Raw genomic sequence first — 64,018 nt, forward strand, 5'->3', positions numbered from 1 at the left:
TGAACGACACTATGTGTTTAAGTGGTGGTTCAGAACGCAGTAGACAAATGTAGGTGCACGAATAGGGTCCCAACCCAATCGTATATAAAATAAGTATTCGGCACACAAGATTGACGTTTTTGAAAGTAAATCTTGATTTTTATTTCAAGTAGTAGTAGATGCCAGAGGCTTAGTGCGACGTTTCGGTCATAACACGACCTTCATCGGGCACTATAGGAACAAATTATATTTCAAAGAAAATATATTAACATCATATAGAATGGTTTACTTCATATATTCACAACTTAAAAGTCGTACAGTGTATTCACTAAATAAGAACAGTATCTAGTACAAGTACGCAGACACGTGCAAACCATAATAATAAATTATGTTGAATAGGATGATATACATATCTGTCGGTAAGTAAGAAAAATAAAAGAATAATAGCAAAATTATATGTACATAGAGAGAAGACATCCTTACGTAGGAAACAATGGCCAGGGGTATAAACAATAGTAAAGTTCGATTGGTGGAAGAATCTGTGATAGGCATCAAAACAACGTCTCGCATACGTTCTAATGAGCAAACTAAGCATTAGCAGGAGGCAAATGTAGTAGATCAAGGGTCAACCTTATTGTGGCCCCTCAGAGAGCTTCTCTATATCTGGGCTCGGTTAAAGAGAAGAAGAGATTAAGATATTATTTGAGTATATTGCATCAGAATATAAGTATGTTAATGGTCTCAAGGGTAAGTATAGGTAGAATATGTCAGATGTAGGATGTGGCATTCTATGTAGATAGCCTAACGGTATAGCTAATCAGAGGTGCGCTCTGTGCTCAACGAATAGCCCTTTAAGTAGTACAGGTATAGACTGCTAAAGAGTAAATGAACATTCTCAGCGGCTGCTGCGGGTCAACCATAGTACTTTACCTGTAATACCAATTATGTAATATACATGATTAAATGCCCATGTGGATTAGCCTACGTTGGTGAGACAACACAACGTGTACGAGATAGAATCGGGCAACATAAAAGTAACATACGCTGCAACAAAACATTACTACCCATCCCAGCACAATTCCTCTCAAAAAAACACATCTCACAATTACAGTTCAGGTCATAGAACACATACCAGCCCCCAGAAGAGGTGGAGATAGAATCAAAAATCTCAAACGTAGGGAAGCTTATTGGATACAGAGGTTCAGACACTGGAACCTCGAGGCCTGAACAGAGAATATGAGATTATCAGCTTTCTATGATATGAAAGGGTCTTCCCTGATTGCATACAATAGGGTCTAGGGATTATACTATGTGTTCCTTTATACTCCATACTAATGTCTCTTATTATCCTCCGCTAGACACGCTGACCTCCTCTATGGTTACAAACGACTGCCATCCGGGCAAACCCAGGCTGCGGTATCCTTGGTAATATTGGGTTCAAAATATAGTGTAGCTCATTTACTTATTTATCTATCAATTTTTTTAATTTTTTTGATTTTATTTATTTTTCTAGATTTCATTTTTCATATATCTTACCCCTACAACTTTTCTACACATTAAAACAGGGACACCTAAACTTTAGGAGTTGTCATATATATTTGATAAATATTTTATACCTCAACACTTATATGGACTAACTTGACCAGATAATACATATGTGATTATGTTTCCATGACAACATGGCTAACATCATAAATACCGTAACGGCATTATTTGTCCACGTATCAAGCCTGTTACTACATTTGAACAGACACATACACTGCTATTTACGATAATACCATCCCTGATTCTAGGAAACCTATTATATTCATACCTAGTCAGTAAAAGTTACAGATACGATGCTACAATCGGCCTACTAAAAAACATGCCCCTCGTCGTTACGTAATTTATTATGACTATACGCCCACAATATGTACTCCTCTCCGACTCCACATGGCTAGCCTAATAGTACCGCCCATTATATGGCATAGGAATCACAGCCAATGCACCGCCTACCACTCCAACCCCTCTACACTTTAAAAAGAGCAGTCTCACTTACGAGTTTCAGCGCCAAATGCAGCGGTCAGCCGCCATTCCAAACAAAGCGCCAACGACTTAATACACCAGTAACCAGAATGGCACAGGTGAGCGAATAGATGACTACATCAATCATCTTTGTATAACTATGGAGATGATCTTATAGCTACGGTTGACCCGTAGCAGCCGCTGAGAATGTTCATTTACTCTTTAGCAGTCTATACCTGTACTACTTAAAAGGCTATTCGTTGTGCACAGAGCGCACCTCTGATTAGCTATACCGTTAGGCTATCTACATAGAACGCCACATCCTACATCTGACATATTCTACCTATACTTACCCTTGAGACCATTAACATACTTATATTGTAATGCAATATAAATAATATCTTAATCTCTTCTTCTCCTAAGGCCCCATGCACACGACCGTAAAAACTCCTGTAATTACGTGCCGTAATTACGGGCCCATAGACTTCTATTGGCCACGTGTACCTCCCCGTATGCTTACAGGAAGGTGCCTGTGCCGTTGAAAAAGATAGAACATGTCCTATTTCAGGCCGTAATTACGGCACGGGCAGCCCATAGAAGTCTATGGGGCTCCCGTAATTACGTGTGACTACATGTGTGTGCACCCGTAATTACTGGAGCGTTGCTAGGCGACGCCTGTAAATAGTCACTGTCCAGGGTGCTGAAAGAGTTAAACGATCGGCAATAACTGTTTCAGCACCCTGGACAGTGGCTACCGATCACAATATAGATAAAGCTGTAAAAAAAAAAAAAGACGTTCATACTTACCCAGAACTCCCTGCTTCTTCCTCCAGTCCGGCCTCCTGGGATGACGTTACAGCCCATGTGACCGTTGCAGACAATCACAGGCCAATCACTGGCTGCAGTGGTCACATGGACTGCCGCGTCATCCAGGGAGGTCGGACTGGATGTCGAGAGGAACGCGTCACCAAGACAACGGCCGGGTAAGTATGAATTTCTTTTACTTTTATTACGGAAAGGGCTGCCCCTTCTCTCGATCCTGCACTGATAGAGAGAAGGGCTGCCGATTAGTGCAGTGCAATTTTGCAGCCAAAAACGTGCCCGTAAATACGGGTGCAATACGGGTCGAATACGTGTGACCAAGGACCCGTATTTACGCCAGTATTTACGGGTGGACAAAAATATGGTCGTGTGCATGGGGCCTTAGCCGAGCCCAAATATAGATAAGCTCTCCGAGAGGCCAAAATATGGTTGACCCTTGACCTACTACATTTGCCTCCTGCTAATGCTTAGTTTGCTCATTAGAACGTATGCGAGACGTTGTTTTGATACCTATCACAGATTCTTCCACCAATCGAACTTTACTATTGTTTATACCCCTGGCCATTGTTTCCTACGTAAGGATGTCTTCTCTCTATGTACATATAATTTTGCTATTATTCTTTTATTTTTCTTACTTACCGACAGATATGTATATCATCCTATTCAACAGGATTTATTATTATGGTTTGCACGTGTCTGCGTACATGTACTAGATACTGTTCTTATTTTGTGAATACACTGTACGACATTTAAGTTGTGAATATATGAAGTAAACAATTCTATATGATGTTAATATATTTTCTTTGAAATATAATTTGTTCCTATAGTGCCCGATGAAGGTCGTGTTATGACCGAAACGTCGCACTAAGCCTCTGGCATCTACTACTACTTGAAATAAAAATCAAGATTTACTTTCAAAAACTTCAATCTTGTGTGCCGAATACTTATTTTATATACTATATGTGTTTAGTTAGAGGCTGGACGGCCTAGGGTTTATTTTAAACTGTTTTCACGCGATAATAAAGCTGGTTGCGTCCAATTTTAAACCTATTCCACTGTGTTGGAGTGAGAATTTTCTTACCCTGCCAGCCATCTTGCCAAGGAGAAGGAATAACCCATGAGCTAACTTGCCCTCAAGTTGTCACCAAAAATGTATACACAGTTGCAAGAAAAAGTAAGCGAACCCTTTGGAATTCCCTAGATTTCTGCATTGATTACTAATAAAATGTGGTCTGATTGTTATCTACGTCACAACTATGAATAAACACAATGTAACTAAACTATTAACACACAAACAGTTGTACTGATCATGTCTGTGCACGTTGTGTAAACATCCACAGTGCAGGGAGCAAAAGTGAACCTCTCCAAGAGCTAATAGGCACAAGGTGTTTCAATTAAGGAGATTAGATTAAAATTATGGGTTTCACAGGTACTTTGACCATTCAATAAAGTTACACAAAGCCTGGTTACTGACAAATCTGTTATCAGGAACTATTGGTTAGTGTGAATCATGCCACAAGGCAAACAACTTTTAGAAGACATGTTATAGAGACGCATGGAGCTAGAAAAAAACAAAAACCGGCTACAAAAGCATTGCTAAATACCTGGGTGTACATCATTCCACGGTTAGACAAACGGTCTTCAAATTGGGAAATTTCAATACTGTTGCCACTCTTCCTAGGAGTGGGTGTCCAGTTAAGATGACACCAAGAGCAGCCCTGAAAGAGGTGAGAAAGAACCCAAGAGTAAAAGCAAAAGATCTACTGAAGACTCTACAACCTGCAAAAACCTTTGTTCATGTGTTTACTATTAGGGTATGTTCACATGGCCTATTTTCGGCCGTTTTTCGGGCTGTAAACGCCCGAGAAATCGGAAGCAGAACGCCTCCAAACATCTGCCCATTGATTTCAATGGGAAAACGTCATTCTGTTCCGACTGAGCTTTTTTCACTGCGTTTTTTTACGCGTAAAAAGACGTCCGCGAAAAAGAAGTGCAGGACACTTCTTGGGACGTTTTTGGAGCAGTTTTCCATAGACTGTTGAAAAAAGCTCCAAAAATGGCCGGAAAAACGCAGCAAAAATCGTGAGTGGCACAAAAAAACGTCTGAAAATCAGGAGCTGTTTTCTCTTGAGACTTTTTTGACTGGGTATCACACAACCCCCCCCTTTGAAGATAGTGCCTCCCTATAGATTCAACCACACATCGCCCCCTTATAGATAGCACCATACACAGCCCCCTGTAGATAACGTCTTAAAGCCCCAATCCCCCCTGTAGATAACGCCATACAGCCCCCCTGTATATAAACGCCATAGAGATACCCCCTGTAGATAACGCCATACAGACCCCCCTGTAGAGAAAGCCATACAGACCCCCCTGTAGAGAACGCCATACAGACCCGCCTGTAGATAACGCCATACAGACCCCCCCCTCTAGATAACGCCATACAGACCCCTCCTGTAGATAACGCCATACAGACCCCCCTGTAGATAACGCCATACAGACCCCCCTGTAGATAACGCCATACAGACCCCCCCTGTAGATAACGCCATACAGACCCCCCCTGTAGATAACGCCATACAGACCCCCCCTGTAGATAACGCCATATAGCCCCCCCCCAAAAAAAAAATGGCCTATAGTTTTTCCTACAAAAGAGATGTATCCCCTATCCACAGGATAGGGGATACATGTGTGATTGCTGGCAGCGATAAGGAGAATGGGGGACCGAAAGTCCCCCGAAGTTCTCCATGACTAACCTCGGACTTCCGGCGTCTGCGCAGTTCAATAAAAATGAAAGGTGCGCTGGTCACGCATGCGCACAAGCGCGACCAGTGCACAATTAATTTCTATGGAGCTGCAGACAGACCCCGGAAGTCCGAGGTCTGTCATGGAGAACTTTAGGGGACTTTCGGTCCCCCGTTCTCCTTATCGCTGGGCGTCCCAGCGATCACACATGTATCCCCTATCCTGTGGATAGGGGATGCATGTGTTTTGTAGGAACAACCCCTTCAGTGGCGTCGCGCTGTAGCAGCCATAGCGGCTGCTAGCAAAGCCTCCGGCCATGGGGAGGCCCTCATGCTGCGGGCCCTGTAGCAGCCGCTACGGCTGCTATACCGGTAGTTACGCCACTGGAGGGAACAATGATTTCTAAGATGCATTTTACAGCAAAACGTAAGGGCAGTAGTCTATAAAACTCAAGCTGAAGTGACGGTGGGTGATACAACGAGACAATGACCCAAAGCATACAAGTAAAGAAACTAAAGAATAGTTGGCCAAGTCTGAGTTCTGTCCTTAACCCTATAGAGATGCTGCGGCATGACCTGAAGAGGGTTGTGCACGCAAGGCACCCCAGAAATATTGATGAACTAACACACATTTGTAGGAAGGAATAGTCCAGAATTCCTCACCAATGTTGTGCAACTATTAGGGTCGATTTACACGTGTGTGCGTTTCGCGCACGCAAAAAACGCGTTTTGAGTGCGCAAAAGGCACTTAACAGCTCCGTGTGTCATGTTCATATGGATGCGCGGCTGCGTGCTTTTCGTGCAGCCGCCATCATTAATGACACTCCGTTTGGATGTTTGTAAACAGAAAAGCACGTGGTGCTTTTCTGTTTACATTCATTTTTTTACTGCTGTTGCGCGAATAACGCGCGTCCCACGGAAGTGCTTCCGTGTGGTGCACGTGATTTTCATGCACCCATTGACTTCAATGGGTGCGTGATGCGTGAAAAGCGCTGAAATATAGAACCTATTGTGTGTTTTACGCAGCGGACTCACGCTGCGCAAAAATCACGGACAGTCTGCACGGCCCCATAGACTTGCATAGGTCCGTGCGACACGCGTGAAATTCACGTGGGTTGCACAGACGCAAATCACGTTCGTGTAAATCCACCCTTATTTTCAGCTACAGGAAACATTTGGTGGAGGTGATTGCTGCTAAAGGAGGATCTACAGGTTATTAAATTCAAGGGTTCACTTACTTTTTATACCTGCACTGTTGATGTTGGCTCAATGTGCATAAAATACATGAACGGTACAACGGTTTATTAGATTAGTTAGATTGTGTAATTGACCCTTGTAAACTTGGCAGCGATCAGCCGTATTAACTATAGTTTTTCCCTATATAGCCACGATCATTGCTCCATATGTTATTCTAGTCGAACTGTGTTTTCCTCTATTCCACTCCACAGCCCAAGAAGGAAAAAAAGAAAAACCTGCCCACCCTCCCCTGAACATATGTGATGGTCTTCGACTGTGTTTCGTGTCATATTTTGCATGCTTATGTTCGGTTTTCTGGGTTGTTGTTTTTTTAAGGGACTCTGTGGTGGTGGTCTTGTTTCTATTAGGGGCACATTATGCAGCAAACGGGTTGGTATCGGTCTATGGCCTATCTTTGAAATTCTGGTTCTCTGCGACTGCACATTACATTTTTTTGTATGGTGCAAACGGTGTGATATAAATCTTTTTTGTGCATAAACGGATGTGTGTACATATATGTTTATAGGTAGTGCAGATCCTAAATTATTCAGATCCCATACCAGACCCCCTAAATTAATCAGACACCAGACCCCTTAATAAATTCGGACCCCAGACCAGACCCTTAAATTAATTCAGACACCAGACCAGACCTTGTAAGCTAATCAGACCCCAGACCAGACCCTTAAATAAATTAATTTAGACCCCAGACAGGACTCGCTAAATTTATCAGACCCCAGACCAGACCATAAATTAATGGGGTTATGTGTGGACCAAAAATGATTAGCAGTGTACTCACTGCAGCATGTGAATGCTCCCACTAATATACATTCCCGTCCCCTGTCGCGCTGATTCTGAAGTTTTCATAGCGCTGCCGGCGGACCGGAAGTCTAGTTGCACAGTCTTCCTGGATGACGACACGACTCTTCGTCATGTGACCGGCTCCGCTGTTCTCTATGTAATCGCTGTACTACTGCTTGTATATAGAGTACTGCGGGGCCGGTTACAAGAGTCGTGTGGTCATGAAGGAAGATTGTACAACTAGACTTCCAGTCCCCCACCAGCGCTATAAAAATCTATTAAAATCTCATCATCAGCGCGATGGGTGCCGGAATGTATATGAGCGAGTGTACTCAGATACTGCAGGGAGTACACTGCTAATACTTTTCAGCCCCACATAACCACTTTAATTCGGACCCCAGACCAGACCCTGAATTAATTCGGCCCCATCATGTCCCCAAAAAAGTTAAATTGCCACCATACCTTGTTTCCTGCCTTCCTGGTGATTTAAGCCTTGTTTTATGTCTCCGCGTTCCTTCCGTTTCCCCGTAATCAGGCCCATGTGTTTGTGCAGCTAATATGCTAATAGGTGAATAAAGTGACAACTGCACGGACACCTCACACACAGGCACACCTCACACACAGGCACTGCACATACATACACTACACACAGACACTGCACATACATACACTACGCACAGACACTGCACATACATACACACACTACACACAGACACTGCACATACATACACTACACAGAGGCATTGCACATACATACACTACACACAGATATTACACATACATACACTACACACAGACACTGCACATACATACACTACACACAGGCATTACACATATACACTACACACAGGCACTGCACATACATACACTACACACAGGCATTACACATACATACACTACACAGGCATTACACACAGACACTGCACATACATACACTACACACAGGCATTACACATACATACACTACACACAGGCATTACACATACATACACTACACACAGACACTGCACATACATACACTACACACAGGCATTACACATACATACACTACACACAGGCATTACACATACATACACTACACACAGGCATTACACATACATACACTACACACAGACACTGCACATACATACACTACACACAGGCATTACACATACATACACTACACACAGGCACTACACATACATACACTACACACAGGCACTGCACATACATACACTACACACAGGCATTGCACATACATACACTACACACAGACACTGCACATACATACACTACACACAGGCATTACACATACATACACTACACACAGGCATTACACATACATACACTACACACACTGCACATACATACACTACACTACACACAGGCATTACACATACACTACACACAGACATTACACATACATACACTACACACAGACACTGCACATACATACACTACACACAGGCATTACACATACATACACTACACACAGGCATTACACATACATACACTACACACAGGCATTAAACATACATACACTACACACAGGCATTGCACATACATACACTACACACAGGCATTACACATACATACACTACACACAGGCATTACACATACATACACTACACACAGACACTGCACATACATACACTACACACAGGCATTACACATACATACACTACACACAGGCACTACACATACATACACTACACACAGGCACTGCACATACATACACTACACACAGACACTGCACATACATACACTACACACAGGCATTGCACATACATACACTACACACAGACACTGCACATACATACACTACACACAGGCATTACACATACATACACTACACACAGGCATTACACATACATACACTACACACAGGCATTACACATACATACACTACACACACTGCACATACATACACTACACTACACACAGGCATTACACATACACTACACACAGACATTACACATACATACACTACACACAGACACTGCACATACATACACTACACACAGGCATTACACATACATACACTACACACAGGCATTACACATACATACACTACACACAGGCATTACACATACATACACTACACACAGGCATTGCACATACATACACTACACACAGGCATTACACATACATACACTACACACAGACACTGCACATACATACACTACACACAGACACTGCACATACATACACTACACACAGGCATTACACATACATACACTACACACAGGCATTACACATACATACACTACACACAGGCATTACACATACATACGCTACACACAGGCATTACACATACATACACTACACACAGACACTGCACATACATACACTACACACAGGCATTACACATACATACACTACACACAGGCATTACACATACATACACTACACACAGGCATTGCACATACATACACTACACACAGGCATTGCACATACATACACTACACACAGGCATTACACATACATACACTACACACAGGCATTGCACATACATACACTACACACAGGCATTACACATACATACACTACACACAGGCATTACACATACATACACTACACACAGACACTGCACATACATACACTACACACAGGCATTGCACATACATACACTACACACAGACACTGCACATACATACACTACACACAGACACTGCACATACATACACTACACACAGACACTGCACATACATACACTACACACAGGCATTGCACATACATACACTACACACAGGCATTACACATACATACACTACACACAGGCATTACACATACATACACTACACACAGACACTGCACATACATACACTACACACAGACACTGCACATACATACACTACACACAGACACTGCACATACATACACTACACACAGACACTGCACATACACTACACACAGGCATTACGCATACATACATACATACATACACTACACACAGGCATTACACATACATACACTACACACAGACACTGCACATACATACGCTACACACAGACACTGCACATACATACGCTACACACAGACACTGCACATACATACACTACACACAGGCACTGCACATACATACACTACACACAGGCATTACACATACATACACTACACACAGGCATTACACATACATCCACTACACACAGGCATTACACATACATACACACACACTACACACAGGCATTACACATACACACTACACATACATACACTACACACAGGCATTACACTACACACAGGCATTACACATAGGCATTACACATACATACACTACACACAGGCATTACACATGCATACACTACACACAGGCATTACACATACATACACTACACACAGACACTGCACATACATACACTACACACAGGCATTACACATACATACACTACACACAGACACTACATATACACTACACACAGACTACACTACACTCACATGTTACTTACAGTACTCCTCCTCTGAGGTGCCTGGGTGCAGGACCTTTGGTCATGTGCCCATGGTGTCACAAAGTCATCTGCACCCTATTTGCAGTTTTGCTGCAATTTATGTAAAAGCGCATTAAAAAACAATGCGGTTCTGTGCAAATCTTAGCAAATTTGCGGCGTTCTGCTGTGCTGCTCCCAAGTGTAAATTTAGGATTGAACTCTATGGGGATTGTGGAAAAAACACAAACTATAGAAGAGGCTGGACGCAGCTGCAGGCTTGAGGGAAGCCGACATGACCGTCCTGGTAAGGAAAGGGTTAATGTTAAGAGGTGAGGGAAAGGTGAAGAAGCTGAAGGAGGGACGGGGAGGAGCTAGGGGGGACGGGGGGGCCGTTACTGCGCTTCCCGCTGTTTCTCGGCATTGAGCCGGAAGCAGCGGGAGGAGTAGTACACAAGAAGCAAAGCTCCCCGTTGCCCGGCTTTTTAGTATGGCAGAGGCCCTGATTTTAGAGCGGCTGCGTGCCGCTGCTGTGCACCACGGTCCCGGATGGCTGGAGGAGACCGTGGCTGCATTAACGCGGATCCCGGACGCCGTTTCGCCACGTCGGGCACGGCGTTCGGGGTCTGTTGTAAGGGACAGGCTCCCCTCCCCCGGCCCCCCTACGAGCATGGCTATGGCGGCGGGGGGGGAGTCGGCAACAACCGCTCCTGCGCTGGGCAGGCAGAGAGCGGTAGCAGGGGTGACGGCGATGCAGGCTGTGTCGACCCGTCCCTCTCGGCGGTCCCGACCTCCAGAGCGCCTGAGTCCGGAGGTAGTCCCGCGGACACGGCGTCGCAGAGGGAGCCCGATCCCGGACGCTGCAGGCCAGGCAGCTGGGAGGACCGCCCCTTCCCAGGCCCTGCGTCCTGGCAGGAATCCCAGGCCGCGACGGGGTCCGGCGGTAAGCAGGGAGTCGCAAGCCGGGCTCCCTGTCACCCCTCCCCCATCAGATGGAAGATGTCAAGAGCAAGGTACGGCCGCCCCGCATGGTGATGTTCCGGCCAGGGGGCAGGCTTCGTCAGGATCGTCTAGACGGACGACTAGATCTGCAGCGACGTCGAGGCAACAGGTCCGGTCGGAAGTCTGGGTCCCGGCGGTCGGGCGGCAGGTTGCCGGCCCATCGGTCAGCGCGTCCTCATCCCCTTTCCGAAGAGGTCGTTGGGAGGGACAGTCGTCGGCGAGAGAAGAACTGGAGGAAGGTGAACTGGACGTCTATCGTCGAGGTCAGGATGGTCCGGCTGACGGGAACACAGCGCCTGTGCAGCCCGGTGAGTGTATAACTCCTTTATTGTCTTATCCAGCGATTTTTATGTCGGGTGTCGGCGGGGGGGCTGCTAGCATAGCATCGGGGGCCGGTAGTGGCGCGGGCGGACGCGACGGAGCGGGTTTGGCAGATTTAGTGGGTTGCTTACGGGAGCTGGTGGGGCGCCTGGATAGGGCCGCGGCGCCGGTAGTAACGGAAGTGTCCCCTGCGGTAGTTTGGGAAGGCCCCAGGGAAGTGGGATCGTTGCAGGCGCGTCCTGTGGTGGCGGTTAGAGAGGCGGTCGCGGTGTCGGTGCAGACTGAGGCACAGAAGGACGGCGATCGAGTGCGCATGGACGATCGTGCTCGGGGGGAGGTGTATGTTTGTTTTGAGGGTCCGTTGGGGGCGCATTTAAAGCAGGAGGTGCGTGATCGGATCTGGAAAGATGAATATGTTGAAATTTTTTCTCTCTTGCCGCTGGCTAAATTCAATTTGGATAAGAGCAAGCGGGATGAGAGTAAAAAGGACGAGGAGGAACGGCGGCGGTATAGGCTTATCCCGCAGACGTTCGTTAATTGGTCGCAGGCGTTCGCCATATTGGCTAGTGTGATAGGGGAAAAGGCGCCGGAAAATTGTTCGGCGTTATTTTGTTATTTTGATGCTATTGGGGAGGCTCATAGGGCGTATGGGGGTCAGGCGTGGCTGCGATATGATGAGCAATTCCGTCAGCGGAAGGCGGTTCGGCCGGCGATTCGGTGGGACCAGAAGGATATTGCTCTCTGGTTACGGGTTACGGTTCCGGTTAGGCAGCCCTTTCCCGGGAGCGGTGGCCAGGGAGGCCAGACTAGTCAGAGTGGACCAAGCGGCGGGGGAAAGGCGGGGTTTTGCTGGCAATTCAATGAAGGCCAGTGTAAGTTCGGGGCCACGTGCAAGTTCAAGCACGTGTGCTCCGAGTGTAATGGTGCATCACACGGGGCGGCAAAATGTCTGCGTAAAAAGAGGTCCGGGAACCAGCACGGGGCTGGTCAAGGGGGTGTCGCCGGTGAGGGTGGAAAGGATGGCCCCTTATCTAAATGAGTATCCGGATAGGGCGGCGGCTAAGTTGCTTTATGAAGGGTTTAGTGTTGGTTTTGTTATTCCTCCGCCTCCTTATGAGGTTCCGGTTACGCGGAGAAATTTAAAATCGGCTTACGTGCATGCGGAAGTCGTGTCGGAAAAGTTGTTAAAAGAAGTTTCGTTGGGGCGCATGTCGGGGCCATTTGTGGAGTCGCCGGTGAAAGATTTAGTTGTGTCCCCTTTGGGTATTGTCCCTAAACGCGAGCCCGGAAAGTTTCGTTTGATTCAACATTTATCGTATCCCAAAGGTTCGTCGGTAAACGACGGGATTGATCACGAGTTGTGTTCCGTAGTTTATACCTCATTCGATAAGGCGGTGGGGTTAGTGCGGGCTGCGGGTCTGGGGGCGCTGCTAGCAAAAACCGACATCGAGGCGGCGTTTAGGTTGTTGCCGGTGCATCCAGAAAGCCAACGGCTGTTGGGCTGTTTTTGGAATGGGGCCTTTTACGTGGATCGGTGCCTTCCGATGGGGTGTTCTCTTTCTTGTGCATACTTCGAGGCGTTTAGTAGCTTCGTGGAGTGGGTAACGAGGGGAGTATCCGGGGTCGATTCGTTGATCCATTACTTAGATGATTTTTTGTGCGTTGGCCCGGGGGGTTCGCCGGTTTGCGGTAACTTGCTTCATGCCCTGCAGAAGGTGGCGAGGGATTTTGGGATCCCTTTGGCGCCGGAAAAAACGGAGGGCCCGGTAGCGACGATTTGTTTCTTGGGAATCGAAATTGACTCGGTGGCAATGGAGTGTCGGCTCCCGGCGGATAAGCTGGGTGCTTTGAGGCTGGAGGTGCGACGGGCTTGTAGAAGGAAGAAAATGTCGTTGAGGGAGCTTCAGTCGCTGCTGGGGAAGTTGAATTTCGCCTGCCGGATTATGCCGATGGGGAGGGTGTTTGGTAGAAGGTTGGCGGCGGCAACGGCGGGAGTGCGGGCGCCGCATCATTTTGTGAGGCTCAAGGAGGAGCACCGAGCTGATCTTCAGGTTTGGGATGACTTCTTGGGCCAGTACAATGGTCGCTCGCTATGGATGGCCCCAGCGCAGGATACGAGTGATCTGAATATTTTCACGGATGCGGCTGGGGCGGGTGGCTTTGGAGCTTACGGGGGAGGTCCGTGGTGCGCAGGTCAATGGCCGGCTAGCTGGGTGTCCAGTGGATTGACGCGGAATCTGGCCCTGCTCGAGCTGTTTCCCATCGTGGTGGCGGCTACCATTTGGGGGGACAGGCTCAGGGATAAGAAGGTCCGTTTTTACTGCGACAACATGGGTGTGGTGCTTGCCATTAATAACATCACGGCGTCCTCTCCTCCGGTAGTTCAATTGTTGCGACATTTAGTGTTGGTGTGTTTGTCGCTGAACGCGTGGGTGGTGGCGGTGCATGTCCCGGGTGTACGGAATTGTGTTGCTGATGCTCTTTCTCGCTCGCAGTGGGACCGGTTTCGGCAATTGGCTCCGGGAGCGGAACGTATTGGTTTGGCGTGTCCGGATCATCTATGGGATCTGGTATCGGTCCCGTAGAGCAGCTGTTACAAAGGTCTTTGGCGGGCACGACGTGGAGGGCTTATGCTGCTTGTTGGAGGCAGTGGGAGGAGTGGGTAAGAGAGTTGGGTGATGTCAATACGGATAGAGACAGGTTGGTGGCACTTTTGTATTGGTTAGGGGATGCCTGGGAGGCGGGGTTTTCAGTAGCGAAGGTGAACCGGTTTATATCCGCGGTGGCGTTTGGGCTTAAGTTGCGGGGCTTGCGGGATGTATCGAAGGAATTTCTGGTATCGCAGGCTTTGAAGGGGTTGCGCAGAGGTAGGGTGGAGGCGGATAGTAGAAGGCCGGTGTCGTTTGCTTTGCTGGGCTTGTTGGGTGGTTCATTGGCATCGGTATGTCGTTCTTCAGATGAAATGGATTTGTTTCGGTTGGCTTTCTCGTTGGCGTTCTTCGGAGCATTTAGAATAGGTGAGTTGGTGTCGCCAAGTACTAAACAGGCAGGGGGGCTGAGATCTGGGGAGGTGAGCCTTTTTTGCAGATCGGTTGGAGGTATGGTTGCGTAGATCAAAAACTGACCAATTAGGGAAGGGAAAACTGATAGTTTTGTTCGCTCTCCCGGGGTCGGTCATGTGCCCAGTAGAGTGCATGCGTGGTTTTACAAAAAACAGGGGGTCTCCAGATTTGCCTTTGTTATGTCATGTGGACGGGTCGTTCTTGTCCAGGTTTCAGTTTGGAGCTGTTTTTTAAAAAATGTTTGACGGCGGTTGGGGTTGCGGCAGGCGCATATTCATCTCATTCCTTCCGGATTGGCGCAGCAACGGAAGCAGGGCGCTGGGGGTTGGATGATGAGGGGGTGAGGCGTATTGGTCGTTGGGAGTCTAAAAGGTTTAAGTCCTATGTCCGCCCCCATATGTTGTAATTTTGTTGTTTATGCTTGCAAATGTATATGGTGGTGCCTAACTGTGTTTTCCGTTTCAGATTCGCCTCCTTGTCTGGTGTGGTTGATGGGTCATTCGTACGTGCACTGGGGGGCTTTGAGGGCGGACGTCCGCCCGGATGGTCGCCAGTTGCGCATTCCGCGACAGGATGCGGTTGTGCATTGGCTGGGGTTTAGAGGTATGTCGTGGAACAGGGTGTTGGCGGAATTCCAGACATATGTGCGGCTTGATAGGGTTCCGGAGGTTTTAGTGTTGCACGTGGGTGGGAATGACTTAGGAGTCCGCCCTTTTCGTGAGTTGGTGCGGGATATCAAACATGATTTGTTGTGTTTGTGGGTATCTTATCCCAAGTTGGTGGTAGTGTGGTCGGACATAGTCCCAAGGAAGCATTGGCGGTTAGCTAGATCGGTGGAGAGAGTCAATAAGGCTCGGATAAAAGTTAACCGGGCGGTGTCCCGTTTTGTGGCAAAGAACGGGGGCATTTGCGTGAGGCATAGGGATTTGGAGTCAGGATTGGGGAATTTCTGGAGGAGTGACGGGGTTCATCTGACCGAGGTTGGCATTGATATTTGGAGCTTGGCTATAGCAGAAGGCATAGAAAGGGCGGTGGTGGTGTGGAGGAACTCACAGGCTTAAGGTGGTCAAGGCCTGTTTCGCGGTGGCGGGGGGAGTCCTTGAGGCCAGTCAGTACAAAATGGTGGGGGGGGTCGCATCGGGGGTATGCGTCCCCCAAAAAAGGTACATGGTTGAAGACTTCATCGGGTGTTATCCCTTTGAAGTGGTCTTCTGGTAGAAGGTATGTCACTTGAAGGCTTCATCGGGTGGTATCCCTTTGAAGTGGACTTCTAGTGGTCGGTATATCACTTGAGGGCTTCAACGGGTGTTATCCCCTTGAAGTGGACTTCTAGTGGGTGGAGCCATCTGCAGAGGTGAACGGTGCTTCCGAGCTGGTTTACGGCTGGAGGTAATTAGTGGTTTGCAGATGGCTAATTCGGTGTTTTCTTGAAAGGAACATCTGAAGGGGCTTCAAGGACTTCCTCTGCTCGGGTTAATGTTAACGTTTAATGGTTATTTATGATTCTGACCCATGTTGGGTCATGTGAATTATTAGGAGGAATTCTCTGGTGGATTCCTAACTAGTTATCCGAATGTTTCGGATTTAAATTGTTTTTATAAAACTGTGAAATTAATAAACGGCTGCTGTGGCCATTTCACATCCAACCTCGGTGTCATGTGTCGTTACTAAATGGGGGTGGGGGATAGTATGGTTTAAGGTTAACACACGACTCTACCTAGGCAGGTCAAGAAGAGGCTGGACGCAGCTGCAGGCTTGAGGGAAGCCGACATGACCGTCCTGGTAGGGAAAGGGTTAATGTTAAGAGGTGAGGGAAAGGTGAAGAAGCTGAAGGAGGGACGGGGAGGAGCTAGGGGGGACGGGGGGGCCGTTACTGCGCTTCCCGCTGTTTCTCGGCATTGAGCCGGAAGCAGCGGGAGGAGTAGTACACAAGAAGCAAAGCTCCCACCCTCCCACCCTTGTTTTGTTACTCCTTAGGTCTTCTGTACGTCCGTATATGAGCGTTGTGTTTTATTTTGTGTGTTTATTTAACATGTTTTTCTTTTTTCCGGAGTAGGTTCTGTTGTCATGGCAGCTGGCGGGGGGAGTCCTTGAGGCCAGTCAGTACAAAATGGTGGGGGGGTCGCATCGGGGGTATGCGTCCCCCAAAAAAGGTACATGGTTGAAGACTTCATCGGGTGTTATCCCTTTGAAGTGGTCTTCTGGTAGAAGGTATGTCACTTGAAGGCTTCATCGGGTGGTATCCCTTTGAAGTGGACTTCTAGTGGTCGGTATATCACTTGAGGGCTTCAACGGGTGTTATCCCCTTGAAGTGGACTTCTAGTGGGTGGAGCCATCTGCAGAGGTGAACGGTGCTTCCGAGCTGGTTTACGGCTGGAGGTAATTAGTGGTTTGCAGATGGCTAATTCGGTGTGTTCTTGAAAGGAACATCTGAAGGGGCTTCAAGGACTTCCTCTGCTCGGGTTAATGTTAACGTTTAATGGTTATTTATGATTCTGACCCATGTTGGGTCATGTGAATTATTAGGAGGAATTCTCTGGTGGATTCCTAACTAGTTATCCGAATGTTTCGGATTTAAATTGTTTTTATAAAACTGTGAAATTAATAAACGGCTGCTGTGGCCATTTCACATCCAACCTCGGTGTCATGTGTCGTTACTAAATGGGGGTGGGGGATAGTATGGTTTAAGGTTAACACACGACTCTACCTAGGCAGGTCATGCAACACATACGCTATCAACCCATTAGTAGATAATTAAAAACAGACCCCCTACAAGAGCCCAAAATTAATTCAGACCTCAAACCAGACCCAATGCTTTTTGCTCCTCTTTATCTCCAAACTCCGCCACACAGTCCTTACACCGGCCAGTTCCACTGACCCCTTTGGCATTTTCTCTACTTCAGGTGATTGGGGCTGAGTTGCAGTACATGTGAATACTCCTTTTTGAGTCAACAGGGTCACTTTTATTACTAATTATCTCCATTTATTTTTCCATCAATATAGCCATATAAGGGCTTGTTTTTTGCGGGACGAGTTAGGGTATGTGCACACACACTAATTACGTCCGTATTTGACGGACGTATTTCGGCCGCAAGTCCCGGACCGAACACAGTGCAGGGAGCCGGGCTCCTAGCATCATACTTATGTACGACTCTAGGAGTCCCTGCCTCCCCGTGGAACTACTGTCCCGTACTGAAAACATGATTACAGTACGGGACAGTTGTCCTGCAGCAAGGCAGGGACTCCTAGCATCATACATAAGTATGATGCTAGGAGCCCGGCTCCCTGCACTGTGTTCGGTCCGGTACTTGCGGCCGAAATACGTCCGTCAATTACGGACGTAATTAGTGTGTGTGCACATACCCTTATAGTTTCAGGACACCATTTCTTGCACCATTTAATGTATTGGGAAACTGGAAAAACTGGTTTCATTTTTACGGCTTTCACCATATGGCAAAAATGGCATGTTAACTTTATTCTGCCAGTCAATATGATTACGGCAATACCAAATTGATATAGTTTTTTTTTTATGTTTTACTACTTTTACAAGGAAATAACTAATTGCCACATTCTTAGGGCACATTCAGACGTGGCGGAATTGCAATGGAATTCTCCAGCGGCCGTTTTTTACATTTGTTTCTATACATTTTTAGGCGAATTAGTTCAGATGTTGGGGAAAACTCCGCTGCAGAATTTTCCCTCCGCAGCATGCACTGTCTGTTGCGGAGAAGAAGCGGAATTTCACTTCGGATTTCAGCCTTTGCAATGCAAAAACTGAAATCTGTGGCAAGTCCGCTGTGATTTCTGCAACGTCTGAATTACCTGTCAAATATGCAAATGTTGGTGCAGATTCGTTACGTAATTGCCCCAAATCTGCACCAACATTTGCAGCGGAAAAATTCTGCTACGTCTGAATGCGCCCTAAGAGCCATAACTTTTTTATTTTTTCTTCGATTCAGCGGTAGGAGGGCTTATTTTTTACGGGGTGATGTGTAGTTTCAATTGGTACCATTTTTGGGTACATGAGACTTTTTATTTATTTTTTTTGAGATATGAAGTGACCAAAAAAACAGCAATTCTGATTTATATTTTTTTTATACTTACCACATACACCTTACGCATTAAATAATGCTATAGTGTAATAGTTCAGACTTTTACGGACGCGGCGATACCAAATTTGTAGTTTTTTTTTTACATTACTTTTTGAACTTTTAAATTTTTTTTACACTACAAAAAAACGTACATTTTTTTTTTTCCACATTCTATTAGTCCCCCTAGGGGACTTGAACCCAATCGCTGGTATAATACACTGCAATACTAATGTACTGCAGTATATTGTCATTTTTACAAACTCCTGTTAAGCCGTGCCAGAGATACAGCTTAACAGGAGATGAAGAAAGACAGCCCTGGGAGCCTTCATTAGGCCCCTGGGCTGCCATGACAACCATTGGCGCCCCCCGATCACTTTGCGGGGGGGCGTTGAGCTGTCAGAGGGGGGCACCCTCCTGTTTGTAACAACTAAGATGCTGCGCTCATGCTTGATCTAAACATCTAAGGGGTTAATCAGCCAGGAGCAGCGCGATCGCTGTTCCTGGCTGTTAGATCCGGGTGTCAGCTGTAAAACACAGCTGACAGCCGCTGCATTTGGAGGGGGCTCAGCGGGTGAGCCCGCTTCAAACATTACCTCACCCACCACAACGCAATAGTACTTCGTGGTGGGGATAGAGGTTAATTAGCCATTGATTGGCCCCTTGTTTGTAACCTCCTGTTTGTGAGGAGCAGAACAGCTTGAGAGTGTAGTGGAGGTTAAGTATGGGCACGTTGGTTGGCAAAATACTACATTCATTGTGGCTGGCCACTTATAAAGGCACTGTGGCTTTCTATATTCTATGAGCACTGAGGCTAGCACTGTTGTGGGGTAACTTGTTGTTACTATTCAGGAGGCACTGTGGCTAGCACAGCTCTGTAACTGTATTATGTGGCTAGCACTGTGGCTGCATGTGGCTAGCACTGCTATAGGGACGATGTGGATCACATTATTCTAGGGGGACTGTTACCAGCACCATTATATGAGCAAGAGTGGCTGTTTCTTATAGTATGGGCACTGCACCTGAAACTGTTAGGCACCATGCGATTGCGGGCACAGCCGGCAGCTGACGACCGCCCACATTTTCAGGTATGGGAGCACGGCCCAAAAAACACAAAAACTAACATGCTCCATAATTCCTGGCACAGTTCTATAGCATGGACACCCATCTGTAGCGATACGGATAGGTGTCCACAGCCAATAGAACTGAATTAGTCCGTAATTACAGGAAATTTTATGGTCGTGTGCATGGGGAAGTGGATTTTTACAGATAGTTAACGCTGAGCAATCATTGATTGGCTGTTTTTTGTTTTTATAACGTTGTGAAGAGGGATGACAGCTTGAGGACTAAGAGGAGGTAAGTATATTATATTGTATGGGCATCGTGGCTGGCACTATACTAAGGATACAGTGGCTGACACTATTTTATGAGCATTGTGCCTGGATATATTCTACAGGCACTGAGGGTGGTAATGTTCTGGGGAACCTGCAGTTATTACTCTCATGGAGGCACTATAATTAACACTATAATATGGGCATTGTGGCTCAGCCAACTTTATTAATCAAAATAAACACACAGTGATAAGGGGAGCCCGACCAATCGCTACACCACACTCGATGAGCTGGGGCACGCCTGCCTGCCATCAGTCAGTCCCCCGGCGATCCGTCAGCCAACCCAGCTGAACTTCGTAGCTACCTGGGCCCTGATCTTACCTGGGAACCTGTCGGCTTGTGTTCTCCCACTAGCCTGGTTGCCCTGCCGTACAGCTCACGTCTTGCTCGCTGTGCCCAACCAAATCCATCCACCCTTCTCAGAGCGTCGTGTCGCGATCCACCTTACAAAGTATTGTAACCCAAAAAAAAACATTCAACAGGGAGGGAGGCTCTTTTCTAGTGAACTAACTAGCCCCTCCCACTTTACCTGTTCCATTAATCATTCAGCTGGCTTTTCCTACCAAAACGCCTCCTTTGCACTGCAGGTGGGTTGCTTCCCCAGCCCATCTTAGACTTGTCGGTGCTGCAAACCACGTGGCCGCCATTTTAACCCGCCTACCTATGGCTAAGGGACACGCATGGCGTCTCTTATGCCTCCTTGCTCGCATCTCTTCCAAGCTCGTCGCTCTTTGTAAGTGTACTTGCAAAGATGATAGCCTGGTAGAGCTGTTTCCAATGTGTTGCGCTACTGCCAAACTAGCCATATATGCAATTACTTGGGTGTCTGTTAAAACACCCGGGTTAATGCTCATGATAACTAATGAGGGTGTCAAAAAACAGGTCTGACCTGTATTATGCTGTATGCAGCTGGCACTGTAGGGGCGGGCAATATACTAGGGGCACTGGGGTCGGCACTATGATATGGGTAAGAACCTGTATCATCTATGGGTACTGCAGCTGACACTATTTTAGGGATACCGTGATTGGCACCATTCTAGGAGGAGCATACCTCCCAACCGTCCCGGATTCAGTGGGACAGTCCCGGATTCTGGGCGGTGTCCCGCTGTCCCGGGCGGCCGGGGATATATCCCCCTCTCAACAGTTGAACCCAATACTGAAGCAGGAAAGCATCAACTTCTTGATTCAGAATTAGTTCAGAGCGGAGGAGCAGAGGGAGCTCCCCGAGGACTCCCCGGGCACAGCGCTACTTTAAGCACTGTGCTCGGGGAAGCACCCAATGTCACTGTCCATATATGGACAGTGACGTCAGTGGCTACTCCTTGAGAGGAATCCTCGTTTGTCGATGATCTGGCCGGGGATTCCGCTCCTATAGGAAACCCCTGAGGTCACTGTGCATACATAGACATTGACGTCAGGGGCTCCTCCTGGAGCAGAATCCCCGGCAAGTTGTAGCCACTGGCATCACGGTCCATATATGGACAGTGACATCAGGGCTTCCATCTAGGAGCGGAATCCCCAACCAATGCTCTGGCTGGGGATTCCGCTCCTAGAGGGAGTCCCAATGGGGGGGATAGTGCTATTTACAGGGGTGTGGCACTATCAACATGGACACTGTGGCACCATATAGGGGCACTATCTACATGGGCACTATCTACATGGGCACTGTGGCACTATCTACAAGGGCACTGGCACTTTATATGTGGGCACTGGCACTAGGAGCAGCTTTGCGGGCATTATACTGTATATGGGCAGCTATGGGGGTATTACACTGTATGGGGGCATTATGCTGTATGGGTCAGCTATGGGGGCATTAAGCTGTATGGGGCAGCTATGGGGGCATTAAGCTGTATGGGGCAGCTATGGGGGCATTAAGCTGTATGGGGCAGCTATGGGGGCATTAAGCTTTATGGGGCAGCTATGGGGGCATTAAGCTGTATGGGGCAGCTATGGGGGCATTAAGCTGTATGGGGCAGCTATGGGGGCATTAAGCTGTATGGGGCAGCTATGGGGCATTATACTGTATGGGGGCATCTGTATCAGTTGTCCCTCTTTTAGATACTTGAAAGTTGGGAGGTATGGGAGTAGTATAGTTGCCACTATTGTGGGAAGCTGCCTATAATTTACAGGGGCATTGTGGCTGACACTATTATAAAGGGATTGAATTTATATTATGTTGCTACACTTTAGTGCTCATCAGTTGGCAGCATTCTTTGGCCATTTTGGCTGACAAAAGAAATATGGGTGCCAGGGTGTCGCTCGAAGAACGCTACAGAGTCCTGCCCCTATTTCCCATCCACAGAGGTTATAATATTCGATGTCCACCACCTCACCCGCCTTTATTTTTTCCCTCAGAAACACTGTGACACATTATTGGTTTACCAAATATAAGGCTGGGTTCACACGACCTATTTTCAGGCGTAATGGAGGCGTTTTACGCCTCGAATTACGCCTGAAAATACGGCTCCAATACATCGGCAAACATCTGCCCATTGCTTTCAATGGGTTTGCCGATGTACTGTGCCGACGACCTGTAATTTTACGCATCGCTGTCAAAAGACGACGTGTAAAATTACAGCCTCGTCAAAAGAAGTGCAGGACACTTCTTGGGACGTTTTTGGAGCCGTTTTCTCATAGACTCTATTGAAAACAGCTCCAAAAACGGCCGGAAAAACGCAAGTTGATCAAAAAACGTCTGAAAATCAGGTGCTGTTTTCCCTTGAAAACAGCTCCGTATTTTCAGACATTTTTGGCTCAGCGTGTGAACATACCATGAGGCTGGGTTCACACACCCTATTTACGGACGTAATTCGGGCGTTTTAGCCTCGAATTACGTCCGAAAATACGGCTCCAAAGTGTCTGCCCATTCATTTGAATGGGTTTTACGATGTTCTGTGCCGACGGGCATTTTTTTTACGCGCCGCTATCAAAAGACGGCGCGGAAAAAAGACGCCCGCGTCAAAGAAGTGCATGTCACTTCTTGAGACGTAATTGGAGCCGTTTTCCATGGACTCCATGGAAAAACAGCTCCAATTACGTCCGTAATGGACGCTGCGAAAAACGCCTGCACATGCCATTACGTCTGAAATTCCGGAGCTGTTTTCTCCTGAAAACAGCTTAGTAATTTCAGCCGTATCGGACGCTGCCGTGTGAACATACCCTAATGGTGGTTCAGTATATATATATATATAGTTCATAGCACATAGCACCTCATTCTATGCACTACGTTGCAATACCCACAGGAGACCACCGGATGGCGCTAGCTGAATTCAGTAGCAGCCTAGGTGATCGATACTTTATGATTATGGTCATGTGATTTACTGGCACCACCCACTGTTGTATCGTAGCTTGTTGCTAGGTGGAGTGACGTCACATGTACTGGGTGACAGCCTCTTGTTGGATTTCTTTTCCGGAACGGAACGGGGGTCATTGTAATCCGCCGTAATCCACCGGCACCGAGCGGACGGGGAGTTATTGAGTGACGGGAACACTCCGTGAACCCCCTGCCCTCTCACTACAGCGCGGTTCTGGGCGCCTTCACAGCCGATGGCTACCGTAAACCGATGGTGAAAAGCGCTCCGAGGGTCAGAGGCTGATTGCGGGGAGCAGGAGCGGGTCTGAGCGCTGTCATGGAGCTGAGAGTCGGGAACCGATACCGGCTTGGCCGGAAAATCGGCAGCGGCTCTTTTGGAGATATTTATTTAGGTAAGAAACAAAATGGAGGAGGAATAAATAAAAAAAAGGGGGGGGGGTAGCGTTGTTGTTGTCGGGGCTCCATTGTGAATAGCGGAGGCCGTTGTCGGGGAGAATTGGCATTGAGGTCTTATCTTGTCGTGTGTCCTATAGGATGTTTGTGTATTTTAGGCCCATACTGTATGAGCCGGTGGGGGAGGGGTCTCCACCCTTCCCTATTGCTGTCTATAGTAGGATAATGGCCTCCTGTTTACTAGTCCTTCCTGTATATGAGGCTTGTATAGAAACCACACAGTGACCCTGTGAAGACCTCCATTGTGGGGCTCATGTAGACCCCCATCAGTCCATAGGGGGCAGTATTTGGCCTTAGGGGTCCCCCTAGACCACACATTGAGGGGGCAGTTTCTGCGGTGGTCTTCTGGAGATTATACAATTGCCTGTGAGGAACTTGGGGGTTATTTTTATTTGCAAATCAAAGGTATTAACCACCCCAAAACCGGAAGAAATAAAAGGACGCCGTGGTTTCATAAACGGAGTTCTTCCCCGACATGTCTCGTCTTGTCGCTGTCACAGGAAGCACCAGGTTTGCCGAGTGTGAATGAGGCCGAAGTAGAACTGTAAGTGTAATAGGGACTAGATTAGGTCTTGTAGGTTCCTACGTGTCTCCGGATGGAAGGAGGGTGGTGGTCACTGCTGCCCTAGGAGCGTCGGTGCGATCGTCCCAGGAGCCAGGTGTTTGCCGCTGATGCCCAACTTTTCAACTAAAGTCTATAAAAGTCATCCACAAAGCCAAGTTGGCTCTGATTGGCTCCTAAAGTTGACCGGTATTTCCGCCGTCCTTGCTCATCTTGTTACCGTGTAGCGTCGGGGTATTGACGACAGTTTTTCATGTCTTTGTTGTTTGGATTATAAAAAGGGGATGTCACGTTTCGGGAAGTTGAAGAAATATTTTGCACAAGCCAGGCTTTATGGGGTCAGATGCTTCTTCCTCCTGGTAAATTTTGCGGTGTCGCAATATTGCGAGAAACTCATGGTGATAGCCCAGTCCAAGGCAAAGACCTTCGTGTCAAAGTGTGAGGGACTGGATGAGGACACAAGGTTAGGTGATGTCCCACCAGGTTAGGCGAGGCGTCTCGCTGTAAAACTGATGGCCCACCGGCCCAGCAGTTGGTTGGGGAGATGCCTCTATGTGTGGTCAGGTTTGCTGCTGCCTTGAGTTTATCACGCTATGGCTGAGGATCAAGGTTAGGCCTCGTTCACATCTGCGTTCGTGGCTCCCTCAGGGGCGTCCGACGCAGATCCAACAAGAATACCAGAGACAGTAGCACAGCGTGCTGCGCTATTGTCTCCGGTAAAAACGTGGACACCCCGAGGGAACCCATTAAACTCATTGGGTTCAGTCAGCCCCTGGTGGTATCCATTGTGCAACGGAACCGGCACTTCCGATAGTCCCTTGTTCTGCTCCTCTGACAGAGCAGAACGAAACACACCGATGCAGGTGTGAACGTAGCCTTAGAAGATATATTTTTTACAATTCTGACATTGGCAAATGTTTCTGACAAACGCGCTACACCCCCCTCGTCGTATTCAGTTTGTAACGTTTTGGTCTCCGGGCCTTGTATCCTTGGGATACAAGACGACATTCGTATAGGCCGCTAGGGGGGTCGTGTTCCATGGAGATGACACGCGACTTGATAGACTGTTGTGTTTAGTCCCCTCACAACCTGTCGGTTGGGTCATGGTATCCGGTGTGACTAATAATGTCCTCTCTGTTTCAGGCACTGACATTGCAGCAGCCGAGGAAGTTGCCATCAAACTGGAATGCGTGAAAACAAAACATCCCCAGCTCCATATTGAGAGCAAGATCTATAAGATGATGCAAGGAGGAGGTAAGTGCAAGCGGTGGGAAACCGACCCTGGACTTAGGCTGGCCTAAGATAGGCCGAACATATTCCTCCCACACGAAGGCTCGGCCGCGCGTGCATGTGTTTTTAATAGGGCGAAAGACTCCTCTGGCAAGTGCTTCTATCCATAGGATCGGGCCTATTGAAATTCAACAGCCCGATCCATCTCCCCCCCCCCCCCCCCCCCCCCGACATCTGCTGTTAAGACTGGAGTCGTCGCGATACCACAATTTGGACGTGGACACCGATACTTTGTGTACTAGTGCGATTCTCTATACCGGAACGATACTTTGCCAACAAAAAAATATAATTAAAAATTCCTCCCGTTTTCTGATGAGGCGCGAGGTGTGATGATGAATCTTGATTGTGCCTCACATGAATAGTAATTAACCCCATCATGCTCCTCAGTCATAATGGACAACATTGGGTTAATGTGTGAGGTGCATGAAGGGGTTAATTACTATTCATGTGAGGCACATGGGGGGGGTTCAAAATTCAGAATCTCACGTGCCTTACAATAAGTGGAAGCAGTTTTTTTTTTATGTGACATTTTTTCCCAGATTTTCTTTCTTTAACATTTTATATTTTTTATTAACCCCTTCCCGACATCCGCCATATATACACGGCGCATGTCGGGTGGGGGAATATGGAACGGGCTGAGACCGCTCCATCAAGCGAGTGTCTGTGTGTTACAGCCGACACTTCCGGGTAACGAGCGGGATCCCGCTTGTTTAACCCGTTAAATGCTGCGTTCAATAGCGAACGCAGCATTTAAATTACTAAAAAACAAGGGGGGGCGACCCAATGGCCCCCTCTCTTCCGGCAGGGCTTCATAGTTGCCTGTCAGAATCTCGATATACTGCAATACATTAGTATTGCAGTATATCGTGCAAGCGATCTAACGATCGCTGGTTAAGCACGATGTTAAAAAAAAATAATTAAAAAGCTAACCTAACTGGTATCGACGCGTCCGTAAACTATTACAATATATCATTATTTAGTCCGCGCGGTGAACGCCGTAAAAAATAAAAAAACATCAAAATTGCTGTTTTTTTTGGTCCCTTCTCCTCCCATAAAAAGTGACCAAAAAGTCTCACACACCCCAAAATGGTACCAATGTAAACTGCAGCTCGCCCCTCAAAAAATAAGCCCTGACACGGCTAAATCGCCAGAAAAATAAAAACGTTCTGGCTCTCAGAATGTGGCGACAAAACTCAAATTTTATTTTTAACTATCATTTTTTTCCTTGTAAAAGTAGTAAAACCTAAAACTATATAAATTTGGTATCGCTGTAATCACACTGACCCGCAGAATAAAGTTAACATGTTGTTTTTACCGTACGGTGAACGCCGTAAAAACTAAACCACCCAAAATATTGAGGAATCGCTGTTTTTTTTTTTTCCTATTCCACCCCACATTTTATTTTTTTTCTCTATTTCCACTGCATTATATGGTACAAACAATGGTGCTGTGAAAATCTACAACTCGTCCCGCAAAAAACAAACCCTCATACGCCAATATTGATGGCAAAATAAGAGTTATGGCTTTTGGAAGATGGGGAGGAAAAAACAAAAGTGAAAATCCTAAAAATGGCTGCGGAGGGAAGGGGTTAATTTAACTTTTCTGGTTTTATACTTCAATGTACTGGTATATATCGGCACATATGCCAGTGCATTAGCCTGTGTACTTCTAGTACCAGGCAGTTGTTAGGACATACCTCAGTGTGCCCTAACAGCAGGAAATGGGGTCAGACAGCCCTGGAGTCCTTTCATGGTTTCTCTGATCTCTACCGTTAGAGCAGGGCTGCGACTGTGTATTCCAGCCATTGCCCCACTCCTGATCGCATGGGCACACTTGCTATGCCTGCACAACCAGCATGATGTGAGGAGGCTGGCGCTACGCTTAGAAGCAGCTGGCACTGAAGACAGAACATGGGGGTTCTGTGTGGTGCGCGCCATATTCTCGGTCTTCGGGGCCGGCGATGCCGCTCATCAGTGCAGTGCCGACCTCATCACGTCATTCTGGTTACCAAATTCATGTATTACAATACTAAGCAGTGCGACCGCATCACTTCATCCTAGTGACTACATTCATGTATTACAATACTGCGGCCGCACAGCTTCGTATCGAAATACATGACTTAACCCCTTAGTGACCACTAATACGCCTTTTCACGTCAGCCTAGTCTAAGTCCTGCACGAGTCTCCCGTGCAGGCTGGAGCCGGGGCTCTGCTGTCTGACAACTGAGCTCCTGCTCCAACGCCCGCGATCGAAGTTTACTTCGATCGCGGCCGTTTAACCCGTTAAATGCCGCCGTCAATAGCGACCGCGGCATTTAACTTTGTTTACAGAGGGAGTGCGCTCCCTCTGTCACCCATCGGCGGCCCGCGAATGCAATCGCGGGTCTCCGATGGGGTGTCATGGCAGCCGGGGGCCTGATAAAAGCCTCCAGGTCTGCCCTGGACATATGCCTGTTAGGACGCGCCGGAGGCACGTCCTAACAGATTGCCTGTCAGATTTACACTGACAGGCAATAATGCTCTGGTATACGAAGTATACCAGAGCATTATAGCAGCGATCGGAACATCGCACAGTAAAGTCCCCTAGTGGGACTAATAAAATAAGTCATCAAAGTGAAATAAAGATTATTAATAAAAAGTACAGTAAAAAAAAAAAATCCATTTTTTTCCATAAAAAGTGGTTTTATTTAGTAAAAGTGTAAAAAAAAAAAAAAAGTACACATATGTGGTATCGCCGCGACCGTAATGACTCCATTAATAAAGTTAATATGTAATTTAAACCGCAAAGTGAACACCGTAAAAAAAAAACACAAAAAAACCATGGCGAAATTGCAATTTTTTTCCATTGCCCCCCAAAAAAGTCATAATAAAAATGAATCAATAAGTCCCATGCGCCCCAAAACAGTACCAATCAAAACTACGTCTTGTCCCGCAGAAAACAAGCCCAAAAAATCACTACATTGATGGAAAAAGAAAAAAATTACGGCTCTTGGAAAGCGACGATGCAAAAACAAATAATTTTAGTTCAAGAGTGTTTTTATTGTGCAAAAGTCGTAAAACATAAAAAAACCTCCACATATGTGGTATCGCCGTAATCGTACCGACCCATAGAATAAAGGTAACATGTTATTTACGCCGCACAGTGAACGGCGTCAATTTAAAAACGCATAGAACAATGGCGGAATTTCAGTTTTTTTTAATAATCCCCCCCCAAAAAGGTTAATAAAAGTTAATATAAAAATTCTCTGTACCCAAAAATGGTGCCATTAAAAAGCACAACTAATCCCGCAAAAAACAAGTCCTCATACAGCTATGTAGATGAAAAAATAAAAACGTTATAGCTCTTTGAATGCGACTATAGAAAAACGAATAAAATAGCTTGGTCATTAGGGCCTAAAATGGGCTGGTCACTAAGGGGTTAACGGTATTGAACCGGTTGAGGGGGCACAGCATCAAAGTAGTATCGATGTTTCGAGGCATCGGGCAACCCTATACGTTAGATAGTCGCGCTGTAATCGGTGAGTAATGTGTATGGCCAGCTTTAGGCAGCCACGCAATAAGGACACACCTGCTGCGTAAATGTGGGGGCACCGGGGAACCGCACAATAACTGCTATTAAGCATCTTGTTTTCTGTCTAGTGGGAATTCCAACTATAAAGTGGTGCGGTGCAGAAGGCGACTATAATGTCATGGTCATGGAGTTGTTGGGACCAAGCCTGGAAGATCTCTTCAACTTTTGCTCCAGGAAATTTAGCTTGAAAACGGTGCTGCTTCTTGCTGACCAGATGGTAAGTCAAGAGAAATCAAGTTTAAAGTGTGTGCGCGTGCGCGTACTTCAGGGGTAACAGCGTTCCTGGCCACCATGTCACCTCTGAAGCATTTTTAGCAGGCTCTATCTTAGTCAGTATTGTATGAGCTCCGCTCCAGAAAGGACGGGCACTACCTGCTATGATGTTCTCTTCTACTCAGAAGCACTGCACCCTGCCACCCTGCCAACATTCTGTGCCTGCTAATACTGAATGCTGATCCGAGTCCTGGGTGAGCGCCCCGTGATCCCACTGCCTCAATCACCTCTTTCATGACACATGAGGTATTATCCATATGCCAGCACATTTGTCTTTATGGCTTTCGGGAACCAAGAACCAAAATTAGCTGCGACGTTCTGGCATGAGAAGTGCCTCCGTAAAATTTCTGTCCGCACTAAATCTGCCGAGGAATATTTGCCAACGTGTGTTGTACTTCTTGATAAGGTACATTTGCCAGTAATATTGCTTTTATATTCGTGTGCTCCACTGGTCAATCCATTCAATTACTCGGGTGTCTGGCAGAACAGGAATTTAAGCAGGAAAAATCCTGGAGAGAAAAGTATCAGGACGGGCAGAGCTAAGCAAGGATGGCGTTTGTTCTGCACGCTCCACCCAAGCAGCGGGGTAGAAAGGCTGCCGAGTTTTGAGACTGCGGTGTTTGAACGGGATTCTGAAGGTTTATAGACTTCAGGCTTAATGCACACCATGCATATTACGTGTGTTTAGTAAATGAGATTTCAGGAAATTTCCTGTGTACCCTGCGGGTTTTTTTCGGCACGTAAATTGACCTGCGGTGCATACTTGAAAATTCGCAGCATGTAAATTTATCTTGCGTTTCCGCTTGCATCTGCCTAGTTCTGAGAGAAACTCGCCACAACCCGCAGCATGAAAACCGATTTTATGCACCAAAGCGTAAAACCCGCAGCGAAAAAACGTGCAATTAGGTGTGTTTTTTTTGTTTTTTTTACCTGCAAATTTCCTGCGTATTTTTCGCAACAAAATACGCAATGTGGGCATTTAGCCTTAAAGGGGTTTTCCCGTCAGACATTTGAGATATCCACAGGATGTGGGTCCCATATTTGGGACTTAGGGTAACGCTAGGCTGGTTCCGTAATTCATGGTCGGGAATCGCATGCGGCAGCCACAACACAGAGCGGTAGAATGGGGTTTAGGGGGCCCCGTTCCAGAGATAGGTGAGGATCCCAGAGGCGGGACCCGCAGCTGCCTGACACTTATGACATATCCTGTGGATGTCATAAATGTCTCTGATAGGAAAACCCCTTTAAGTGTATGAAAACTTCTTGAAACCGTTCTTTTTAATTTTTTAATTTATTTCTTTTCATGTGTTTTGTGGCATCCTAAGGGTACGTTCACACCGTGTATACACTGCGGATTCTCCCCAACGGATTTCATTGCAGAAAATCTCCAGCCTAACATAATACACTAGCAGCAGAGTGGATGGGATCGGAACAAATCTCATCCACGCACTGCGGGAAAAATCGTTCATAAATTGACCTGTGGTGCGGTTTTTTTTCAATCTAAATCACGTCCATTTATGCTTCGGATTTGTTGCTCTTTTGTTACAGGTTTTCTCCTTTCAATTCAATGTAAAGGTAAAACCCGCAAAAAGATGGCAAATGTTGTGATTTTTGCAGCGGAAAAGCTGCGATTCCGCCGCAAAAAAACGCAAATCATAAACCACTTTTTTAATTTAAAATGAATAAAGTTAGTACTCCCCTCCCCGACGTTGTCATAGCATTCCACTGCACCCCATCTAGGCTGGCTTTTTGGGATGACGTTTCATCCCATATGACTTCTGCAGCCAATCACAGGCTGCGGCGTCATCCCAGGAGGCCAGAGGGACGCAAATGGAAAAAAACTGCAATTCCCTGTTCACCCTGCGGGTTAAACAACATGGTGGCCCTTTTCATGAAACAATTGTATTGATCAACTTTTATTGTATTTTGGGGGAATTTACTTGTTTTTGTTTTTTTGTTGGGGGGGTGGGGGGGTTCTATTACACCGTTCAGTGGTTTAAATAATGTGATAACGTTATTGTACGGGTCATTATGAACCCGGCGATAGATACGCATGTATTTTAAAGAAAAAAAATAATGGTTTTGCTAAAAAAAAAAAGTTTTTTTCCTTTTTTATATAAACCCATTTTATAACTAGCTTTAAATGTAATAACTTTAGTCCCACTAGGAACCATAACGTTGCCATTCTTTAGTACATTTAGTGGAGAGGGGGGTTATAGCTCCCATATGGGAGTTACGGAAACAGCTGAGCCGTTGCTTGGCTAATTCAGTAACTCCTATATTCTCTCTCAGGCACACGGCCGTAGCTGTAATCCTGGTCATCAGTCGTCTGTATTTGCGGGCCGTGCTTCCATTATAAAGTGTGGGAGCAGGCTCTGTAAAATAAAAAAAAATAGGACATGTCCTATTTTTATACGGAAGCTTTCGACGGCCCGGACCCCTTCCTGTAAATATATATACGGGAATGCGTCCGTCTGGCCATAGGAATGAATGGATGGAATATGGTCGTGTGCGAGGGGCCTCACTATTGACCACCGCTCTGGTCTGTCTCACAAATAGGTGGTCACTGATCCCAGATCATGTTCCGTAATCGAGAGCCAAGAATGTTTCTGTCGAGTGGGGGGGGTTTTAAATTGGAGGGCCCCCTTGAGGGCTAATATGGCTGACAATTGCAGCTGTCAAACTACTTCCTGCCCTAGAAATGAAAGGTAGGAAAAGTCCGGAGGAAAAACAGCTGAACTTCTGGAGAGAGACTGCAAAAAATGGTTTAGAAATAGAACCTGCTGGACTGCGAAAAACGGAATTTTGGCAGAATAGTAAATAGTCTTACTAGCCAGATTGTGAAATCTTGTCCTATACGTGAGACGTTGGTATTTGTGTATATATAACTTTACGCACAAAATACAAAGTGAGAGAAATGGTTGGATATGACTTGTGTTTTATTAAATGGGATTTGCGTTCACCTTCTTTTTCCAGATTAGTCGCATCGAATACATTCATTCCAAAAACTTCATCCACCGTGATGTGAAGCCTGACAATTTCCTCATGGGCCTTGGTAAGAAAGGAAACCTGGTCTACATCATTGATTTTGGCCTTGCGAAGAAGTATCGGGACGCGAGAACACACCAGCATATCCCCTACCGCGAAAACAAGAACCTGACCGGGACGGCTCGATACGCCTCCATAAACACGCACCTCGGAATAGGTAGGGATTATTGGATTATGAACCAGAGCCGTAAACAAAATCAAGTGCTACTTTAACAGGCTACATTTTCTTCCAATTGTTTTAACTTGGCTGTTCTCAAAGGACAGGATATGTCATAGGGGTCTGATAGGTTGGGGTCCCACTTCAGGGACCCCACAAATATACACCCCATCTCCTGTAGGGACATTGGTGATCCCCTGACGCCCGAAGTGCAAAACTAGGGCTGGGCGTTTATCACCTAAATCAAGTTTGATTCCACATCTAATCTCGATTATGGTTTATGAACAATTTGGACAACGCCTCCTTCCACGTCATTGAATTCATGTGTATCCCCCTGAGTCTACTGTATATAATATACTCCTGACACTGCACCCACACAGTATAATGACCCCATAGCTGCCCCCACACATTATAGTACTCCCACAGCTGCCCCCACACAGTATAATGACCCCATAGCTGCCCCCACACATTATAGTACTCCGGCAGCTGCCCCCACACAGTATAATGACCCCATAGCTGCCCCCGCACATTATAGTACTCCCGCAGCTGCCCCCCGCACATTATAGTACTCCCGCAGCTGCCCCCCGCACATTATAGTACTCCCGCAGCTGCCCCCCGCACATTATAGTACTCCCGCAGCTGCCCCCCGCACATTATATTACTCCCGCAGCTGCCCCCCGCACATTATATTACTCCCGCAGCTGCCCCCGCACATTATAGTACTCCCGCAGCTGCCCCCGCACATTATAGTACTCCCGCAGCTGCCCCCGCACATTATAGTACTCCCGTATCTGCCCCCACAAAGTATAAAGCCCCTATAGCTGTGTAAACACTGGATTTTTTGCTACGGATTCCTTCCGGAAAATTAGCATCGTATAACAGTAGCAGCAGTGGGTGAGATTTCAACAAATCTCGTCCCCACACAGCTGAAAAAAACGCAAATAAATTGACATACGGTTTCTTCAGCCGCAGCATGACGATTAATGCTGCGGAATCGCTGCTCTTCTGTTGCAGGCTTTCCCCATTGACAAAGTTGTGTGTGTTGCGACACTTGCGGCTGAATCGCAGCGATTCCGCCGCAAGAATCGCAAGTAAGAAAAAAAAAAAAGTTACACTTACTCGGATTCTCCAGTCTGGCCTCCTGGGATGGCATTTCATCCTGTGCGACCGCTGCAGCCAATCACAGCTGCAGTGGTCACATGGCCTGCAACGTCATCCCAGGAGGCCGGAGCACACACACAAGAGAGGGAGGGGTAAGTATGAACGTGTTTTTGTTTTTTTTTTTGGTTTTGTTTTTTTTTTCCTCCGGCGCCGCTTTCCACAGCGAAAATTGCAGTTTAATGCAGCGTATTCACCCTAAACACGCTGTGTGTGTTCCTACCCTTGGGCTACATGCACACGTTGCAGAATTTAGTGCAGAAAATCCGCAGCTAATAGTGCGTATTTTTAATGCATTTTTAAAACCCGTTCCCAGCAGGACGCAGACAGGTCAAAACATTTTTTTGACCTGTCTGCGTCCTGCTGGGAACGGGTTTTCACCTACCCACTTAGTAAGTATGGCCTTTTTTGCGGTTTTGAAGTTATCTATGTCCCATTTTTTCTGCTGGGATTTTAAAATCTGCACAGCAGCTCCTTTTTGTGTGTAGAAAAAATCTGCAATGTGTAGATGACGTTTCTTGCGATCTCATTTACTTTGCTGGTACTGTATTACGCCGCAGGTTTGCCGCACAAAAATACGCGTGGCTAATCGGAGTGTAATACACGTGTGCATTTGGCCTTACAGAGCTTGTTCCTAAAGTCTCTAGTTCAGAGTCAAGAACACAAATAGAAATGAAACCTGCTGCTCCCAAACTCCTAATCCATTGTCAAAAACTCCTGCACTGCTTTACAACCCGTGTCCCAAGGAATGCAGAATACTAGTAGTTCACAGTGAAGTAGCAGATGGAGGAAGTCCGTTCTTCTTCGGTTGATATTTCGCTATGGATTCGGGGGTGGGGGTGTATGACACAATAGATGAAAAGCTTGAAGGCTATGGACACCTTTTGGGCTCTTATCAATAAATAAACGCTTTAAATCTACGCAAGATACAGCTGCTCTGTATACAGGATACAAAGCAGCTGTATCTGAAAAAGTAAAATACATTTTTAATAGAAAGTAATTTGAAAGTTCCAGCAATCACACTGATAAACTCCCTTGTAGCATAACTCGTCCGTCACAAAATTGTAATAAAGGGGCATTAATCATTTTATCCTCGCTGCGCCATACTTTGTCATAAATTGAAATCACTTGGGTTTGCGCAATGACCATGTAGTAATGTTTCTGTCTCGACAGAACAATCTCGCAGGGATGATCTGGAATCTTTGGGTTATGTGCTGATGTACTTCAACCTGGGTTCGCTACCATGGCAAGGACTAAAAGCAGCCACCAAACGACAAAAATACGAGCGCATCAGTGAGAAGAAGATGTCCACACCCATAGAGCTCCTGTGTAAAAGCTATCCTTGTAAGTCACTGGGCTGAATACACCACGTCCTGTTTTGGTTTGTCAGTCCGATCCTCTAAGGTTGTGTTTTTGGGAATGTAACAATATGGGGCCAGGAACGATTGAGTTGTACATTAATCTTAAGCAAAATTCATTAGGGATTCTTTAAATTTCAATATTCATACATAAGGTTTATCTTTTTCATCATCTTCGTTGTAATCTGTTTTTATTAGATACTTTCCTACCTGTCGTCTGCAGCCCGTCGACCGCAATCTACCGGTAGGCCACTGATTGGTTGCTGGTAGATTAGGCCCCATTCACATCACGTTATTGCCTTGCGTTTATTATGTACATCGGGAAAGCTCCTGACGTGCATAAAAATCGTGTTTATAGGGATCCATTATCCCGACAGAGATAAAGTGTCCTTTTGGTCTGCGTCGGGCTGGTATATGTTGGTTTACTTTTTTTTTTTTAAGGATGTAATCGCGTAGTACTCTATGCTATTCTATCCTGGGAGATATGTTTTTTTAACATCGTAAATTATGTAATGTATGGCATCCGTCACAGGTAAATGTTAAACGTTTACCGCGAGGAGCTCCCAACATCACTGTCCATATTAGGAGAGTGATGTCAGGGGCTTCTCCAGAGCCGGGATTCCCGACCAGAGCGTTGCCGATGTTCTGGCCAGGGATTCCAGCTTTGCAAAGCTCCCGTCATCACTGTCCACAGCTAGAACACATCACATTGGGTTGCAGTAGTGCGAGGGGGGAATGGCCGCTAAGGGAAGCAGGGCAGGGTGTGGCCCAGGGCAAGCACAATAAAGGAGTTGCCCAGGACCAGGAAGATGGATCTGCTTTTTTTCCAGAAACCACTACATCTGTCCATGGGCTTTGTCTGGTATTGTAGTTCGTCGCCATTCACTTGACAGATTTGGTGCTGTTTCTTAGCGGGGAAAAAAACTGACTTTTCTCGAATTTTGGGCATCCCCTCCAAGTCTTTGAAGTGGCAGCTGGTTTGTCAGTAGTCATTGCTGACGCTGCTGCTACTTTAGAACTTCGTGGGTACTATGGTTGGCATTAATTGCATCACTCTGCTGCCACTATTAATGAGGACATTATTCTGCCACTAATAATGGGGGGGCACTAACATGATAGTATTAGAGCGCAGTCACACGTGGCATATTTCCGCAATGTAAAACTGAACCATGGAAAGCTGTGCAATGTCCAATGGGAAAAAATATTCTGCAATTTCTTGCGTTATGTTTTTCCCCATAGGCTTACATTGTAAACATAAGATGCAGAAATACAAAGCCGGTACGCCACGTGTGACCGCACCCATAATGTGGGCACTCTGCTGGCATGTTAACAAAAAAAGGGCTGCAATAAGCCTTCTCGGTATATCAATACAATGAAGGGTTTAACTAGGTCAATGTCTTGTGGACGTTTTATTGCATAGACCCTCAAAACCTTTAATTTTACTGCAGTCGATTTGTACCCCTCTAACATTGCGTACCCCTGGTCTAACCCATAAATGCCGACCTGTAATGGCACCACCAATTTTCAGCTGAATGATCTCCCAGGCTACTCTGGGAAATGTTAATAGACTCACATCTTCTGTGTAATGGTTGACGGGGCTTCAGTGCATCGTTCTTAGGGTATGTGCACACACACTAATTACGTCCGTAATTGACGGACGTATTTCGGCCGCAAGTCCCGGACCGAACACAGTGCAGGGAGCCGGGCTCCTAGCATCATAGTTATGTACGATGCTAGGAGTCCCTGCCTCGCTGCAGGACAACTGTCCCGTACTGAAAACATGATTACAGTACGGGACAGTTGTCCTGCAGCGAGGCAGGGACTCCTAGCATCGTACATAAGTATGATGCTAGGAACCCGGCTCCCTGCACGGTGTTCGGTCCGGGACTTGCGGCCGAAATACGTCCGTCAATTACGGACGTAATTAGTGTGTGTGCACATACCCTTAGTTGCACAAATATGTTCTACGTGTTTGTTGTTTTTTTTCACTTTTTTTTTTTTCTTTTTTTAAGCCGAGTTTGCCACCTACCTGAACTTCTGTCGATCTCTACGTTTTGATGACAAGCCGGACTACTCGTACTTAAGACAGCTATTCCGGAATCTCTTCCACCGTCAAGGATTCTCCTATGATTACGTGTTTGATTGGAACATGCTAAAGTTTGTGAGTATTAGCAGGACACGAAAGACTTCTTCTTTTTCTAAGATTTTATTTGTTGCGTGGCCACTAGGTGGCTAAAAGTAGTAAAAAATGTCTGCTTCGCATTAACATAAAAAAGATACTTGCCAAACCAGTTCAGTATACTTACCGATGGAGGTGGCCAAAACCTCTCTTGCTTTATTTTGTTGGGGTTCCTTTAAGACATCCCCTTCGTCGAATCTATAGTTGCTTCGTATCATTCAAGATCAACTGATTGGCCGGGAAGCACATCTTGACCGTACCTATGACTTACTATATTAGTATTGCAGTATATCGTGCAAGCGATCCGGCTGGTTCAAGTCTCCTAGGAGGGCTTATAAGTTAAAACGGTTAAATAAAGTTTTTTTAGTTTTTTTTAATGTTCCAAAAAATCTATATATTAAGTTAGGCCCCATGCACACGAAAATCCACGGGAGAATTGCGGCCGCATTCATTCCTATGGGGCCATGCACACGACCGTGGTCTCCACGGTCCGTGCATGGCCAGGGAGTCCGCACCGCAGAAAGAACGGACATGTCTTATTATGGCCGTGTTCTGCCGTCCAGGCTCATAGCAAATAATGGCTGCGGCCATGTGCACTGCCAGCTCGCGCGTGAGACTCCGCTGCCGGCCGACCCGGAAATCACGGCCGTGTGCATGCGACCTTTAAAAAAAAAAAATACAGCATTTTTTTTTTCCTAGTGTTAAAAAATAAATTTAAGTTAACATAACTGGCATCGCCACATCCGTAAAATCTGAACGATTACAACACAACCTTACTTAACTTGATCGGTGAATGCCGTAAAAAACAACCAAAATGTAAAATACCCAAATTGCTGTTTTTACGTCACTGTAGATTCCCAAAAAAATTGAATAAAAAGTGATCAAGAAGTCACGTACCCCAATAAATAAGCACTCGCAACGCTCAATCAACGGAATAAAAAAAAGTTATGGCTCCCAGAATATGGCAAAACAACAATTTTTTTTATTTTTTTTTCTTCTATAAAAGTGGTAAAACATTAAAAAAAAAACACCATAAATTTGGTATCGCCCTAATCGCATCAACCCATAGAGTAAGGAGAACTCTGTTTTTACCGCCTGATAGATGCCGCAAAAACAGCCCCCCCCCCAAACGGCGTAATCGCTACTTTTTTTTAATATTATTGTTTTTGCTCCTTTCACCCCACAAATAATTTTTTCAGTTTCCCAGTAAATTATACAGTATATAAAATGGTGCATTTAAAAACTACAACTTGTCCCGCAAAAAAACAAGCCCGAAAAAATTATGAAAAAAAAAACGAAGAATGTCCGTGTACTTAAGGAGTTAAACAGGTGCCAAGATCCCTGTTTGTGCGGACACATGTTTGTGTGCTTGCTGCGTATCGTCTGGTAGGAAATGTAACACTGTTGAATGCATTTACGTTTTGAGATCTCTAACCTGTGCCACTTCGTTTTCTCCTGGTTTTTTAATGGGTTTCCAGCAAGCACTTGCAAAAAAAAAAAAACATGCACGTATATCCTTCTGCATATACATACACACACACATACATACACACACACATACATACACACATACATACATACACATACATACATACACATACACACACACATACATACATACATATACATACACACATACATATACACACACACACACATACATACATACATACATACATACATACATACATACAGTCATTCCATGTGAAAGAATAATTAATAAGAAGCAATATGGTGTGGTCACGTCTGCTAATTCTCTTTGCACAAATTTTGATAATCTTGCGTTGCAGGACCGGATTCACACCAGCATGTTCGGTCCGTGATACACGGACCCTATGTCTGCAGTATTTCCCGGATCAAACACACTTCAGGGAGCCGGGCTCCTAGCATCATAGTTATCTGACGCCGGGTGTCAATGCCTCGCTGCAGGACAACTGTCCTGTACTTAAAGCATGATTACAGTACGGTGGGCAGGGACCCCTAGCCTCATAGATAATTATGACGCTAGGAGCCCGGCTCCCTGCAGTGTGTTCGGTCCGGGAAATACTGCCGACATGCAGACCGTATATCACAGGCCGAACACGCTGGTGTGAATCCAGCCTAAATCTGTATTTCTCATTGGTTACATTGGGGTTCACAGGCCGTGGGTATATGCTATTGCTATTAGAAAGCTTGACACTAATAATTCTAAAGTGTAGCCCCTCCGACAGGATATACCTCGCCTACAGACACTGAGCTAAAACCGTCTCCGCTTAGTGTTCATAGGAGGCAGACGCTCCTTCTACTGCAAAAAATCTTGTAAAAATCTTTTTTTATGTAAGTTGCTTCCCCCCCCACATTTTAGCTGGGAAAGAGGGTTGACATAATCTCCCTGTTGTCACCTCCAAAGCGGGTGCACGGTGTCAACTCTACATGCGCCATTGTTCAACTGCCTATGACGAGAGGTGGGAGAAGAGCGTCAGCTCCTCGGTCAAACACCAGCCTATGTTTCACACCTCATATTCTCGCACCAGTGTCTCCCCTCACTAAGGGTGAATCATTGAGGGGGTGCTGCTGTTCCCCCTCCGTGATACACCCTCACTGGTCATCTCACACCCCATCTTTTCAGATAGTGTGTGGTGACCCTCTACTGCAGCGTCTGACCCGAGGGGAGAGCCTTCTCACCAGACAGACAACACTGCAATACCCACGCCTGGTATTGTGGTGACTGAAGCGGATTGGGCCCATTCCCTTTCCCGAAACGTTTTTGGTTTGCCTTTTTGACCATCCACTTCTGGACTCTCCATCCATGTCTTCCTCACGTGGGTTAGGGCTACACGACTAGCTTTAGTTTCCCTGGCCTCTTCTGATTTTCCCTCAACCTGGATCGGCAGAGCTACCACTGAATGTGCCCGTCATACTGGTCATGGTCTCCTCCTAGTTGTGCGAGGCATCTCTTGACGCTGCTCGTCTAGCGACTCGTGCATGAGCTTCTACCATTGCTATACGCAGAATGGCCTGGCTGAAATGTTGGTCCGCAGATAGATACAGCTTCCAAGCAGTCCCTGACAGTGGCTATTGTGAGGCATTTAACTGGTTAAACGAGCGGGATCCCACTTGTTACCCGGAAGTGTCGGTTGTAACGCACAGCCGACGCGCTCGTTCTATGGAGCCCGCTCCATACTGCCCACCTCCACCCGACGTGCGCCGTATATATACAGCGGATGTTGGTAAGGGCTTAAAGGGTAACTAAACATTCAACAAACTTCTGACATCTCATAGTGACATGTCAGAAGTTTTGATTGGTGGGGGTCCGAGCACTGAGACCCCCACCAATCGCTAGAACGAAGCAGCAGAAGGAATCGTGTGAGCGCTCAGCCACTTCGTTTTCTATTTGGCTTTTTCCGTAAATCCGATGTAGCGGAGTACAGGCTCATGGGGTTTCTATTGAGCTCGTACTCCGATACATTGACCTGTCAGAAGTCACTATGATGTGTCAGAATTTTGTTGAACGTTTAGTTGCCTCCTAGTGGCAACACCAGGTGACTGCCGATTTTTTTATTTTTTATTATTCCTCCTATAGGGTGCAAGTCGTGCTGCTGAAGACGCAGAGCGTGAGAGAAGAGAGCGAGAAGAGCGCCTGAGACACGCAAGGAATCCTGCAGTTCGGGGCTTGCCCTCTACTGCTTCAGGGAGACTTAGAGGGGCACCGGAAGTAACGCCACCCACTCCACTCACACCAGCTTCACACACCGGTATGACCACATCACTTGCCTTATATATTCGTTTTTATTTTGTCAAATGTGTTGAGTGATTGGGAAGATTATAAATTATTTGTTTCCCTTTTCAACACTGGAAACGTTTAAAGATGAATTCCTAGAGTAAAAGTCTATGGCGCAGAAGTTATCCGAGTAGTCATTTACCCGATGACCCATCGCTAAGATCATTGACGACTCCTTTTTCCCTTTGTCTTTCTCAGTGGCCTTTATATGTTAAGAGATGGTGATCGGCCAATACGAAATGCAGCAGGGTCCAAAATCATCCCTTGCCGCATGCGTTGCATTGTAGTTGAATATAGCGGATTTAATCTGGTTCACACGGACACCTCTCAGTTGCCAAAAAGTCATTTTAAAAGTAACTTTTATAACAAGTAAATGTAGTGACCTAAACACACATTAAAAACCTATTAAGGGCTTCGCAATATCACATTTAGCGCTGTAGTGTCTAAAGTTCTCCGCACTACTGTTTACGGATTTTGCACAATATTTTTATCAAAGGGGCGCGTATGCTGCGCGCTACGGCGGGAAACCGAATCACTTATTCGTGACTGATAAGTCAGTGTCCCAGATCCCCCTCCACTGACAGCGCCTCCTGTGACCCAATTGCGGGGTGCCGATGGTTGTATGGCATCTAATGAAGGCCCCCATGTCTGCCATCTTAGTACACCAAGGGCTTCATAGGCTGTCCGTATCATGATATACTGCAATACGTTAGTGCAAGTGATCCATTCAAGTCCACTTAAAAAAAAAAAAAAAAAAAAAAGTTCCATGTTTTTAGTTTTTTGTTTTTTTTTAATATATAAAAACAAATTGTTACAAAAAACATTCTTATCTCCCCCCTCAAGCAATATAAAAACAAAATATGTAAAATTAACATAAATGGTATCGCTGAGTCCGTGAAAGTCTGAACAGTTCCAGTATAACCACGTTTAACCCCCACAGTGAATGGCGTAAACAAACCAAAAAAAACATCCGGAATCGCGGTTTTGGTCACTTCATCTTGCAGAAAAATTGGAATAAAAAGTGATCAAAAAGTCTCATGTACCCAAAATGGTGCCAATAGAAACTGCAGCTCGCCAACCGAAAAATAAGCCCTCATCCGATGGAAAGATCAGGTTTTTTCTTTGTAAGGGTACAAACACACACCGCATGTGCGAGATACGCATGTTCAAGCTGGGCAGCATATCCGCCCTGAACACCGCAGGAGGGAATGCCATCCGAAAAATCGCACCACATTGTAAAGCAGCGGCGGAAGAAAACAACAAAAAAAACGTTCATGCTTACCCCCCCCCCCCCCCCCTCCTCTTCTCTGCACGTAGTCCGGCCTCCTGAGATGACTTTTCCGGCCTTGTGACCGCTGCAGCCTGTGATGAAATGTCATCCCAGGAGGCCGGACTGGAGAGGAAGCAGGGAACTCTGGGTAAGTATAGCTTTATCTTTTTATTTTTTCTTACTAATGCCGCTGCAAATGTCGCAACACACACCACTTTGCTGCAGGTTTAAGCACCCCATTGAATTCAATGAGAAAACCCGCAACTGATGAGCTGCGATTCCGCAGCATTAATTGACATGCTGCGGTTGAGGAAACTCATGTGCGTTTTTTTTCGTCAGCTATTTTCCACAGTGTGGGGACGAGACTTGTTGAAATCTCACCCCCCCCCCCCCCCACTGCTGCTACTGTAATACGCTGCAGATTTTCCGCAATGAATCCGTTGCGGAAAATCCGCCGTGTTTCCGTAGTGTGTGTTCCTACCCTAAAAGTAGTAAAACATAAAAAAAAGTCAATATATAATTATCATACTGAACCGAAAAATAAAAAGGTTATGGTTTTCGGAAGGTGGAAAGGAAAACACCAAAGTGAGAATCCGAAAAAAGACAACGGCGAGAAGGAGTTAAAAAAAAATAAAAATTACAATTTTAATTTTTTTTATTTATTGATCTTGTAAAATATTCTAACATACCAGTTTGTCTATCGCAATGCCTGAGGGAGAGGCCCCGCTGTCCTGAAAGCTGCCATCTTTGATCTACTCGTGCCCGTCTTTACACTACTTTTACTCCGGTTTGCCCTCCTGTAATTGGTTCTTGCTCTTGCAGGGGTGTGTTGCATGTTGCAGCTGCTGGAGTACCTGGTGACGCTCCGTCATTACCCGTCAAATATCCTAATATTTCCTCTTGATTTTAACAGCCAACACCTCCCCCAGACCCGTGTCCGGTATGGAACGTGAACGGAAAGTGAGTATGAGACTGCATCGTGGTGCTCCTGTTAATGTCTCTTCATCTGACCTAACTGGTCGACAAGATACCTCTCGCATGTCAACTTCACAGGTATGAGTTAAACTGCTAAGGCTCATGGGTATAAAGGAACACAAGTGGCTTTTGCTTCTGAGCTTGCTAGCTGGCAAGGGTGTGATTCATACCTTCATCTCCGCAATGCTGTCTGTCTGAATTGCCGAGGGTTAAGGGAAATCTCCCCGATTTGGGTTGTTCTCCTTTAACTGGGCAATGCCTGCATTCAGAGTTTCTTTTGCTTACATGGTTCTGGTGATGCGCCTGTGGATTCTCGAGAGTTGCTGCTATGGTCTTTTCCGTTGTAAATGCCGGCAGAAGAAAGCTCTCCATAAAGCCACAGCGCCATCGTTGTAGAACGTCCTTCATGTCGCAACGTTTGTGGTGAATCCGCTTTTCATTAGGGCACTGCCACTCATTACATGTTGTACATTCTCCATCTAATCGAACGTAATGAAATGTTGCCTTTTAAAATGAACACCCCTTATGTAATCATGCCCTGAGAATGTTTTATGGCATTCTTCTTGTTCTGATTCTTCTTAATCTTTTAGGGTAAGGCCACATGGAACTGCCCTGAACCGGCCTCGATGCGGCCAATAACCGTGCTGGCACCATGTTCGGCACGGGTTTCAAATAGCCTGTTAATGGGCGTGCGTTATTGCGGGTAACACAGCCTTTTACCTGCAAAAGCGTGCGGCCCTGAAGGGTGTATTAATAGCTGCACGATTTTGCAGATATAGGGCCATTTCACCCGCTATAACACGCAGCCATTAACCGGCTATATCAAAGCCGCGAAAAGCATGGTGCCGCCGCGGTTGTTGGCTGGGTCAAGGCCGCACGTTGTGGCCTTGCCCTTACTCTCCTCTTCGTAGTTTCCTACATATCTTGTCGTTTTAATATTAGAACGTACCCCCTGGCTTAAAGGGTATCTGGCACTAGGACAGGTCTTTTTGAAATTTGGACATGTTCACAATGCTCTAATGGAGGTGAGCCAATGGTTTCACTTGCGCCCACTAAACTAGACCCAAAGTGCATTTGTGGAGGACAACACACTCTATATTCAAACTGATCCGTAGTTTCTAGTTGGGGTTCCTTTTTACACCGTGCCATTTTGGCCGTAAAACCGAGCGCCGATCAATGAGACCGCTCGTTGACCGGCGCTCGTTTGGTCCTTTCACAAGGAGCTATGTATGGGGACGAGCGCTCGTTACTACAGTCGCTCGTCCCCATGTATTTCCATCACGTCGGCAGCGCGTCTCCGTGTTTACACAGGATGCGCTGCCGACAACGATAATCATTTCTGCTGCATAAACGACCCGATAAACATCGTTCGTTGGCTGATCATTGCCCCGTTTTAATGATGGGGTTCATATGAATGCTCCTTTGCCCAATAATTGGCCCATGTCAATGGGCGCTTAGAAGCTCATCTCTTGTAGATAAGGGTTTATCTTTGTGACAGATGCCTTTTAAGTTTTCCTAATTGTACCAACCCCCTGTCAGTACAGTTTCTTATAATGGGTGGCTGCTGGGCTACTCCCTTTTTTTTTTTTCTTCTCTTCTCTACTTTAAGATGTTTCTACTTTTACATGTTTGTAAGTTTAATTAAAAAAACCTTTAAGCTGAGGTGCGCTCTAAAATCTAAACTTGTGCAGAGGACACTTAACTGGCGTGAGAAAATGGGGGTCAGTCAGGCACTTTCGTGTAATCAAAAGTCAATCTTACTACTTCATCTAAACCGTTGGCTTCGTTCAGTTGTCTGCACTGGAAGTTTAACCCAATGCCCAGATTCTCGCACAATCGCTCCTAAAGATCATCATTTAATTGGATTGCTTCTGTAAGCATTTTGATCCCCCATTGAACTCCCGGAAGGCGCAGCTCCGATGGCGTGATCATTATGGATGCAGAAATGCTTTTTGTAAATGGAAACGTCTAGATGTTCTACCATGTGGCCATCTAGGCGAACCGTGGTGCTCATGGTATGTGGTGACCTTGAGGAGAACGGCTAGAAAAGGTGGCATTTCTAGAATGGGTCTGGCGCGGATGTGTTTATTACATTCATGCCTCCCCAGTGAACAGACATAAGCAGGTAATGCAGAATCAGGAAGGTTTTAATGCATGGCGCGCTGTGTCGCTCTCTTGAACCACGCTGATTGGGCGCATTAGTATCAATCTTAAGTGTCAAATGAGAAATTCCATTTATGGAACCTAAATGGAGTTGACTCTGAGATCCTCACTTTCTCGGCCTCTGCTTCACTCTTCCTTCTGCCTGGCGCTTTATGGGTGTATGCTGAAAACACGCCGAAAATATAAAAGTATATCTTAAGCACCGTAGTTTTCTGGGTTGTTGGACAGTGACAAGCCGCAGTCTTTTCCCCACCTCAGAATAGCATTCCCTTCGAACATCTTGGCAAGTAGCTGCTCGCCCCAGTCTCGGTTGAAGGCAGCCCTGGGTGAGTGTTTAGAAAGCTTCCCTATGAATTGCAGCCGTTCGTTCCACTGTAAAAGCGCAAGCAGATTTCGCTGACGCGCTTGTTCAGCTACGTGTGGAAACAAACCTACAGCGGTAGAATTTTCTTATTCGGAATCAGTGTTAATTGTACCTTTTTAAGGAGTGTGGGGATCATTTTGTTTTTGTCCGGATTTGTGCAAACGCACTGGAGAAACGTGTCGGCTCACTGCCCTGACAAGCTGTCAGTTAGTTTGCATAAAGTCTTGAGGACTTGTAGGATGACAAAAAATGAAAGGGGTTGTCCACTACCGGACAACTGATGATCGATTCACAGGATAGGTCATCAGTATATCATCAGTGAGGGTCCGACACCCGGACCCCGCACCAATCAGCTGCTCTGGATGCCTGCGGGCACCCGATGTCATTGCATGGTATGCAATGTGCAGAGCCGGAAGCAGTTGGTTCCGTCCATGGCATAGTGACCGCACTACCGAACTGCAGCTCTGCTCCTATTCACTTGAATAGGAGCAGCTCGGCATCTATTCGGTGACCGGAGCCATCTGCTTCTGGCATGGACGTCTGGTGCTCGGAGGCAGCCGGACCAGCTGATCGGTGCAGGGTCCCGGTGTCGGACCCCCACCGATCATATACTGATGACCTATCCTGTGGATAGGTCATCAGTTGTCCTGTCGTGGAAAACCCCTTTAACTAATTGGCAAAAGTACATAAAGCGTTGCTTTGTTAAAGAGAATCAGTCCCGTCTTAAAGGCTATGTACACCTTTTTTAAATCAGACATTTTTATAAAAAATATCCGTGGGATTGGTGCAACTTCCTAAATACTTATTAAAAATTAGTTTTACTTTGAGGTACAGCTGCTTTGTATCGTGTGCGTGTATATAGAGCAGCTGTATCAGTCAGGTCAGCGGGACTGATGGGTTCCGTTTCAGCAGGTCGGATCGAGCTGTTACCGATCACATCTAAGTTCATGACTTAGATGTGAGCGATAACTGGCAGATCATACAGAGACGCGTAGGACCCGCTGATACTGAACCAGTCAGTGCCGCTGACATTTTTATTTAAAAAAAAAAAACGATTTAAAGGGTATACATAGCCTTTAAGTCTGTACAGCCTTGTCCATTTCAGTGAAAGCTGGTTCTCAACCAATATGGCTGCCATTACAGTAATATATGGAGTCTCGTTGAGACGGTGGCACAAATAATGGCACCTACAAGATTACTATAGAGGTTTAAAGTGGCATCTAGCTGAAGGACGTTTAGAAGCAGCATTGTGTGCAAAGTGCCGTGTGTCCGCTGTTCTCTGCCAATCTCCATCACTTAGTGGCAGTAATTCCAATTTGCTGAGAGCAGTTGACGCTCGGCACTTTCCTCACCATGCGACTTCTAAATGTCTTTTTAAGGTGGATTCCAGTCTTCAAACTCAGGGCTATATCTGCTTTTGCGTAAACGCTCTGCGTTTTAGGTACTTTCAGCGACAGATGAAAATAAAGGAGCTTAAATAAAATGCGTAGCACAGTTTTGAGCCCTATCGAACACCGATAAATGCATATATTTGACTAGTATTGTCTCCACGTCCGTTACGCGCCCATTAAAATGTATTCGTTTCTGTGACATACTGACCTGTAGCCCAAAATACATGGCCAAATACCTGCCCAATAGCCTCAGCCCCACTGCTTATGTGTTGGGTGTACTGCTCATTTTGGCACCCATATCTTTTTGTATGAGTAGTAAACAGAAACGGTTCAGATTCCAACGCTGCTGCTCTCTGGGTCTCCCATTGGTTCTCTTTTTACTGCAGTATGGGATGTGTCCCCTATAGTGACGCTTTCCTGATCTGTCATCAGATATGTGACCTGATGCCTGATAAATAACATTGTAGGGCTGTGCTATCACTAGAAACCAGAATGTCAGACAAGACACTGTTGTTCAGCTCAAAGCTGGACTGGCACTGTGCTGATAGAAAAGCAGCTTGGCAGCGCCGTGCCAGCTACAGTTTTTTTTTTTTAATTAAAACTTTCTTAAAAAAAGCACTTCAGATATGGTGCAACACATGCTATTATTGGAGAATAATGAAGAGGCTGTTGTCTATGCCTTGTGTATACGTGTTTTTTTTTTTATTTATTTTTTTTTTTAGTAATCGTGTCATATAAGGGCTGTCCGCCATCTTGGCTCTTTTTCCTCTCTGATGTGGCTTTCCTAATACAGTCTCATGGGCAGCCCTACAGCCTATATTTCCCATCACACTGCACTTTCTCTTCTTTGAGTCCTATCAAATTGCAGCAAGTTTAGTGACATAGAACTATTGTCCTTGAGTAATAAAACTCTACATCACGCTGCAGAGATTCCAGTGTATTCTATGAGATGCAGCTTTACAATGCTCCCCTGCCTCCTGCTTGTAGGAGCTCACAGCTAGAAACCTATCGATCGTAGGCAAGAGGCAGAAGTCTGGGATTAAGAGTTTTAAAACTATCCTGACACACACTACCTTTCTCTTATATCTATGCAACGTCTCCCATGTATTCAGCATGAGATGTGGCTTCATCCTGCTCTCCCTTACCTCTTGCTTGTGATATGTCTCTATCTGTCAGCTCTTACAAGCAGGGGAGATCAGTGTGAAGCTGCATCTCCTTGGAATACACTGGACTCTGCACATAGCAGAGACAGTCCCTGAAAGTCAGGGATGTTTAATAAGTCTGCAGCTAATCATTGTATGGACACAACTACTAGATCACTGCTCCCTTAGGGCACACATTATCTCTTAAGCAGCAATCTATTTGTGGGAGACTGACTTCCGATTTACACCGGAAAGCGAGCTCCGGACTGGTGGTCAAAATGAGTTTACATGAATGAAATTGTTTAAAATGTATGGATGCAACTGAGCTGGGAAGAAACAAATTACATCGCTAGAATATTGGTGTTGACTTACCATTAAATGTCCCAAACATTTAGTAGAATGACTTTTAGCTTATCTAGTATCCATCCCGTTCCTTCTCTCTCCGTTGCCTCGTTCTCTGTCCCCGTTGACTTCCATCCAACATGGCCGCCGCTGTCTCAGACTTGCACAGTGAGCGTAGTCTGCAAGTGTAAGACACGCCCCCTCCTCCTTCACTGCCCTTTGAAGTGTCAGTAGCGATAGGCCGGCGATGACATCAGCGATGGGCCGGCGATGACATCAGCGCTGGTCCATTAGAGGGCAGTGAAGGAGGAGGGGGCGTTTCTCAGACTTAAAGACTACGCTCCCTGTGCAAGTCCGAGACAGTGGCGACCATATTAGATGGAAGACCACGGGGACTGAGAACGAGGCAACGGAGAGAGAACCACCAAAGGGATGGACACTAGGTAAATTAAAAATCATTCTATCGCTAGTTTTTTTTTTTTTTTTGTTTTTTTTTTGTGGGGACTAGAGGGTCACTTTAATTTTCTACTTGCCTTTAAGACTACTATACAAAGCATTTTGTAATGTGTTGCACAACTCTTTTTATATGCTTTCCGCAATACTAGATGGATTTTGATTATAGGAATGCGATTTTATAAAACAGAACTACATCTAAAAGTCAAGCAAACCAACCTCTTTTGCCATCACATGTATTGGCTTTTAGCCCTCCATTGCTGCTGGGGGGATTCTGGTGTGGTCATGGAGACCTTGTGTGGATTTGGACACCCAGATTTGATATCTGCATCCTACATGTGGGGACATCAATGTACTTGGTGATTCGGATCTACACACGGACTCTTGATGGGACATTAATATGTGATTGGTCGGCGTCTGACTCCCCGCCCCCAGACGATCAATTGTTCCTGAAGGGGCTGCAGTGCTCGTACGTGCGCTCCTTCCCCTTATCTTCCTTTACTGCTCACACTGAATCACCGACACACTTGTAGCGGCGGTTCCCAGTATTACAGTATTCACTTGAATAGGAGAAGGTTGTAATATTGTGAACCGCCGCTACAAGTGTTTCATCGATTCACAGTGAGCAGAAGAAACGCTCGTACGAGCACTGCAGCCCCTTCAAAACCGCTGATCTGCGGGGTTTCAGGGAGTCGGACTCCGACCGATTACACATGGATGGCCTATCCTGAGGATAGGCCATCACTTTTCTGGGACCGGAAAACCCCTTTAACCTAGCACGTGCATCCTGCCGTTTGAGTCATGCAGACTGACTCTGGCTGGGGTCTAGCTTTAGTATAGTTCTCCACCCCCATTGCTAGAATATGAGGGTAGAAGCGTTCTGCTTCTTTGACCCCTGTTAAAGTTTTTGGTCTCTGAGGAGCTGAAGGGTGGTAACATTTGAATTTATAGAGTATAAGGCTATGTTCACACCTGCGTGTCAAGCTTTTATTTGTTTTGTGGAATAGGAAGTCCTACAGCTTTCTAATATAATTCTGCTCACATACATTACCTTTCTCATACTGGTGTACAAGAATAGTCAAGCCCACATCTTACTACATAGTATATATGAATAGACTAAATATGGCGGCAGTCATGTGACCCTCCGCCCACACATCATGTGACCATTAGCATTCAGGTAACACTTGCAGGTTGATAGTATTTTACTGAGGAGCATAAATGATGATGTATTTCTACCTACAGCAACGTCTCATCCCTGTCTTTGTAGAAGTGGCTCTTAGGCTGGGTTGACACGAGCGTGTTCGGTCCGTAAAGGACGGAACGTATTTCAGCCGCAAGTCCCGGACCGAACACACTGCAGGGAGCCGGGCTCCTAGCATCATAGTTATGTACGATGCTAGGAGTCCCTGCCTCGCTGCAGGACAACTGTCCCGTACTGTAATCATGTTTTCAGTACGGGACAGTAGTTCCACGGAAAGGCAGGGACTCCTAGCGTCGTACATAACTATGATGCTCGGAGTCCGGCTCCCTGCACTGTGTTCGGCCGGGACTTGCAGCCGTAATACGTTCCGTCCATTACAGACCGAACATGCTCGTGTGAACCCAGCCTTACATTCTTCTCCTCCTCTGTTTTTTGTATTTTTTATTTAACAACATGACAACATCTCCTGCCGTTTTATACAAGTAAATACATTCAAAGTGAAGGAGTTGTTAATATCCCCCATTAGTCCTATCGCTGTTCCTAAGTGAATGTTAGGGGTCATATGATGTGTAGGGGTCACATGACTTGACGCCATGTTTAGTCCTATTCAGTTAGCCTGTGAATACATTATACAGGACTCATCTGTGGGTTATACCATTCTACTGTGACAGGGGCCTCATGCACTATAATAAATGTATGTGAGCAGAATTTATACTACATGGACATTAGAAAACGGTATGATTTCCTATTCTACAAATAAAAAAAGCGGACAACCCCCTCTAAAGGAACACGCCATGAAAAACAAGACCCTGTTCTATCTAGTGCAGGGCCTGCGGATTGCCGCGTGTATTTCTTTGGTGTTCTTTAAATCTTAGTTGTGCACTGCCCCCGGTGGTAGGCAGAAGTGTTTCCCGTTTTCCTGGAGTGTTCCCTTTAAAAAAATTAAAAAAAAATTCTCCTGGATGGAGCGAGATGTGTGGTTTTGATCTTTGGAGAATGCCACAAACCAATTTTTTAAAATTGTATTTCTTTGTACCATAGGATTTCTGTAATCGAGCACAGTATAAAGGCAGCAGTTTATTGATTCTTGCTCCAGCTGTTCAGCCTTGTCATTTTTCCTATTCATCGCTATTCCTCGTCCCCATGCATGTGACTTTTCTAAACCGAGCGTTTGATGCTATTGTTGTAAAAGGCTACACGTGTACATCAAATTTTTTTTGCCTACGGAAAAAGCTGCTGACGTATACACTAAATGTAGGCTGTGACTATGATGACGAATGCATCATATAGGTAGGCATCAGACTGTAATGGTGTCCGTTAAACGGATATGTCGTGAACTGGGGTTATGAGTCTATAATGTACTTGTTGAACGGATACTATTTTAGTCTATGGGTGAAAAAAAATCGCTTTGCAAATAGTCATGATTCTAAAATCTCCTACGATTTTGCCTAAGCATATCAATATATCTCCATGGTTACAGACTACAAATAAACCCAGTGTAGTCTGATTTGTGATGTCACTAGGGATGAGGGGTTCAGCCTTTCAGTATCTTGTCATCTGTGCTCCATAATGACTGTCTTGCCGGTGTTCCTGAAAAATCGTTTAATTTCATATCCATAAAATTGTTATCCTCTGCATTGTACTGACTAACGTGTAATACATTGAAGATAGTTACGACCTCCTCCCTTTGCAGATTCCCAGTCGGGTGGCTTCCAGTGGTTTCCCTTCAACTGTACATCGATGAACACATTCCCTTGTGGAGAGGCGGTTATGTGCATGGCTAATCTTTCACTAGCAAAAAATAAAAAAAATGAAAAAAGGCACAACCACAGCAACAAAACACAGAAATAAAAGCAACCAAATCCAAACGGTGCTTTACATTCTTTTTACCAAGATGGCGTTGTGGAAAAAAAAAAAAGACAAGCTAGCGAAGCTTTTGGGAAAAGATGTGATGCCCTTTGGGACTTTCGACCACCAGTGCAGACTTTTAAGCGCCAAATACAGAAATGCCATTTTATTTTACTTTTTTTTTTTAGGTGCCCTTTTTATTCTCCACATGGTTTTTGTATCTGTTTTTGTTAACAACTTTTCATGAATAAATGTGCCAGATCTGTCTGTCTGTCTTGCTTCTACAATGACCGTAATGTAGCATGAGCGAGAGCGGAGGGTCGCTGGTAAGACAAGCGAGGCTTCATGTACAATTATTATTATTTTTCCTTTTTTTTTTTTTTTTTTTATAAACTTTATTTAATTCTTTGGTTTTAGTTTTTTACGCTTTTCTGTTTTTATTGGGGATAATAAAGCATTCCTAGATAAAGGGGTAACGTTCATGAAGCACTGGCCATCACAACACCTTTTTCGGTGAAATCCCTTTTGATGTTCTGTGAGGGATTTGTATTTTGGTTTTTTTTTCTCCCCCTTCCCTCCCCACCCACTGTTATTTTTAGGACATATCATTTTGACTGATGCCTTTTGACTTCATATCAAAAAAAGGAGAAAAAAACCCAACCACATACACTTCCATTTTGTAGCCTCGCCGTACGGGAGTGCGGCTTTAGACCATTTAGATCTCACCGTTTTGAGCCTCGAGTTGTCACGGTAGCAAGTAAAAGGTGAAAGCCACTAAGTGTACGTAGAGGTAACTTTTTTGAAATTGTTCATCTTTGTCGTCCTTCATATATTAGGCAGCACAGGCCCTTGTTAGAGGTGTAAATTCGTAGGACCGGCTACCCATACTTGGGTTGTGCAATATTGACGAATGTCTAAATTTTGTGGGGGAGGGGAGGGGGGATCGGGCGGGTTTCCAATGTTTGATGTGGTCTTCAGCTGTGTTTTTAAAGGTAAAATTTCCTCTTCGTTGAGTAGGCTTGACATGACTTTTATGGTACAGGATGCAGTTTGTTAGATGGATATTTACAATAGGTAAGGCTTTGTGTTCTTGTTGTAAGAATGTTTATTACCAGTATTTTTAAAGTGTGAGGATCGTCATGGAAGGAGTCGAGTCGTCCGTGTATGCTAGTTACCATGTAATATTTCCGCATGTCCCACGTGCTCTGTACAATTCTTCACGACGTGCTTTTCTCTGTAAATATCTGTGAATGTCCTGTTATCTAACCAACTTTTTTTAACCACTGTACACAAGGTCTTTACATAATGTTTGACAGCAATTACAACGGAGGGGAGCGCTCGTTCCCTCGTTTGCCATAACGACCGAATGTTTTCCTGGGATCTTAAGAAATCCTGTACATTGATACTTATTGCTCAGAAAACAATTTGTATCACTACTGTATTTGTGTACTTTACAAAGTGTGTAAATAATAAATTCGTAACTTCTACAATTCTGTGTTTTTGTATTTTTTTGGGGGTCGGGTTTAAGGATAAACATTCCGAGATTTTATTTTGAAAGGTGTACATAGCCTTTAAGTCCTATTACATTTATTATACATGGTAAGCATGTTTTCAAGGGGTGCAGGATAAAACTTGGCCATATCTGTGCAAAACTTCTCAAACTATAAGCCAAGCCGGTGTGTACAAAGATATACACAGTATAATGATACTATGATCTAAAAAGTGCAAGACTATAGGAGTACTGTGTAGTTGGAGGGCAGCCCCAAGGTACCCCAGTCTGATGATATTTAATAGATCTCAGATGATAAGGGTAAGTCCACACAGGGTGGAAAGGTGCAGAGTGAATCCGCCCTGGTGGCCGAAAAGAATTCCGGCTGAAAAACTGCAACCAAATTGTGCATTTTTTTTTCCACCTGTAAAGTATGGCGAGACGTCCTGCTGCCCTGGGATGACGACGTTTCATCCTATGCGACCGCTGCAGCTTTCACATGGGATGAAACGTCATCCCAGAATGCCGGCCTGGACGAAGCAGCGCAGAATTCTGGGCAAATATATGATTTTATTTTTTTTCCTGAGTTGCGATATTTGCAGCGGGTTTTACCTCTCCATTGAATTCACTCTGGAAATCCCACAACAACAAAAAGCTGTGATTACGCAAATACAATTGACAAACTGCGGATTAAAAAAACGCACCGAAGGTCAATTTTTGATAGTTTGTTCCTTTTTTTTCTGTTCCGCTTAGTTACGCAGAGTGTGGATAAAATTTATACTGATCTCTGCTGCTACTGCATTATGCTGTGGATTTTCTGGATTTAAAATCCACAGTATTTGCGCTACGTGTGAACCCGGCTGTAGGATCTGGAGACGTTAATTCACAATTCGGGCCCCTTTGTTGCAGCGAATTAAGTCTATTTTTCTTTAAATGTAGGGAACCATCTCCGTAGTACTGCTCATATTGTTACACACACACACACACACACACACACACACACACACACACACACACACACACACACACACACACGTTCCGGAACACCCTCATAACTTTTGAAGGGCTTAAGGTAGAGGGTTGAAATTTGGTGGGATTTAATGGGGTCATAAAATCTACCAGTTAACGCCAAAAAAAAAAACACCCCACCCCCTTGGGGACAGCAAAATCTTAAATGGCACGGGGGGGGTCGAGTTGGGGCTCATTTGAAAGCTCTTTCCAATACGAAAACCATTCCACAATCGATTTTCAGATAGGATTTTTTTTCGCTGAGCTATTTAACTTTAAAGGTATCCTCTTCATTATCGGCTACTGCCGTTGTTAGCATTACCTAAAATGTGTTTGCGTGAGCTTGGGAATGTCACGTCAAGGTGACTTTAAAGTACAATCGGCCTCGGCGATACGAAATGGACCTTGTCTACGATTGTTAGGCTGGGTTCACACGACCACATTAACGTCCGTAATGGACGGACGTATTTCGGCCGCAAGTACCGGACCGAACTCAGTGCAGGGAGCCGGGCTCCTAGCATCAGTTATGTACGACGCTAGGAGTCCCTGCCTCTCTGCAGGACAACTGTCCCGTACTGTAATCATGTTTTCAGTACGGGACAGTAGTTCCACGGAGAGGCAGGGACTCCTAGCATCGTACATAACTATGATGCTAGGAGCCCGGCTCCCTGCACTGAGTTCGGTCCGGGACTTCCGGCCGAAATACGTACGTCCGTTACGGACGTTAATGTGGTCGTGTGAACCCAGCCTTACATGATTTCACGTTTACACCTTTCGGTAGTCACTTGTGAACTTCAGAGAGCGCTAATTCAGAGTAATTTTCATTTTTGTACATTTCTATTGTCATATCACAAAATGCGTTTGACCGAAACGGAAAGGATGACTTTATTGATGATGAGAGGGCATGGCGAAAAAAAATAAGGTCCTATCGAGAAGTAGCGGCTTTATTCAATGCAACTTATCCTATCCGTGATCCAATTTCATTGTCAACTGTTAAAAGAACTTTTCATCGTTTCCAAATAACCGGTTCAATTAAAGACGCACCAAGATCCAGAAGACCCAAAACATGCCAGTAATGATAAAAGCTTTAGATGTTCTGGTTACTGTACATGATAATCCTCATACATCTGTCTCCAGTGGAGCACAACAAAATGATATCAGCGCCACCTCAGTCCGTTGAATTGTGAAGCAGCATCATTATTATCCCTATAAAATACGTCTAGTTCAGGAGCTATCCGAAGAGGATTATGACAGAAGAGTGCAATTTTGCGATACAATGATGACACGATTTGATGATTATCAGGTTTTCAACTGGACCTGTTTTTTGGATGAAGCTACATTTGAACTAAACGGTTTTGTAAATCGAGAACATGAGGCATTGGGCAGAGGAAAATCCACATTGGATGAGAGACCGTCCTACCCAGTATCCTCAGAAGGTTAAAGGGTTGTTCCCATCTTCATAAATGTAGCTATTAAGCTCACCCTTCTAAAGTTAATCATTTTTCTAATTACCTGTCTGTTGCCCAGCGATGTCATTGTCTTGCTATTGTTGATTGAAGTCGCGGTCAGTCCCTCTTTGTTTGTAGCTCGTCTAGGGATCCGGTCACCGCTATTTACCTTTAGCATTGGCCGCGCATGTGCAATGATATCCTCTTCGTCCTTAGAAGAGGATGTCATTTTTCTCATGATCGCGCAAATCGGCTCATGCGTAGTAGATGCAGGGCAAGGCACCAGTCGTAAGGAGAAGTTTGCGGTCGGCTGAAGGTTTGTGAAGTGTGTGTGTGTGTGTATATATATATATATATATATATATATCTATCTATCTCATACATGGCCATACAGACATATATACAAAAATGCAAACACACACACACACAAACACACAAAGAAAAAAAAAACCTCACAAGACGTTCCCACGAAGATCTGAACGGTCACATTCACAATAACAAAGCGGTGGCAGCAGATGAAGTAATCACGTGAGTGTGATATGATTACGTCATCTGCGCCACAATGCATTGTTACCGTGAATGCGAGCGGCGCCAAGTAGCAGGAAGATGGCAAGTGACGGGACCGTTCAAATCTCCGTAGGAACGTCTTAGGTGAGTTGTTTTTTTAAATATATTGTCGGTTGTTCGCCGGGTGCTGATGCAGCACTGCTGCGGCAGCTAAAGATATTACATGGGTGATAGGGGGGGCAGCTTAGCTAGAGGGGCAGAAGTGGCTTGCCGAAATGGGGTGAATAGAGTGTTGCAGAGAAGGGTTGCGTGTTGTTGACATTCACGTTGTGTTCGTCTCAACCAGGCTTACCATGCCTAGTTGAGACGAACATTCTCCCGATGTTGCTAGAACTACAGTATCTAGCAACGTCGGGAGTGCGCACACTGCAGAGCGGCTTGATTGACATCGAGCCGCTCACGCCCCTTTTTACAAAAGATAAATAGCACTAGCTGAGTTATGAAGTTTAAAAAAAAAGGTAGTTAGGGAACGAATTTAAAAAAAAATTCACAGCAAATGTTTTATTTTTTAATAATGTCTTAGAATGTCTAAAAAAAAAAATTTGACTCAATTTGGGAATAACCCTTTAACGTTTGGGCCGGAATATTGCTCAATCATATTGTAGGACTATTTTTCTTTGAAGGAAACATAAATGCCGAAAATGACTGCAATTTGCTAAGAAACCAAGTGATACCGGCTATTCAAAATATTGCTGGAGAAGCTTTCCGCAATGTTTGGTATCAGCAGGATGGAGCTCCGGCTCATTTTTCTCTGCGAGCATGAAATCTTCTGAATGATAATTATCCTGATCAATGGAAGAGGCCCGAAAGAATGGCCACCGAGATCACCAGATCTGACCCCATTAAACTTTTTTTTACTGGGGGTATTTAAAAAGTAAAGTCTATGAGACTAGGATCGCAAACTTAGATGAGCTGCGGGAAAGAATAGTGAACATTTCGAATTCAATCACACCAGATGTTATAAATAATATCGACACTTTTTACGTTCGGTTAGGACACCGTCAATTGTTGAAGGACATCAGTTTGAACATTTGATTTAATACAGTAAGGGTATGTTCACACGATGAGAGGCATTTACTTGTGAAAACACAGAATGTTTACAGCTGCCTCGTTTCACACGTAAAGAGTTCAATGAAGAACAGCTCAAATTACGTGGCAAAGAAGTGCCCTGCACTTCTTTGCCGAGGCAGTCTATTTACGCGTCGTCGTTTGACAGCTGTCAAACGACGACGTGTAAATTACAGGTCGTCTGCACAATACGTCGGCAAACCCATTCAAATGAATGGGCAGATGTTTGCCGACGTATTGCAGCCCTATTTTCAGACGTAAAACGAGGCATAATACAACTCGTTTACGTCTGAAAATAGGTCGTGTAAACCCAGCCTAATTGTTATGTTTGTACTAATACACATAATACATGTCCACACATGCACGTGCGTGCCCACACACAAATCCGAGAGGCAAGGGGACTCACATTAATCTAGCACCCCGATGACATGTAAATCCGACCGTGCGACCTCCATGCGGTACATTTTGGGTAATGCGAACACCGGCGGTAGCCGATAATGAACATGATAACTTTAAAGTTAAATATCTCAGCAAAAAAAAAATCCTATCTCAAAATCATTTGCAGCATCGTTTTTGTATTGAAAAGAGCACCCACGCCATTTAAGATTTTGCTACCCCCACCGTGTGTGCGTGTGTGTTTATTTGTTTTGTTGGAAAGATTTTGTCACCTTCAACCAACAAACTCGTATAAGTGAGGAGACCGCCATCTACCACGCATGCAAGATGCTTTGAACCTAGGGACATGGGATAATTCCATAGAAAACAAGGCCTAGGCACTTAAGCCCCAGGAGACCACGCTATTATACTGCCCCACCCCACACCCCCAATGTGATTTAAAGTTTGTCTTGTTGAAGGTCCGATTACCCGTTTTTAAAAGATGTGAGATCCGAGTTGAGCGCAGGAATCACTTCTATACAACGTGGGTTCTAACCCCTATGTTGTCCTCCTGGTGACTATGGGCAGCTCCCCCTTTCCCAAAGTGCTGACTATGGAGGGATGGATTCTGATACCTGTTTGAGTGATGTGTATATTGCTGAAATCTGTAATAAAGAGACAGCTGCATAAGTAACTTTATTCATATAAGTAACTTTCTTATGCAGCAACAATCTCACTGCGCTGCATCCACACCACTAAGCAAAGCTCCCTTTTACACAAGGGCACACATTAGGATTTGAACTAGGGGCTGCAAAGAAGACACCCACTGTTTAGGGTGCAGCTTAATCACCAGCTGACGTTGCTATCAAGGAATCCTTATTATTGTTCCCATAAGACCAAATTAATCATTACTTCCAGCAGGAATAAGAACATGTCATCTTTGGAAGAGTTTGGTGCTGTCTCTCAACAGCAGAGGTAGCGCACTGCTAACGTTCTCTGCTGATATACTAGAAGTGTCAGGGACGTGTTGCTTCTATCCCCAGGATTTCCTCCTTGTGTCTCAGTTTTGAAAGTCTTTCACCAGTGCAGGTTCACAAGGCGAGGCATCCTTTTAAAGGAGAAATGCATTGCCCTGTTGAGCGTCAGCCGTTTGCCAGAATTGTTGGTAAAACATCAACAAGCACAAGCAAGAAACTCATATAAGTGAGGAGACCACCATCTACCACACAAGCAGCATGCAGGATGCTTTGAACCTAGGGACACGGGCTAACTCCATAGCAAACCAGGGCTAGACACTTAACCCCCAAGCCACCACACAGTCATACTGCCCACCCTCCCCAATGTGGTCTAAGGTTTTTCTTGTTGAAAGTTTGATTACCCGTTTTTAAAAGATGTGAAAAATGCATCCTTGTAAAGCTGCTGTGCAGCTAGCTCACAGCTTGCGTGATCCGAGTTGAGTGCAGGAATCACTTCTATACAATGTGGGTTCTAACCCCCATGTTGTCCTCCTGGTGACATTGGGCAGCTCCCCCTTTCCCACAGTGCTGCCTATGGAGGAATGGATTCTGATACCTCTTTGAGTGATGTGTATATTGCTGAAATCTGCAATAATCTATCTAAATACAGCTGTCTCAAAAGAGACAGCTGCATAAGTAACTTTCTTATTCAGCAACAATCTCATTGCACCACTATAAACTCCACCCAACAAATTCCCATTTTGGACAACCTACACATCAGGATTTGAACCAAGGACTGCACAGAAAACACTCACTGTTTAGACACCACTTAAGTACCACACCACCAGCTCTCTTTGGCATCTTAGCTTTATTATTGTCCCCATAAGACCAAATTAAATCATTACTTCCAGCGGGAATAAGGACATGTCATCTTTGGAAGAGTTTGCAACCAGCTCTCAACCAACCAGCTCTCAACCAACCAGCTCTCAACCAACCAGCTCTCAACCAACCAGCTCTCAACCAACCAGCTCTCAACCAACCAGCTCTCAACCAACCAGCTCTCAACCAACCAGCTCTCACTCAACCAGCTCTCAACCAGCTCTCAACCAGCTCTCAACCAGCTCTCAACCAGCTCTCAACCAGCTCTCAACCACAGCAGAGGTAGCACACTGGTAATGTTCTCTGCAGATAAACTAGAAGTGTCAGGGACATGTTGGTTCTATCCCCAGGTTCTCCTCGTGTATCAGTTTTGAAAGTCTTTCCCCAGTGCAGGTTCACAAGGCGAGGCATCCTTTTAAAGGAGAAATACATTGCCCTGTTGAGCGTCCGCCGCTTGCCAAAATTGTTGGAAAAACTTCACCAAGCAGCAAGCTAGTATAAGTGAGGAGACCGCCATCTACGACGCATGCAGGATGCTTTGAACCTAGGCACATGGGATAATTCCATAGCAAAAAAAGACCTAGGCACTTGAGCCCCAAGCCTTTTAAACAAAAACACACATCAAGATTTGAACCAGGAGCTGCACAGAAGACACCCACTGTATAAGGTGCAGCTTAAGCACCAGACCACCTGCTCACATTGATATCAGGGGGGTTTCTTATTGTTCCCATAAGACCATATGTAAGCATTACTTCCAGCAGGAATTAGAACATGTCAACTTTGGAAGAGTTTGTAGCCAGCTCTTGACAGCAGAGGTAGCTCACTGGTATTGTTCTCTGCTGATAAACTAGAAGTGTCAGAGACGTGTTGGTTCTATCCCCAGGATCTCCTCCTTGTGTTTCAGTTTTCAAAGTCTTTCACCAGTGCAGGTTCATAAGGCGAGCCATCCTTTTAAAGGAGAAATGCATTGCCCTGTTGAGCGTCAGCCGCTTGCCAGAATTGTTGGTAAAAAATCAACAAGCACAAGCAACAAACTCATATAAGTGAGGAGACCACCATCTACCACACAAACAGCTTTGAACCTAGGAACATGAGCTAACTCCATAGCAAACGAGGCCTAGGCACTTAAGCCCCCAGCCACAATGCTGTCATACTGCCCTCCCCATCCCCAATGTGATCTAGTTTTTATTTTGAAGGTTTGATTACCCATTTTTAAAAGATGTGAAAAATCCATCTGCATAAGGCTGCCTTGCAGCTAGCTCACAGCTTGCGTGATCTGAGTTGAGCGCAGGAATCACTTCAATACAATGTGGGTTCTAACCCCCATATTGTCCTCCTGGTGACCTTGGGCAGCTCCCCCTTTCCCAAAGTGCCATTGTTGGATTGATTCTGATAACTGTTTGAGAGATGAGTATATTGCTGAAATCTGTAATAATCTACTATCTAAATACAGCTGTCTCAAAAGAGACAGCTGCATAAGTAACTTTCTTTACATAATTAACTTTCTTATGCAGCAACAATCTCATTGCAACCCCTCCACACCACTATCAACTCCACCCAGCAAATTACCATTTTGAACAACTCTCACATCAGGATTTGAACCAAGGACTGCACAGAAGACACTCACTGTTTAGACACCACACCACCAGCTCTGATTGGAATCTTAGCTTTCTTATTGTTCCCATAAGACCAAATTAAATCATTACTTCCAGCAGGAATAAGAACATGTCATCTTTGGAAGAGTTTGTTGCCGGCTCTCAACAGCAGAGGTAGCACACTGGTAATGTTCTCTGCTGATAAAGTAGATGTGTCAGGGACGTGTTGGTTCTATCCCCAGGATCTCCTCCTTGTGTCTCAGTTTTGAAAGTCTTTCACCAGTGCAGGTTCACAAGGCGAGGCATCCTTTTAAAGGAGAAATGCATTGCCCTGTTGAGCGTCAGCCACTTGCCAAAATTGCTGGTAAAACATTACCAAGCAACAAACTCATATAAGTGAGGAGACCACCATCTACCACACAAGCAGCATGCAGGATGCTTTGAACCTAGGGACACAGGATAACTCCATAGCAAACCAGGCCTAGACACTTAACACCTAAGCCACCACACAGTCATGCTGCCCCCTCCCCAATGTGGTCTCTGGTTTCTCTTGTTGAAAGTTTGATTACCCGTTTTTAAAAGATGTGAAAAATGCAGCCCTGTAAAGCTGCCGTGCAGCTAGCTCACAGCTTGCGAGATCCGAGTTGAGCGCAGGAATCACTTCTATACAACGTGGGTTCTAACCCCCATGTTGTCCTCCTGGTGACCTTGAAACTCCCCCTTTCCCAAAGTGCCACCTATGGAGTGATGGATTCTGATACCTGTTTGAGTGATGTGTATATTGCTGAAATCTGCAATAATCTACTATCTAAATACAGCTGTCTCAAAAGAGACAGCTGCATAATTAACTTTCTTATGCAGCAACAATCTCATTGCAACCCCTCCACACTACTATAAAGTCCACCCAGCAAATTACCATTTTGGACAACCTACTCATCAGGATTTGAACCAAGGACTGCACAGAAGTCACTCACTGTTTATACACCACTTAAGCACCACACCACCAGCTCACTTTGGCATCTTAGCTTTATTATTGTCCCCATAAGACCAAATTAAATCATTACTTCCAGCGGGAATAAGGACATGTCATCTTTAGAAGAGTTTGCAGCTGGTTCTCGACAGCAGAGGTAGCACACTGGTAATGTTCTCTGCTGATAAACTAGAAGTGTCTGGGATGTGTTGGTTCTATCACCAGGATCTCCTCCTTGTGTCTCAGTTTTAAAAGTCTTTCACCAGTGCAGACGCGCGCACACACAATCAGGAATTTCAGGGCACCATACAGCTACATTTTCTGGCCCCCCCTACCGTGGCACCACCTGTTAACGGTACTCCATCCAGCACTATATCATGGTACCCAGGGCCGCCATTAGGGGTACTGATGTGAAAGGCCCGGCTAAACCTAATTGAAAGGGGGGCCCGGCAATTGCCACGACTTGCCTTTGGTAGAAAAAAAAAAAACAGGCCCCTGCAATGGGGTCCGTATTTTTCACCAAAAGAATGTCGTGAGCTGCAGGC

The 64,018-nt window shown here is 45.5% G+C and overlaps 1 protein-coding gene across 5 annotated transcripts; it reads left to right on the forward strand.

The window, feature by feature from the left end:
• The first annotated feature begins 24,181 nt into the window (after positions 1–24,181).
• On the forward strand, positions 24,182–54,608 carry CSNK1D (casein kinase 1 delta). 5 transcript variants are annotated; one of them, XM_075845807.1, is made up of 10 exons: positions 24,182–24,553; positions 26,320–26,430; positions 30,105–30,253; positions 33,286–33,514; positions 35,846–36,016; positions 38,043–38,191; positions 41,772–41,943; positions 44,153–44,292; positions 52,312–52,560; positions 52,964–54,608. In XM_075845807.1, exons 1-9 carry the CDS (start codon positions 24,478–24,480, stop codon positions 52,558–52,560), a joined length of 1,446 nt encoding a protein of 481 aa, XP_075701922.1. In that variant the 5' UTR covers positions 24,182–24,477; the 3' UTR covers positions 52,964–54,608. The 5 variants fall into 5 exon arrangements, with proteins under 5 accessions (XP_075701922.1, XP_075701923.1, XP_075701925.1 ...); XM_075845808.1 differs by having other exon boundaries at positions 44,153–44,199; XM_075845810.1 differs by lacking the exon at positions 52,312–52,560 and adding an exon at positions 46,636–46,703 and having other exon boundaries at positions 24,184–24,553.
• Positions 54,609–64,018: the final 9,410 nt, after the last annotated feature.

The sequence above is a fragment of the Rhinoderma darwinii genome, chromosome 13 (assembly GCF_050947455.1).
Source record: "Rhinoderma darwinii isolate aRhiDar2 chromosome 13, aRhiDar2.hap1, whole genome shotgun sequence".
NCBI lineage: Eukaryota > Metazoa > Chordata > Amphibia > Anura > Rhinodermatidae > Rhinoderma > Rhinoderma darwinii.

Bases quoted from the DNA above. Each gene is read 5' to 3' on its own strand.
- CSNK1D (XM_075845807.1), top strand. From the start codon at position 24,478: ATGGAGCTGAGAGTCGGGAACCGATACCGGCTTGGCCGGAAAATCGGC. The intron at 38,192-41,771 runs GTGAGTATTAGC...TTCCTCCTATAG, and splicing joins ATTGGAACATGCTAAAGTTT to GGTGCAAGTCGTGCTGCTGA. The intron at 44,293-52,311 runs GTATGAGTTAAA...TTTGTACCATAG, and splicing joins CTCGCATGTCAACTTCACAG to GATTTCTGTAATCGAGCACA.